Source organism: Eulemur rufifrons, chromosome 17 (assembly GCF_041146395.1).
Source record: "Eulemur rufifrons isolate Redbay chromosome 17, OSU_ERuf_1, whole genome shotgun sequence".
Lineage (NCBI taxonomy): Eukaryota > Metazoa > Chordata > Mammalia > Primates > Lemuridae > Eulemur > Eulemur rufifrons.
This window is the reverse complement of record NC_090999.1, coordinates 34,386,862-34,458,950: the sequence shown is the minus strand read 5'-3', so window position 1 is coordinate 34,458,950 and position 72,089 is coordinate 34,386,862. Positions and strand designations below refer to the sequence as shown.

The following is a 72,089-nucleotide window of genomic DNA, read 5'->3' as shown; positions in this document are numbered from 1 at the left end:
TGAGATGGAGCTGATACAAGGTCAGGGGTGCGTGTAGGTCACGCAGGGCCTTGTGGACCATTGTGAGGACTTTGGCTTTTCCTCTGAGAGATGCCTCAAATCACAAGCTTTTCTGATGTTCTCACCTGTACGTAAAAGCAGCAGCATGGGTCAATGTCATTGTCCCCATGCTGCCAAGTCACCAGAACTTTCAAATCTCACAAATTTCTAGCCTGCCACACCTGCCTAGAAAAACCCCAACCCTAGGTCAATCTCATTCTTTGCCTCTTCTGGGTCTGATGCAGGGGTCTGCACTTCAGGAGAAAATGACACAGTTGTACAGGTTGACAAAACACCAACCTTGCTCTCCCTTTCATATAAACACATGTGCACACGCATGCACACACATGTGCCACCATATAATTTATTGTTCCTGCTGGTACGCTGTTGAGAGTGAACTGGTGCTATGAATAATTACAAAAGAACCATAGGCATAAACTAGGACTATCTTGGACACACCAGGAATAATGATCAATCTACTGACAAACAATTTTACATAATAGAGGGGAAGGGAAGGAAGATTAGACCAGGGATAATCCCAAACCTTCCAGGCTTATATTTTGCCCACCTATGCTTTGAAGATATCCTTGCATCCCATTTCATATAGAAAATTGGGGATTCCAAGGTAAATTTCCTGCACTCTGACCTATAAACTTGCCACATGCCTAAATTCATCCTGCCCTCCTCTCCTGTTCAGGGCAAACCTCCACTTGCATCTAGACCCCATTCCCTCTGCCTCTTCAAGCCACCCCTCTCTCTCTCCTGCAGTCTTCAGTATCTCTCTCTCCATTTCTCCCAGCCTACAAGCATGCTCTAATTCTACAAGTCCCCTTCCTGATATATGGTCCCCTCACCCCATAATCTAACATCACTTCTACTGTTCTAATCTGAACCCTTTGAGGCACATAATGTCTCTTCCTTTCTCTTTGCATCTCTCCAATGAGGGCAGTATAATTTCTGTTTTCTGCTGAGCTAGTAAAGCTGCTGTCATCAAGGTTAGCTCTATATTCCAAGAGGACAAAACCACTGGATGATTTTTGTCTTTACCTTACTCAACCTCTCTTGATGCCTCTAGCATTGTTGCACTTCCTAATGGACGTTCTTGACTTCCTCATCTTCCATTTAACTAGACTTCTCTGGTTTCTCTTGGGCTGTCATTTGTTGTCTCCTCCATGGTCAATCACAATCAGTAGCTTTTTTTTCTTTTAAAGAGACAGGGTCTCACTCTGTCACCCAGGCTGGAGTGCAGTGGCACCACCAGACTTGCTGCAGCCTCAAACTTCCGGGCTCAAGCAATCCTCCTGCCTCAGCCTCCTGAGTAGCTGGGACTACAGGCACATGCCACCACGCTTAGCTGATTTTTAGACTTTGTGAAGACAAGGTCTTGATGTGTTGCCCAGGTTGGTCTTGAACTCCTGGCCTCAAGTGATCTGCCCACCTTGGCCTCCCAAGTGCTGGGATTACAGGTGTGAGCCACTATGCCTGGCTACTACCAGTACTTTACGATGAGCTAATCCCACATGAAAATATGGGTTGAGCATCCCTTAGCTGAAAATCCGAAATCCAAAATGCTCCAAAATCTGAAATGTTTTGAAGGCCGATGTGATGCCACACCTGACCTCATGTGAGGGTTCACAGTCAAAACTTTGTTTCATGCCCAAAATTATTAAAGGTGTTATAAAGTTACTCTCAGGCTATGTGTATAAGTCATGTATGAAAAATAAATGAATTTTGTGTTTAGACTTGGGTCCCATCCACAAGATATCTCATTATAATATGCAAATATTCTAAAATCTGAACAAAATTTGAAACACTCTGGTCCCAGGTATTTTGGATAAGGGATACTCACCCTGTATACAGGTATAATGTTAGCTGCTTCACTTCCTGCAGACGGCACCAGGGACAGGATCACAAGCAGGTGGGCTGAGGAGGACTGTGGAGAAGCAAGCGATGCTCTGTGCCTCTGGCTTGGACATCCTGAGAGCTCCGTGTCTGGAGGGGCTGGGGTTCTCTTTAGCTTACATTTCTTGTCAAGTCCCACCCAATTGTCAGGTGAAGGTAGGACTGAGTCTTATGTGTAAATTACATAAGCGGGGAGGCAAAACAGAGTACATGGTTCTTTGGAAAGCAGAATGCAACAATTTACAGTCAATTTTCTAGTTCAAAGATAGCCAAAAACCATTTCCTGTGGCTTCTTATATTTCTTTAACTAGGGTTACCAGAGCGGCTTTGTGTTAGAAATGCAAGTTCAGCAGAAACAGTCTTCCCTGTAAGGAGGCCCGGTGCCTGTTCATATTGTGTCTGAGGCCCTGGGGCTGTTCAGTGGGGGAGCGTGGCGGAGGTGATCTCTGGTTTTCCAGTTGCTGACAAGTCCACATATTAAATGGCCATCAATGACCCCAGAGCGCTGAGACTCAGCACGTGGCTTCCGGGTGGGGTCTAACTCCATACAGACCTTGTGGGAGGGTCTGCAGAGAGCACTTTGCCACCCAGAGCTGGTCACCTGGGCCCCCTCGTCACTTGCGGGTGTTTTCACATCACAGCCTGTGGCCTGATAAAGAGCCTGAGCAAAGCTAAGTCGGAGACGGACGGTGAGAAGCAGAGCATTCCCCGGTTGTGGGAAGTTATAAGAATTCCCACTGCGGCTAATGATGAGAGCCATCTCTGAGTATTCTGTGTCACTGAAAGGGCTCTGCAAAAGTTCATTTGTGATGGCCCAAAGGTTCAAGGCATCACGGAATGTCAGAGCTGGCAGGGACCTCAGAGGCCAGATAGCCCCGTCTTCTCATTTTGTTTAAAAAACGTTTTGAAATGTGATGGTGGGTTGACTCCCATAATTGCATCAAGTCACATAATATAAAAATTTTTTACATTCCTTCAATGGTAAGCTATTCATCGCTGCCAGCAAAGCAAGAGGTGATAACCAGGGGAAACATGCAGGATTTTTGAAGTTAAATTCTTCAAATGTATATCATACCGTCAACTTCTAGGACTTCCCCACTCCTTTGATAAGCCGTTGCCAACTGACTTCTGTCCTCAACGTCTGCAGTAACAGTTCTCACAGTGTCACCAGACACCATCCCGTGGGCTTGTCCCCAAGCTTGTCTCTGGGACCATAGTCACTCCTTGGAACTCTTCTCTTTGAGTTCAGACACCCTGCACTTCCCTGGTTCTCCTCCTCGCCCTCTCTGACTTTACCCAGCCTTCTGGTGAGTTTAGGTCTCATGAACCAGCCCCTGGATAAGCTGAATTCAAAGTTCAGGATGCTCTGAAATGCCAAATCTTTGATCTGAATGCTGGCTTCTAGAAGTGGTGGAAGGATAGCCCAGTCGGCCTTACCCACAGTATTGCCCAGTAACCAGAAGTGGCTGGAATCATCGTTTGAGACATTAATTTATAGTTTTTCTCTTTGTGAGCACCCTTTCACTTGCCGTCCAAACAGGTAGTTACCTTTGTGCCTATGAATCCCAGACCTGTAAGGGTTTAGGTTTTGGGTACACAAAAGCAACAATAGCGTAGGGGCTCTGTGTACTTTCTCCCATCGGCATCCCTCTCTGAGGCAATGAACAAAAGCAAGGCCAAAAGCAGAAGAGAGAGAGCGGATTCTCACCAACCTCAAAAGGGATCATTCTGGGCCAGGGAGAAAGCGACTAAGGATGGGGGAGGAAGACAGAATAGGAGCGGGGAGGTTATGAAACCCCCGAAGAGCTGACTCAGGAATCTGGCAAAGGTGGAAAGGCCTTGCTGCCAGGTGGGTGGCCTGGCCAAGGACAGAGAAGCCACCTGGTTGCTAAGCCTCAGTCCACAGACTGCCCGGCCTCCATCAGAGAACCCACCGTGCCTGTGCTCTGGGGCCGAGTGTGCTGCTTCTGCTGGTGTCAAGGGAGGACTTTGCTCTTGCTGGGGAATCACTGATGGTGGTGAATCAAGGTCCTGCCTTGGTCCCCAGTTTATTTCATCACATGGAAATTGCCTCTCACAATCCCTAGGACACTCATAAGCTCAAGACGGGGTGGAGCACCAGACACACAGTGCGGGTGTTGCCGGTGGGGAAGAAGCCACGTGTGTACGTGATGAACTGGACAAACTTGAGAAGTTAAACAAACTCCTGCCATCCTGAGACACCACCCTTCTCCTTCTCAGAACTCGATCCTTCTCCTGTTATCCCTGGGACAGAAGCTGCCTTGTGAGGAGGAAAGGAAAACCTGGAAGTACCAGCCCCTGCCCCCTGGGTCCCTCTTGCACCATCTCTGCTGGCCCACTCTTCAAAGTTCACCTCACACCCTAAAAAGGGCTCTTGTCCTCCTCCTGGTCACCTGCACGGCCTTTAGTCCTAGTGAAGGCCCCTTCAGTGGGGTTCTGTTCCTTGCAAGCAAACTAGTGCGGTGGAGTAATATTTTTTAAATAAAACAGATCCCTGTATCGCCTAACATCTAGCTATTTTCTTTTCCTCTTGGTCTTTACATGTCTTTGAACAGTATTCTTCAAGGAAAGAATATCTCACTTTGCTTAAAGCCAACAGGAATAGTTAATAGTCAAAAAGCTGCCCACCATTATCTATCAAGCATTTTTTGTGGATAATCTCATTTAACCTTACAACACCCCGGTGGAGGTAGGTACTATAGGTACTATACTGTGTCCATTTCTCAGACGATAAAACTGAGGCTAAGTAACTTTCCCTGCTGAGTGGTGGAGCTGGGATTTGAACTTGTTATCACTCATGTAATCAGGGGTTATGGAGCCTACTAGAAAAGCTGCCTCCTTAATAATGCGGCAGTTACCAAAACTGCTCTTTGGGTGCATTACTTCTCTTCTCCTGGCAGTTACTATTTGAACTTGGGCCTTGGGGGCTATCAGGCCTCATAGGGGACAAAAAGGGCTGAAAGAGCTCAGGCTCCCACGTAGTCAGCCTGGCCACAGTCCAGTCCTTATGGTTTCCCAAACTCCCTCTCCTGCTACTAAATATGCTTCAGCCTCCACGTTATTAGCTCTGTGTTTTCTTTTGGGGTAAAATATCCCACAAAGTGTTTATCCTCTCACAAGTCAAGGAGGAGCAGAATACATCTGCACTTTCCTGTTTGGAGAACATCCCCCTTTTCTACTCAGAGGAGCTACCTTGAAATACTCCCCGGGGGGCTGGGTAGAGTTCTCCTTCTTTACCTGGATATAGACAGTCCCTGCAGGCGCTGTCGGTCACTGAGTTTGTGTCAGATTAAGGGACCGAGTATGGGTTCTGCAGGGTAGCAAGGGACCTCTTAGCTGCTGGAGGTAGTAGGTTTAGCTGGAATCACTCTACTTTCTACAGGAAGAGGTCCTGTTTTTTGAGAAATTCAGAATCCTTGGCAGAGGTCCTCAAGAGATCCCTGTCTTTCCTGAGGCAACTTCCTAGAACTCAGAGAATTTAATCTCTGCAGAAAACTCTAAGAAAGCTTCATTTGCCCTTCCTTCCTTCCTTCTGTTGACTTCCCAGGAGATTGGAAGCATCCCGAGGTACTCTTTCAAAGACTGGTATTTCTGAAACTAGGAGCGACTTCTGAGAGTGTACCTCATTCTCACACATCAGTGCTCACTGAGCTCACAGCCAGTGCCTCAAAGAAATTGGTTTAAATTCAAACATTTGTTAACTAATCTGGGAGTAGGCTAGGTTCCATGAGAATCCTTAGTATTCCTGGACAGGCTCCTTAATGTGGCAAATACAAGTACCAGGTCTACGTGAATTATCTATCTATCTATTTATTTATTTATTGACTTAGACACGGTCTTGCCTCGTCACCCAGGCTGGAGTGTAGTGGTACTACCACGGCTTACTGCAACCTCGAATTCCTGGGCTCAAAACAGAAATCAAGTTGAGTTTTAGCAGGGACTTTAACTGATCTTTGTACGAACCATACCATCTCCCATGTGCCTTTGCATTTGAAAGAGTTTAACATCTGTTGAATGAATGAATGTATATCCCTATGTTTGTTCTCTGCTTTCTATACCTTCACTTCTGAGTGAATAGCGTTCAGGCCAATATCTCGATGGAGTAATTCCTTTTGTTGGAATTATGAGAGTGCCAGTCAAAATGACCGGATTAGAGTGTGATCCTTACGTGGGTGGATTTCCTGAGCAGACACTATAAAGAAATATCCTTAGTGTCACCATAAACAATGACTTTTCCCCAACAACTGAACATCTTAATTTCTTGTTGTTCTAGAGAGAGCCATCTTAAGTGCCATAGAAATTGGCTGGAGACCACATTCAAACTTTGAGGCATTTAAGAAGTTTGAACTAACTTAAAGAAGAGGAGTAAGTAGAGGGCTCTACAGGGAGATAATTTCTAGTCTTCTCTTTTTGACACTTTGAATGATTTTTCTAAATTAAAAGCTTCACATTTATTAGCAATTGCCTCATTAGTTTGTGTAAAGAAATTCAAATATCTTCAGTTTCCCTCTGCACTACTTAAAAAGGGTCTATTCAGTTGGTGGCTCTGTCCTGATAGCAATGATAACCAATGAGAATCATAAAATGTTGGGAGTTTATAGATCACTTAATCCATCCTTTTCATCTTGTGAGGAGGAAGCTGAGGTTGGTGCAGAGTATGTGACTTATCACACATCTAGGATCAGAGTGACAACTCCAACCTACCTGGTCCAAGGGACCTCAGCCCCAAGAAAACCCTTAGTGCTGTGAACTGTGGAGGATGGTGGAGATTACTATCATGGATCGCATGGGTCATCTTTAGCAGTATATATGGCTAAGTCCACAGGAGGAAAATTAAACAGTCCTCCATACTGAAGAAAAGATAAGAGATGGCTCATTCTCAAGAGTGTATGTCTAGCCAGCAATGCCCAGATCTGACAAAGCAGGCCCACAGGCATGGCTGCGTTCCCAGGTATAATTATAGTGCCTGATGGGTTCTCACCATGAGCCAGGTGCCATGTTCAATACTCAGTCCTCATGAGTCCAATAAACCATACAACCCCCCTGTGGGATCAGCTTGGTTATCTTCATTTTACAGATGAGGAAACAATTGGCTCATTTGAGAGATTTGCCCGAGGTCACATACCAATATCACTTACTAGTATCCAAGCTAGTATTTGCACTCAGCTCTTTCAAGCCAACAAGTCTGTACCTGTGTTCTTAGTCAGAGGTGGCATTTGAGTAGAGGGCACTTTGGGAGACACTGGTGGCAGCTTGGGCCTTTGTGGCCAATCTTGTTCTATGCTGCCTGTACTTTTAGATTTATGTGAATACCTGCGCCTGCCAGGAGGAATTCTGCATGCCTGGATCAACCTGAGCTGAACTGGCCTCTCAGCCCCGGGCAGACTTTTGTCACAAACTTTACCTCCAGTGCTTTTGGTAGGACACAGTCAGCCTGGGGTGGGTTCAGCTTCTGTGCTTATTAACTCATATTTCTCATGGAGAGACTCTCCATTTGTTTAGAAAGCTAAGGCTGGAAAGACTGCAGAGATTTGGTATGATCTCCGTGCTTTAAGAGGGAAGAAGCAGGGATGCAGTTTGTGTTTAGTTTATGCTGAGCTGTAAATGTGGGAGACCACAGTGGCTGAGAGTAACAGGTTTGTGCAGAGCTTGGAAAATCTAATCCTTTTTGGCTGGTTTCCCTTTTAGATACTTGTCAGCCAGCTGATTACTCATTTCTTGCTTGTTAGCTGGACAACATGGTAAAGCACACAGCATTTGATGGGGGAGGGGAGAGGCTGCAAAGGAACTAGAAGACAGGGGTGAGTCCAGTCAGGCCAGGGGTAGAACTCCACCTGCCCAGGCAGCTTTTATGGTTCTTGCCAGGGGCCTGGGGACCCCTAGCTAGACCCTTCAAGCTACTCTGAAATCCTGCTCTAGTTTAGTTTGAAGCTAAAGAACTGCTGCAACTGTCCTTGTAACCCAGAGAGGAAGTTGTATAAAATGATGGGTTTGAGCTCATGTGCATTAGGCAGATGAGCCACAGATCTCAGGGGGGATCTCTCTACCCTTCAAGCTTCATTTTTGAATTTCAAAACATCTTAACTCATCCTCACAACAACCATATGACGTAGGAACTGTCAATATGCCCATACTGCAGATAAAAAACGATGTGGCAGCATGGTATCAAGGCCCATAGAGGCTAAGAGAAGTTAAGTCTGGGATGCAAAGCCAGTGGCCAGGTTCTTAAACACAACGTGGCTGCTTCTGGATCAATCTCAGAAGCTCCTTCCAATCCCAACATTTTTTGGTTTAGTGACTCAATATGGGGAAGAGGTTCCCCCAAGTACTCACATCAATGAGCGGGTTACCACTGTGGGCAACTACAGCCCAATCCTCTAGAAGACTGTTCAGAATCCACTTTGGAGTTGTCCCACCTGAGCGTGAGGAATTTTGGATATTTGTCTTCCAACTCCCTTCCATCATTGGTTGAAGGCTGCTTGTGAGCATCCACACTGGCCTGCCTTGGGTGTACATGGGCGAAGCATGTTCCTGTAACCAGAGTAAGCATGCAGAGAGCTGCAGGCACTTGCAGAGAAAGTCAAGAGCATGTAAGGCAATCATGAGTGCCAAGGGAATCTCAGCTGAGGACAGACAGTGTCCTTGACACTCATGCCAGGGTCTATCATCTGCCAGCTGGAAGTCAGCTCTTCATCTCAGGACTTGCAAATTTATGGCCTGCAACACAAACCATAGCTAGTAAGATATAAATCATGCTTGGATTAAAGTTGAGAGGGTTCTTTTGGTTACAAGTAATAGAACCCAACCTGAGCTAGCTTAGGTTAAAAGGGGACTTGATGCGTGTAACCAAATCTCAGAAAAGATCAAAGTACAGCTGGCTTCAGGAATGAATGCAGATGATACATCCCAGGCCCGTGCTGCAAATCTTCTTCTTCTTCTTTTTTTTTAACTCCAGTCACCAAATACATCTTTTTTTAGCCTCTGGAAGAATAGCAAGTTGAATTTATTTTCCCTAGATTTCTTTCTATAACTAGAAAATAATCAGATTTAAATTACTGAATTGTTAATTTCTCCTCACATTGTTTATGGGGTTGCAGATGAATATATTATAGTTTTCTATTGCTGCGTAACAAAACAGACTTAGTGACAGCACCCACTTATCATCTCACAGTTCTGTAGGTCAGAAGTCCAGGCAGGTTCAGCTCAGTGCTCTGCCTAAAGTCTCACAAGGCCAAAGTCAAGGTATCAGCCATAGGATTTGGGGGAAGAATCCACTTCCATGCTCACTCAGTTTGGTAACAGAATCTAGTTCCTTGTTGTAGGTCTGAGGTCAACCGTTTCCTTCCTGGCTCCAGGCAGGAGCTGATTATCACTCCTAGATGCCACCTTCTCATGTGGCTCCCTTTATCTTCAAACCAGCAGTGACACACAGAATCCTTCTCATGCTTCAGATCTCTCAGACTCCTCCTCCTCTGCAAATCTGTAAGTCTGCTCTCTTCTTACTGGAGGCTAGCCTCTTTGAAAAGGCAGAGAGCTTGGCTACGTATAGCTTCTCTGCTTCTCCTCCAGAGAGGAGCAGACGCTCTTCCTGAGAAGCCTTCCCTGAAAGTCTTCAAATTGGAATCGATTGGCCCCACTTGGGTAGAGAGCCCACTTCCTGACCTCTCACTGTGGCCCATGAATGGGATGCCAATTCCCATTTTCCACACATGGTGGGGGCAGGAGTAGAGAGCCGTTCCCCTGAAGAAAGAGGGAGAGCTCCCAGGAGAATGGCTGGGTAGACAACACATGTTGGCTCAGAAGTAAAACTGTGGTCTCACAGATCAACTGCTGAACAAAGGTCAAAATTTGAGTCTATGCTTAGAAAACACTTTAATATAGACCCAAACAAAGGAAATGAAGTCATCATTAATTTTATTAGGAACCAAATAGCACTAGCATTGACTGTTCTTGTAGCACATGCATTGGCATTTTGAGCAGCACCAAGGTTGCAGAGAACACGGCTGAAGAAATGCTGCCCAGAGGAGCTGATTCTGTTAATATAATAGAAGGTTCGTGGCTCCTCTCGGTCAACCCGTGTCCTCCTGAGGCCCTGCTTAAGTCAATTTTTACCAGAAGCCTCAGATCTGGGTGGAGGCTTTTCCTCTCTCTGATCTATGATCATGTGCGAAAAATCAGGAGGTGATGGCCACCACACATGAGCTTGGGTCTTGATTAATTCTTCTGATAGATAGTTGGTCAAAAAAATTCAATGAAATAATTTAGAGACCATGATTTAAAAGAAACAAAAATAAGGCTCACATTTGAGAAGGAATGATCAGCTAGCCTTCCCTCCTTCCACTCTTACTCACCCAATACATACTTACTGATGCCTATGCACCAGGCGCACATCAGGGATACAGCAGTGAAGAAAACAAACCCTCCGCCCTCCTGAACCTCACCCCGTGGGGGAACCACCTGCCTCAAGCCCGGGTTAGGGGCCTACCTCCTCCAGGGATCCTCCTCCCTTCTAATATACCAACTCCAGCCTGCCGTCCTCACTTTAGATCTGTCACAGTCGCCTGCGCGCGCGCACACACACACACACACACACACACGCTTAACTTCATTGCAGATTTTGGCCTGGCAGGGCGGGGGCCACGTCCCCTCTGTACCCTTTTGCTCCTCCAGAGCAGTTTGATGCCGCCATCCGCGTTGGGCAGGAGGAAGGATAGGGGTAAAGGCCTGGCAGGCTCTGCGCACTGACGGGGCGCAACAGCTGCAGGTTGTAAAAGGCTCTCCCCGCCCCGTCCGGCCCCCGAGCGGTTGGGGGCGGCGCCCCCTTGCCTGGCCCGGGTCGGGGCGGCGGGCTTGGACGGGCCGCTGCAGGTAGCTCTGTCGCCGCGGCGGGATGGGGCGGCTCGGGGCCCGCCGCCTCGTCCTGCTCGCCGCCTGCCTGGGGCTCTGCGGGGCGCGCGGGGCGCTCGGAGGTAGGCGCCCAGACTCCCCCTCCCCGTCCCTTCGCCGGCCGGCCGCGCGCTCCGAGAGGGCGGGCAGGGGGTGCCCCTCAGTGCTCGGGGTGGGGGGCCCGGGAAACGCAAGGCCGGGCTCGTCCCGCGGCGACTCCGACTTCCACCGAGGCCAAGCATTCCTGAGCCCGGGCGGCCGGGGGAGGAGACTGCTCGGTCCCGCGGCGGAAAACTTCCAACTCCCCGCCCCGTGCGGCCGGGCCCTCCTGTCCGGGCGAGCCAAGTCCCGGCCTGTCCCTCACCTCCGCGCGGTCCCCCCAGAGGATTTGGAGTTTTAAAGTCGGCCTCCTGGTTGCACTCCGACCGGCAGAATGGGCGATTCCTGCGTCTTCCCTTCTGATCCTCTTAGCTCTGCCCCTCACCCAGCCAGGCCGGAGTTACTGGGCTGCACGTGACCTTCACGGCTGTGGGGCCCTAAACTCACCGCGGGAATTCTTTGGTCACTGGCCCATTGTCCCCTAAGCCCTTCCACATAGCTTAGATTTTCTGGGCCCAATTAGTAGAAGTGCTTTACATTTCTATGGCACTTTTCAGACATTACAGAGTACTAATAAGAACAATTGTTTAGACTTTTTACATGATCGAGTCCTGTATTTGGGCCTTTCCATCCTCCATGGCTTTTTGAAATGGAATTCAGTTCAACAAAAGACTCCCTTGGAGACTTTTTTAAAGAACACATTTTAAATCAAAGGCCTTGTATCGCTGTAGCATTTGGATTAAATTCTGAAGTCTTATTTACTTTGTTTTAAGTATAGACAGTGTCATTGCTGTCTACGGTGCTTGCTGGTTCTGGTAGGAGCTTTAGAGTAATGTCCCAGCCATGACCCGCAGCTGTAGGAGAGGACTCCTGACCCTTCCCCTTGTCGAGGGGGGTGGGTAGGGATGGCTCGATTCTCAGCTCTGCACCTGCCTTCCTCCTCTTCCTCCTTTCCTCCTGGATCTTCCTCTGCCCTGTCCCCTGCCCCGTCCTGCCTGGTTCCCAGGGTGGACGGGACAGGGGAGCTGGAGGCCTGGGGCTGTGTGTGCCTGTGGCTTTGAGGGGGAAGGTGTGAGTCGCAGGCTCCTGGCCCATCACCACCCAGTCTGTCCCCCAGTGCCTTTCACTGCCCTCTCAGACAGCAGGTTTTTCTAGAGAAGCCAAAACATCCAGTTTTTTCTTTAAAATCTCCTAGTTTTCATTTTTTCTTCTTAAATAGGGCTGTACAGGCCATACAAAATACAAAAAAACCTCCCAACCTTTGCTCCTGGGGTCCTTGCCAATACTACTGCTTTATTGACCTCTGTATTCCCAGCACTTAGTCCAGTAACCTACAAAAAATTGATGCTCAGTAAACGTGGGTGACTGAATGATGGGAAGCCCCTGGGGAGTGTAGTAGGCAGAAAAAAGGCCCTCCAAAGATGTCCATGTCCTAATTCTCAGAACATACTAATACATAGTTTTGTATGGCAAAAGGGATTTTGCAGGTGTGATTAAATTTAGGATTTTGAGATGGCTTATCTGGGTGGGCCATAAATGCAATCACAATGGTCTTATAAGAGACAGGAGGGTTAGAGTCAGAGAAGGAGATGTGACGAGGGAAACAGATATCAGAGTGGTGTGATTACTGGCTGGGGCCACAAGCCCAGGAATGCAGGTGGCCTCTAGAATCTGGAAAAGGCAAGAAGACAGATTCTCCCCTAGAGCCTCCAGAAGGAATGCAGCCCTGGTGACACCTGGATTTTAGCTTAGTGAGCCCCGTTTCTGACTTCTGATCTCCGGAACTTGTGAGATAAATTTGCATTGCTTTAAGCCACTCAATTTATGGTAATTTGTTTCAGCAGCAATAGGAAACTTATACAGGGAGTCTGTGTCCTAGTAAAAGAGGTAATACAAGGGCCGTATAACTCTGACAGGGGCATAAGAGGGCAGGTGCTGTCAGAGAGGAGTGAGGGGCTGGCAGAGCTAGCAACATCAGGCCGGGGGCTGTAGGGAAGTTTCTGTCCCTGTGAGCAGCAAGCCTGGCTTCAGCACTGACTCCCATGCCTGTGGCTGGGGCCTGGAAAACTCCCACACTAGCAGGGGAACAAACACAGAGACACGTAAATACCACACATGGGGCATCCGGGATAGGACATAGGCTCTGTGGCACTAAGGAGAGCGTTGTTAGCTCTAGGGCAGGCCGGGCACCAGGACTGCCTCACTGCACAATTCCAGGAGGTGCTATTTGCATCAGAGACTCCCCCTGGAGTTGCACTGGGCACAGTCTGCATGGCCATGTGCAGTGGGCCTGGGGACCTGGGGAATGCCTCATTGAGAGGAGCTAAAGGCAGTAATCTGAAATCACTCAGATTACTGAATCTGAAATTACTTTTCCTCAGTAATCTGAAATCTTAGCACAGAGCAATTGAATGTAGGCTAACATTTGGAGAACGAATGAATAGATGAGCACCTGGTAGTTGTGTTCTGCAAAGAAGTCCAGGGTTATAGATTGCCCTGCTTCTGCCTGGAAACTCAAGATTTGCATCTTCACAGTGGGCCTGGGCCTGCTACCCTCTCCTGTCTGCCCACCTCCAACAGAGTCAGCGTAGGGATTTAGTGCCAGAGCTTCCCCTTACTCCAGTCCTCTGGACATCTGATCACCTGGCTGTCCTATAGCCATGGGCAGGCTACAGAATCTTCCCTCACTAATTTTCTGTCCCAACTTAAATGTAGTGGACCCATGTTTTCTAACAGAGACTTTTGGAATTTTCCCTGTTGGGGTTTTCTTTCAATGAATAAAGGAGGTTGGGCATGTTGGATGTTTGTGCTAAGTTATTTCTTACCTGTGTGTTTTCTTCTTTCTCAGATGTTCTGGATAAAGTTAGTTATCTCTTGGATAAATATCCAACTTTGTTTGACATGTATACAATATCGACACCATAAAATACTGTAGAGATTCTTAAGAACAGATTTGTGGAGCTAAATGTGTTTTTTTCCCTTTCCTCCCACTTCGTTTCCAAGTGAAGTTACTAATCTCAAATGATGCAGCGTGACTAAGAGCTGTTTTATAAGGCAAGACCTCCTCTTAGGACTTCCTCTTAGGACTTTGTATAATGCAAATTATCAGAGAAGTTTTGTTTTTGTTGTTTTTTAATTTAAAATTTAAAAATAAACTTCTAGGCTGGGTGCAGTGGCTCAAGCCTGTAATCCCAGCACTTTAGAAGCCCAAAGCAGGAAGATTGCTTGAGGCCAGAAGTTTGAGATCAGCCTGGGCAAAATAGCTAGACCCTGTCTCTACAAAAAATAAAAAAATTAGCCAGACATGGTGGTGCATGCCTGTAGTCCCAGCTACTTAGGAGTCTGAGGCAAGAGGATTGCTTGAGCCTAGGAGTTTGAGGTTGCAGTGAGCTATGATCATGCAATCTAGCCTGGACAATAGAGCAAGACCTTGTCTCAAATAAATAAATAAATTAAACTTCTACACTTACTATTGTTGTAGAATATATTTGGAAGAGTTGGCAACACCTAAAAAGCACAATTTAAAATTAGTGAAAATATGATATTATGAAAAGTTAACTCTAATTTTCAGTGAAAGCAAACAATTCTGAAATCTTTTTCAAAATGCTTTTCTAATTATTAATAGTATCTATCCTACTCTAGTTTTCAACTCGCATAGCCACCAGACCAATCTTTCTAAAGCACAGAACTGATCTGTCTCTTGCTAACTGAAAACCATTTAATACTTCCCCATTGTCTACAGAATAAAGTTCAGTCTCCTTAATATAGTTCATAAGGCCCACCCTGCCCTCAGGGATCCAGTTGATCAGTCATTCATTTGCTCCCCAAATGTTCATTGAGAATTTCTTTTCATATATGTATCAACAAAACAAAGCAAAATGAAACCAAAGCTTTTCCTCCCAAGTTTCCCATTTCTGTAAGTGGACACCAAGCCAGAAATCTGAAAATTAATCTGGATTGCTCCCTGGTGCTCTTGCTTCTCCCTCCCTGATAATCCTATCTCAGTATCTCTTGAACCCATCCCCTTCTCCCTCTCTCTGCTTCCCTGTACCCTGTCACCTTTTTCCAGTCTGCATTTCAGCCGGAGTCATCTCCCAAATTGCAGTCTGATCAGGCCATTCCCCTGTTTGATCCTTGTCTAGCCCTTTTTGGCTAGAGTCCAAACCTCACCTTGGTTTCCCAGTATTGAGTGCCTACTATTAATATTTGCCAGGCACTGTTGTGGGCACTGAGATTTAGGCAGCAATCAAGACTAACAAAGGCTTCTGGCTTCAGAACCTTACAGAATCTTTGGGGTGGTGTGGCTAGGGCTGAGGAATAACCAAGAAAGCAAATAAAGGAGGTAATCAAAGATTATGATAAGAGCCTCTGGAATGTGTGCATTTGCGACTATGTGTGTGAAAGCACTTTAAATGGAATGGTTAGGGAAGGCCTTTCAGATGGACAAGGTGGTGTTTGGCCTCTGACCATTTGCCCCATGGCCCCTAATACTGGTGCATTCTCTACCCTGGCTGTCCCCTCCTCGCTCTGCGCTCAGCCAGATGGGGCCTTTGGGCCTTTGTGTCTACCTCTCCCTTCTCTCTTGTCTCTCCTCTCTTTTCTCCCCGACCCCCCTTTTTCTCTGCTCCACTCCCCAGGTCTTCCCAGGAGCCACTGCCTTGCTTGAAACCTCCCTTGACTAGGCCAAGTGCTTCTGTTGTGGTCTATGTTTCCCGATTGATAATCAAGCAACTGTAATTGCCTGATCAAACAAACAAAAAACAAGAAAGATGTAGTTTGGAAGAAGGAATGGGAATCAATTCTAAGATTGAGACAGTGAATAAAATAATCACTCTTCTGGGAGAAGTTGGAGAACAATATAAATGTTTTATATAAAGTATTTTGTCTATCTTACTGCCAAACTCTGTCTTTTATTCAATAATTTTGCCTTTAAGCACACAAAAGTCATTTCTGATTTTTGTTCAACTCAATTTGTTTCACTGATGCTGAAATTACATCTTTTCCTTCACTGGAGGTAGGGATCACCTTTCTTCTCCCAGGAGCCAATTTCACTCGTGTTTCTATTTGCTAGTTATCATTTTGAGACATTGATTAGGAGCTGCAAAAGATGGGGTCGACTTGGAGGTATGTGAGGACATGAACTGGCTTCAGGCTTCAAACCAGAAGTTTTTAACCTGCTTCGTTGTTTTTCTTGTGAGGCAATGGAAATTTCTGGCCACCAGCTGGGACTGGAATTGATTTAGTGCCAGAGAGGTGAAATGTGGAAAAATATAGGGATATTGTTTATTAATGTTACTTGGTCGTTCTCAGCAGTTGATTTTGTGATTTAGAAAACATTTCCTGGTTTTGAAAACTTAACAATACAACCTCTAAGCCCGATAAAATTTGGGGTGGGGGAATTCAGTAATGGGAAGGCCAGGAGGATAATGCAGATAGCCAGGGGGTTTGTAATTTTGTGTCTCAACTTTAATGACCTTAACTCTACGTTTTAGTTTTGTTGAGTTTAATTATTAATGCTAGTGAAAAGGGTGCTTATGCATATTTGGGAGAGTCTGTAGGGATCATATTCACCTCAGTGTAAACTTCGTATCTTGGTAAAAATGTTGGGTTGGTGGTTGGGAAAGCTTGGTTTGTGTCCCAGCTCTGTTTTTAACTGTTTACACAATTCTCTAAGCTTTTCTAAGTTGGAGTTTACTGAACTATAGAATGAGGGTTCTACTAGGTCAGTTTAGTTTGGTTCAGTAAATGCCTGCTTGCTACCTGCCTGGTTAAGGTCAGGTTCTGTAGAGAGAAAGGCCGAGACAGGGATTCTTGTGCAACTGAACCATTGAGTGGTTTCTCCCAGGAGAGCATGTAAGGAAGTGAGAGCAGCAGGCTAGAGCAGGAGGAGATACCAAGCAAAGATGTGGTTTCAGCTGATGTAATCTCAGCCTGATCCCAGAAGGGCTCTGCAGCATGAATGGCAACACAGAATTCTACATATTTTATACATCTGTTTCAATCAGTCTTTCACTGTGGGTTGCCCTCCAGGGTAGAAATGTGATTTCACTGGAGTTTTTGGATAAGGCAAACTCTGGCAGCTGAAGGATGGGTGCACCAGCTTGTTAAAATGGATCTAAATGGGGCACCAACAGAATCCGTGACATCACCTGTGAGCCAGGCACTGTGCTGGGTACTGAAGAGACAAAGATACAAATGGTATGGTCCTTGATCTTCAGAAACTCATGAAATAGTGCAGAAGTTAGATGCATAAACAAGCACTTTCAATATAACATGACAAGTGCTAGAATAAAGTAATGCACAGGTTGTTGTAGGAGCAAAGAGGCAAGGCAGATATTGCAGGCTGGGTTCCCCAAAAGCAGACTCTGAGTTGGGTATAAATATGTAGGGGCTTTAGTAGGGAGTGTCTTGGGTCAATATTTGAGCAAGGAAAGGAAGAGAAGGGAAGGAAGCTGGACTGGGAGAAAAGAAAGAGAATTCAAGCTGCAATGTGGTCTCAATGGAAGCCTTGGCTGGGCTGGAGGAGAGTTCTGCAGATGCTGGGGCTGTGTGCCAGCCCAGCAGTGTTCATGTCAGCCAGGGTGCAAAGTCCCTTATTCCTGCAGGGGGATCAGAGTGGTGTATCACAGAGTCCACCACAGTCCAGCCCTTGCATCACTTGGATCCACCTCTTCCTGTAAATTCTGGGAGCAGTGCCTGGGTAATAATCTTCATAATCTTATCTGTTGTAGTTGCTCTTATCCTCAACTGGCATCTCTGCTGGTCTTAATGTCTTCCTGATGTTGTGACTAAGATTTTCATCTCTGAGGGACCTGAGCCCTTGTCAACATGCTCTTTTGAGTCCAGGGTGACTGCACTTATTTACTGCCGAGAGACATCCAAGAGGATCACATGGGCACCCAGCACATTCCTCATGTCCCCATTGTCCTCCTTGTCTAGCACTTGTCCCACCTCCTCCCAATGATTCAGGGTCAGTTACACTGACAAATTAGGGACAACCCTTCTTGCTTGCTAATTCCTTTATATAAGGAGACCAAATAAATGTCCAGGCAGAATCTATAGTGCATCGTATAGAGGGAATCTTGCTGGGTCTTGGTGAAAGCATTCCCCTTGGGAAACCAAGAGCTTTGATACCCTAGTCCAGACTTATGGGGACAGGAGCACAAATCCCTCAAGTTGGTCACTGATAGTGATGGTAAATTAGTCCACTCCTGATCTAGTGGTTCTCAGACCCATATGTTATACCTCCTGGACACATAGCACCATGTAGAGATCATTAATTTAAAGTATATATCATATCCTGCAGGATAGAACCCCACCTTTGGAGGGTATTGCTTCTGAGCTGGTGATTTAACTGTGCCTTCATCAGGCTGTTCCAACACTCTATCAGGCTGGAAGCTTTGGTGGTGTAGGACCAATGGATCCCATGGTCATAGGCCTATTCCCATACCTCCTTTGGAGTAAAGTGGGTCTCTTGGTCTGATGTGATGCTATTTGGCATCACACTTTAGTAGATCAAATAGCCCACGATCTCTCAGTGGTGCTAGCTGAGGCCCTGCAGGCAAGAAAGGCAAATATATACCTAGAATATGTTGTCTATTTTTGTTGAAATGAACCACTGGCCATTCCAAGGAGAAAGGGTTTCCTTGCAGTCAACTTGTCACCAAGTGAACAATTAAGTCTCTTAAGAGATGGGGGTATAATGGGGATCTGGTGTTGGTCTCTGTTGGAGGCATTAGCAGCAGCACTAGCTAGGGAAGTTTTGGTAAGAGGGAGCCCATACTATTTGGTGTGTGCATAGACACCACGCCTGCCATCATGGCTACTTCATCATGTACCCAATGGGGTGGGTACCTTCATCATGTACCAACACTGGGGCGGCAGATGACAGAGGCTAGCTGATGTCAACTGGCCATTTGTCCATGTGGTTGTTTAGTACCTATTCTGTGGTAGATGTTTTCTGATGGGAATTAACATGCAACATGAAGATCTTACCACTTGATGCTCATACATCTATTTCAGACCTCCTTTCTCTGATCATTCAGTCTTTCTTATCCTAGGATCCTCAACATCTGGTTGGTCCATTTGCTGCCTCCTACGGTCTTTATACAGTCTAACCTCAGGCCACTCATCTTTCCATAGAAAGTGGATGATTAATTGTTCCACTTAAAGGTCTATCCATTTGGAGGATTTTTTCTCACCAGCGTTGTTCATGCCACCCCTGAGAGGAGCTGTAGTGCAGCTGGAACCAATTTTTAGCTGGCACCCATGAGATGAAGCTGACTCATCCGTGAACCAAGCTCAGGTATTTGGCTCCTCCATCAGCTGGCAACAAGAGATCCCCATGCAGCCATAGGTGTGAGCTGAGGAATGGTGGATGACACGAGGTCTGGGCCACCACTCCTGTAGATTGCTTGTGTCTTCTGGTCCTCTTCATGCTCAGTCCTGGATGTACCATTTCCATCCTTTTATCTCTTTTTCCACCGTCTCCTGTGGCAATTTTGTCATGCTTGTCTCACTTGCATTTTCCATGTTTCTAGGAGCCATTTTAGCAGTGAGTTCATACAATTTCCAGGAGTCTTTGTCAGGGTATTATACCTTATATCCTTGGAGAGTGCCCTAAAATTTATAAAACTCTCCCTTATTCAACCATATGTTGCTTGGTTAGGTATCTTCAGTCCCATGTGTATTCTCCCAGCAGATTACGTTGTGACTTAACCCTTGTTTTTTGTCTAATGGCCAGGGGTAGAGATGGGGTCATATCTTCAGGGGTCACATGTTGTCTTATATAGAGAGACCTTTGCATTTTCTTTAAGCAAGGGTGGAATGCCATAGGAGAGTGGGCCACTTCTGCAGGTTTAGAGGGCTCAAGGGGTTCCAAGGACTCAAGACATTTGAATGCATCAACCCAGATGTCTCCATTTCATATGTCAGGGCCCCACTCTTTGCCAACCAAGGCATTGGCCTTATCAGAGAAAGCCTGTTTTAGTGGGATTTTAACTTTACTTGGAGCTTGACTACTCTGATGATTAAGTCTGGATCTGAATCTCAGCTTCCTCTGCCCTCCTGCTGTAGGAGATGAGAAAGACTTTGTATGCTACCAAGGAGGGCTTCTGGCTTTCTTACTTAGCTTGTAATTGTCAGCTAGCCGTGCCCAACTTTCCTTATCTTTTCCAAAGCTTTACTCAAACTTAGCAATATGCACCCAATTCTATTGTCCTCACAGTTACTATTTATTTATCCTGTATTTTTCATAGCTTGCTATTTCATAGCCAGGTTTAATGTGTTCCCTTCTGCTCTTACACCACACCAGCTCACCACCAGTGAAGTTCTCTCAATCATTGCTAGGGCTCTCTGTGGTTCACCTACCACCAGTTATGGGGTCCTAATAGCCATTTGGGTAGTGGGTGGTCCAGCTCCAAATCCCATCCCAGTATCTGTTTTATTCAAACCATTCCCAGTATCAATTGTCCCTGGAGAGGCAGAATCTGAGATGAAACTTAGCATGCAGGAGGTTTATTAGAGAAAGCTCTTAGGATCAACCCCGGTGAGGGGAAGGAAGCAGTCAGGGGTAGATGGAGAAGCTGAATTGCAGTTCAGTCTCAGTGGAAGCCTTGGCCACTCCTCTTGAGAATTTTGAAGAAGGAATGACCCTTCACAGATGTCCTGAGTTGGGGAGAGAGAATACTGAGCCCTTCTGCACCCATGTCAGATCTGTAGGACACCCCAGGAAGAAGATATGGCTTTAGGGAAGGCAGCTTTCTTTAGCAGGGTCAGTCCCTGAAAAGAGATGATAATATAAAGTGGAAAACTCATTGTGTAATGAATTTACTGATTTATATTTCTTTTATTATTTTCCCCTTAGCATCTTTTTATGGTGAAAGCTATGTGGAGCTCAACATCATAGATGTTTCCTCTGAGCTATCTCTTCAATTAAAATTTCAAACCAGCAAACCACAGGGATTACTTTTTCTTGCAGCTGGGAAGAATGACTATTGTATAATAGAACTTCAATCAGGAAACTTATGGGTATGATATTTAAAAATCTTTAAAATATGTAAGCATTCAATTACTGGAGAGAAAAACAGAGAAAGAGAACAAAATAGCTATACATGTTGATTACTATTATTTCACTAGAATAAAATGATGTGCCACTTGTATAGGTTGGGATCTTCTCCAGTTTTGCTAGCATGTCTTCAATATTCTGACTTTAAAATTTTCTGAGTTCACTATGTAATCTATAACTATGGGAAGAGTTTTTATGTACAAATTTCTCTCTCTCCCTCTTTTGTCTTTTGTGAAGAGTATCATTTTCTCAGTAAAATACTATGAGATGGGGCATGAGATGAGAGTGATTAATTATGATTCTTTCTCTTACAGGTGAGAGTGAATTTGGGTACAGGTGAACAAGTGCTCCTTACTGAGCAAAGACTTCGTATGGACGACTTGGTTTGGCATTTGGTGGAACTGTCCTATGTTAAGGATAATATTTCCTTGGTTATTGACAAACATTATAAGACTACTGGCCAAATGGCTGGTGGGATGAATAATTTGAATTTTCAACATGGAATCTATGTAGGAGGACGCGGGTCACTCAACGTCCCTTACCTAGACAGAGAGCTCCCCAATTTCCGTGGATGTATGGAGGAAGTGATATTTAACCAGAAGGAGATTCTTATGTCCCTTAGATCTTACCCTGGTTTTAAGAAGGTTTATGAGGTGTCACTTGGATGCAGTGATGAGTTTTTTGCAAGGGAGGATGAAGCTATCAATTTCTTTAGCTCTAGATCCTATGTCACTTTGCCAGAATGGAAGGTACACGGGGAAGGGCTATTGGAATTTGCTTTGCAAACTGGAACTCAATGGGCCTTGCTTCTATTTCAGTCAGGTAGAGAAGGAGATTTTGTTGTTTTGGAAATAAATGAAGGTCTATTGAAGGCTCACATAAGAAGGAGTAAAATTAAAACTCAGCTTTCTTCTTTTAGCTTAGTTAGTGACAACAAGTGGCACATTATTCAACTCAAATTCACGGAAGGGTATCTGGACCTAATGGTAGATGAACAAGGAGTAAGGATGTCGCTGCCTTTGCAAAGCAAACCATTTGTATCTGAAGGCCCCCTCATTGTGGGAGGTCTTGATAACCGAATGTGGGAAGAAGTAAAGAAGTTAGAACTTGGCTCCATGCCTGGGAAATCTTCTCGAGGAATCTCTTTCAAAGGGTGCTTAAGAAGCTTGGAAGCCAACTCAGAAAAGAGAGCCCTAAGGGATGCCCTTGTTTCCAGAGATATTTCTGCTGGGTGTAAAACTGAGAGTGCTGGTAATGCAAATCCTTCCATGTCAGCAATAAAAAACCTGCTTCAGTCGGAAGTCTCCCTTTCCACTGTCATCCCTGAAGCCATTAAGGCTTTTCATCAAGATGAGAGCAGCTCTTTCTTGGTTTTGAATAACTTGGAGGTCCAAGAAGGTGGACGAGCCTTACTTGACCAAAAACATATAAAGGTGAACGAGAAATTTAAGGATTTGAGTGTCCATCATTCTCAAATACTATTTAAAATAGAGAAAATGCCTACTCATGGGTTTCTTCAGTTAGATGTTTCACCTGAGCAAGAAATGGAGATGGCTTTTACTATGTTAGATTTGTGGCAAGGAAAAGTTTGGTATGTCCATGATGGTTCAGAAGAACCCACGGATTATTTCACATTTTTGGTCTCTTCTAATAGCAAGAAGGAAATGCCATTATATCTGCAAGAAAATATTCCATACGTGCTTAACATTATTGTCATTCCAGTAAATGATCCCCCGTACCTCAAGCTCTTGGAAGGAAACTTGCTACTCCTGTTTGAGAACTCTAAGAAACGACTGACCCCAAATATAATACATGTGTCAGACCCTGACACAGATTCTTGGCGTCTCAGTTTTTCAGTTCTTGGGAACTTCAATTCAGATGCTGGGTTTTTAGAAAACACGAATGATCCTGGGAAAGCCATTAATGGTTTTACACATAAGGATTTAAGAGATGGCAACATTTTCTATGTGCACAGGGGTCATCGGAACTCTAGGATTGTTCTGAGAGCGAGTGACGGAGAACTGGTTAGCAACACGGTGGTGTTACGGGTCATGGCTGTTCCTTGGGACTTTGTAGTGGCCAATATAACCGGTGTGGTTGTAGAACAGGGTGGCACCGCTCTGATTACACAGAGTAACTTGTCGGTGGAGGTTAATGGTGAGCGGCATGAACTGGAGACTCGCTATAATATCACTCGTCCACCTCAGTATGGCCAGATTCAGCGGCTCCAGTCAAGTGGGGAATGGAAACAAGTTAGTACCTTTTCTCAGCGCTCCATCGATCGGAGTCGGGTTCGGTATTGTAGCACATTCAAAGAACTGCAGCTAGGAAATGTTACGGATCACTTTAAATTTAAAGTTAACGTGGCAGGAAAAATCAGCGAGGAGCTGATGTTTCCAGTTACTGTACAATGGCTGAAGTTTACACTTCTGGAAAATGTTCCTCTAGAGATCAGTAAAATAAACAAGCAAGTATTGAGTTCTGATCATTTGCAGGCTGCAACAGAGGGTGTGGAAGTAGCTGAGAAGGAACTACATTTTAAGTTGCTGACCCCACCTAAGAAAGGAAAATTGCTCCTTGGCAATAAAGTTCTAAAAATAAACTCAATCTTCAGCCAAAAAAATATTACAGACGCTAAGGTAAGTTATGAACCTCAAGAGAGGCCAAGGGAAGACTCACAGGATACTTTTAGGTTTTCGATTGTTGCAAAACACATAGAATCAGAAGATTATACTTTTAGAATAAACTTTAAAGCGGATAAGACGAGAATTATTTTAACTAACAAAGGATTATTTGTAAAAGAAGGAGAAGGGAAATTAATTACAAAAACGGAGTTATTTGTTCAAACCTTGGACAATCAGATCTTCCAATATAAAATCACCAAGAGCCCTCAACATGGGAAGCTGAAACTGATTAGCTTTTCTGATTCTCTGGAAAGTAATGACAATATCACTACGTTCACAAATCAAGACATAGTGGGTGAACGGCTGATGTATGTTCACGATGACTCTGAGACCGAGTTTGATGAATTCTTCATCATGGCCTCCACCAAAGGACCAGGCCAAGAGGGAGCGGTCAGAGATCTTGGCTCGGAGCATCTGTCTACAGAAATCAGAGTCACTGTTTCTATTGGGTTAAAGAATGATGAGAAACCAGTACGTGTGGTAGATAAGGTGTTTCATGTTGTGCAGAACGGCCAGCGCTTATTGACCCTGGCAGATCTCTGTTACCATGACCCTGACTTAGATTTTGACGATGGGCAGTTGCTCTACACCCGGCGGGGCATCCCAAATGGGGATTTGGTGCTGGCCAGCGACCCCACTCAGAGACTCTACCAGTTCAGACAAGAGGATCTTCAGGAAGGTCGCGTGCTCTTCAGGCATCGGGGTGCAGACTCGGCCCGCTTTGTGCTGTTTGTGACAGATGGCGTTCACTACACGTCATCCCTTCTTGAGGTCAGTGTGTCAGACCCCTATGTCCAGATAGCCAACAACACAGGGCTGCTTGTACGGAGAGGAAAAGATACCAGCCTCACAGCAGCCAACCTGAGTGTCACTACAAACCAAGATGTCAGAACAGACCGCGAGATCGAATACCGTATCGTGCAGCCCCCAAAGCATGGCAGAGTACTGGTCAACAATTCAGTGTCCCACTCGTTTTCCCAGGATGACTTGAAGCAAGAACGTGTGATTTATAGTCATGACGGCAGTAGCAACTTTGACGTGTTCAACCTGACAGTGAAAGTTAAAGACACATACTTAGAAGTGGGAGTGTTTGTTCAAGTACGCTCGGAAGGCAACCGGCATCTCACCCAGGTGCTGCACACGAAGACTCTTGTAGTTGAGGAAGGAAAACCAGTAAAACTGAGTAGAGGAAGGCTCCAGGTAGGTGGTCGTCCTAAGCACCCACAATTCTCACTCTCCTAGAACCATAGGGGCTAATAATCTGTTTGCTTCTGAAAGCTATTTTTGTGTTGATTTCTCTCTTGTTGTTAGGAGTGACATTAAAACATACATAGATGCCATTGAGAAGAAAATTTTAAAGATTTCTTGATTTTGATACTACCAATTTATAGTTGAAATAGAATATAAGCAATTATCAGCCTATTTTAAAGCTGTGTTCACACGTGCATGTGTATGTTTAGTGTAGTCTGAACTGGGAACAAGGAAGGGAGGTATATATTATGGTAAATTAAGAGATCTGTACTTTTATTCATTATTCATAGCAATAGTGCCAATATTTCATTATATCTGAGTTATGTTCATGATACTATGAAGCAGGATATATGAAAACTTAGAGTAATTTAACAAACATAAAAAGGATTCCTAAAACAGCAGAGGATACTATGTTATATAGGTTTTTTTTTGTTGTTGTTGTTGCTTAATTCTGAATGTGGCCCTGTTTAGTTTCCTAAGTTGATGGATAAAATTGGCCTAGGCCAGTGGAAAGCTAGGGGTGAGACCAGAAGCCACCTGGTATCTGGGGCTCCTATTTGGAAACGTCCAGCAGGCACAGCCCTGTCGATCAGAGTTAGGAGGGAGTGTTTTCTTAGGGTAATCCTATAACAGGGTGTGTGGTGTGTAAGCTGTGATTTATGACAATTGGCCACAAATGCAGGCTATTCTGAATCTACCCTCAGGACTGCAAATAAGTTTACTTGTTTTCTAGATGCCGCCAGTAACGTCAAATAGAAATGAATTCAAATCAGAATCAGGTTACTAAAAAGGAGTTTTGGATAAGGGAATAAGGGACCCACCAGCTTTTCTCAATTCTTGAAGAACTTGGAAAGTTTATATTTGAGTTTCACCACAAGGGGGCATGTGTAGTTCAGTGACTATAAATCGGTTGCAATCCCAGTTTTGAGGTGGATTTTGCTGAATCAGTAAATTAAAGATGTATTGAAAATGCTGAACTAGTTAAAATGAGGGAGGAAAATCTTTTCTCTAAGGTCTTGCAATTTTAGTAACTCAGCTGCTGCTGCTCCCACCATCTTTTATTCCTTCTCCTTATATTACTGTTTTATTTCTTTCACCTCAACCTTCTGCATCCTGGGTTTTTTGCAGCTGTGAGTGATGCCTTGTTAATACATTAGTAGCTACTCAAGTATTGTTGACCATTACTTGTCATTGTGACCACAGCTGATACTCAAAATATTGGCATCGGCACCAGAACAGACCCAGGTTCAAACTGTGTACCAACTCTAATTGTAACTTAAGTCATTCGTGGACATTAATAGAAAACAATTTGGTTCACTAACAGCCTTGATGCTTATATTTATTAATATGTTTTTCTTTTTGTGTCTGTGTGTTGTGTATGTGAAATCAAGGCTGTGTATGAAGATAATATTCCTTCAGAGGCAGTGTTCATCGTCAGGACTCCACCAAGGCATGGAGACCTCCAAAAATCTGTACCAGAAGAAGGCAGCTTGGGTGCAGATGGAAAGTCCCCTTTGATTTTTACACAACAGGATGTTGATGATGGCAACATCCTCTATGTGCAGACAGCTCCTGACCAACAACAGGACCGTTTTTCCCTGGATGTGACAGATGGTGTCCAAGTTGTGAGTGGAATGGAAGTCTTGGTGGATATCATCCCTAAGTGGATTCCTCTGGAGGTACAGAATTTCACAGTTCAAGAAGGTGGCTCCACAGCACTTCTAGACTACCTCAAAATTCCAAACAAGTATTTTGAGGGACTTGACTGTGAATTTGTTCTACTTGAACCGCCAAAACATGGTTATGTTGAAAGTTCTAAATTTCCAAGAGTAAAGCTAATGAAATTTACCAGGAAACAGGTAATAACTCTCAGTTAACAAATTTGGGAATGTTGGGGAAGAGAAAAAATGGGATATTTATTATTTAGACTCATGGACTTTTGGGAATGATGGGACCCTGGAGGGTTTCTAGTCCAACTTGCCAGCAGATGCCAGAAGCCCTTGTACAGTATCCCCACACAGAGGTCATCTAGCCTTTGCTTAAGCATCTTCAGTGATGGGGAACTTACTGCTTCCTGAGATGGGCACATCCAGTGTGAAAACACTCCATTTGTTAGAAATTTCTTTAGGCTGAGCTGAAATCTGCCATTTAGAAACTTTTTCTCCTAGGTCCTGGCTCTGGTACCCCACATACCTCTTTTCATGAAAGCTTTTTTAAACATTTGAAAGAAAAGTTTATCAAATTCCCTTGGATTTTATCTTCTTTATGTTAAATATCCCTATCCCCCAGCTTTTGTTTATCTGCTCTGGGTTTCCTGCACCATCCTGGCTGCCCAATTCTACTTCATTGTCACTGTCCCTCTTAGTAATATCAGGCTAACACCCAGATATTTAACACAGGCATGCGTTAATCATTGGCAGACTTTTTTATTCATTCACCCCCTTATTCCACCACCAGATGCTTATAGAGTAAGCTCTGCCATGTCCCATGGTAAGCACAGGGCTATCAGTGCTCAAAATGGCCCAGTCCCTGCAGTCGGGGAGCTGGACACAATTGCCAACGTGGATTCCAATCAGCATAAAGTAACCAAGGTCACCTCTGGGCTGCTATCGAGTTTCTTTGCCTTGGGCTAGAATGGTGTTATTGTCAGACTTTGCTTTCTTATCATGAATAAAAAGATGATTTCCATTTCTTTCTTTTTAAATTTTGAAAAGTAGCTGCAGATGCCCATCATTTCCTTTATGAGCCCCTAGGAACACATAGTCTCCAGGTGGGGAACAAATAACAGACACCTACCATTCTGGGGTGTCTTTGTCTATCAGCTAAGAACACGTGTACACTGCTTCATTTTGCTTCTTAGAGTTTGAACTCATCAACTGATTTGAATCCATTTACTGAATACTTACTCTATTTGAGTTACTGTGTGGCATTACCAAGTAAAACATTTTCCCTGCCCTCAAGAAATGTGGTGGAGGAACCAGGTGCACCAACTTTAATATCGGTATAACCTTCTTGCTATGGGAGTAAAGAATTGGCACATTTGATTCTAATTTAAGAGCACAGGGGAGGCTTCACAGAGGGAGTAACGTTTGAGTTAGACTTTGAGGAGAGAGAGAAAGAGCACAAGATAACAGAGGAGAAAACAGAAAAAAGCAAGAGAAACAAAGCAAACAGCCTGGCCAAGGGCATTCTGTGGGCAGGGGGAGTTGTCCTGGAGGTGGAGGAGTGGCGGGGAGGGTGGGGGGCTGGGAGTCTTTGCCTCTGTCCACAGGAGATGTAACTTGAGTTACATGTCGAGAGGGCTGGACATAACCAGTGTCACTGAGGAGCCCTCGGGAGAAGCAGAGAATGCCGGGGGTTGGAAAAGACCTTAAACCTGGGTGCTTCTCAACTGGGGACCCAGGGAAGGTGGGACACCTGTGCAGGTGTCTCTTAATCATGGCTTCCCTCTCAAAGGCTGGACAAACCATCCAACATAACCACCTGCTCTGATGTGAGTTGAATTGAATACTTTTCTAAAAGTGGTTTGTAAATTGTGGTCCTGTCTTCTGAGTACTAAATTTTGGTCCTATCTTGGTCAATTTCATTTATTAATCATGCTTCATAAGAGGCATGTATTTAAGAAGGTTGGTTGAAATCTGTGTGTCGAGATACATGTGTTCCCTGTGGCATCTATATTATTGTGTAGCCTTGTTCACAGAGAAGAGTCAAAGTCACATGTCCCTGCTTTCTGGATGACCCCTTCATGTTACCTGAGGTATCCAGGTTTTGAGACATCATCATTTTCACTTACTGTGACACTAACCTCTAAAAACTAGTGGCTGTAGCCTTTAGTGGCTTGGAGAAGGGGAGTCCCTGGCCATTCTTGCCGTTCATTCAATCAGCAAATAGTTTTTGAATATCTGTTGTGTGTCAGGGATGGCAGTTCTAGGTACTGGAAATAAAGTGGTAAACTAACCAGGCAATAATCCCTGCCCTTAGGGGGCATTTTTCCTGGTGGGGTAAAGAGGCAGATAGGGAGAAACAATAAATAAAATAAATACATGAAATGTTTAATAATAAATGGCCTGTTAAATGAAGGTTAGTGCTGTGGAGAAAAATGAAGCAGGAAAGGGAGATAGAAGTGCTGGGTCCTTTAGTGGTGTGTATGTGTGTGAGTGTGTGTGTGTGTGTGTGTGCGCGCGCGCGCGCACGCATGTGTGTATTGCTGTTCAATTTCTGATAGAGTGGTCAGGGAGGGCCCTGGAGGAGGTGAGGGGTGGGTGAGCTAAGCGTCTGTGGGAAGAGCATTGAAGCAGAGGGAGGAGCAGCAGCTCCGCTGGGTGTGTGTCTGGTGTCCGGGGAGCAGCAGGTCGTCCAGGGTGGCTGGAGCTGCATGCATGGTGGGGAGAGCTGCAGATGGACTTCACCTTTGACCCTGAGTGAGGCGTGAGACAGGAGTGCTGGAGGATGAGAGGATGTGAGCAGACAAGCGACACAGTACACCTCTGAACAGGATTGGTGACAGGGACCAAATACTTCTTAATCTGTCAAGATTTTCTATAAGTTATATCCCTTAATTTCAGATCAGCAGATATTGTTCTTGTTTTAGAAGTCTAGGAATAGACAAATCCCCCAAACACCCTCTCTTTGCCTTCAGATTGATGCCATTAAAGGACATGTCATTTTGGGAAGTGCCACTTGGTTGAGGAAATGATGAATTTCTCCAGGAAAAACACTCTGGAGGTGACTCTGTTTAAATGCTATGTTCCCAAAATGCATTAGGTTATCACTCCTCCCACCTTCTGATCAGCGCCGTCTTCCATGTCTGTTTTCAAATAGCTTAAAACGGCATGTTCCAGGAACATGTGGACAGGCCTGTGATCTGGAATTCCTCTGCCCACGGAACTCCAGAGAAATTCTCACAGCACCTGTGTGCGAGTGGACACAACTTTCCCTTGAGATCCTTCACGAACTTTTCAACTCTTGTCAGAAACACCTCTGAGAGATCAAAAGACTTTGCTCAAAGGAAGTGCACCACAGGAATGGGCGAAGTTGGACTGTTGAAAATTTTGGCTGTATTTTATCAAAATAAACACAACCCCAGAGACTTTTTCAGAAGTTCAATGACTCCTTTTGGGGTTTGGAAGTTTTCTGCTGTATGTTTGGGTCATGAACTTACAGAAGCCAAGTTCCCCTCTAGCTTTAAAGTTCTCTTGGTCTCTGATTTTGATCCTGTGCTCTTTAGTATTTCCATGAGAGTCTTAAAGACATGAAAGGCATTCTCATCAAATTTGTGGTTATTACAAATCCGAGAGGAATAACTAATTCATTGGATGACCATTTCAGAATTAAAATAAAAGAGATGAAATCCAACAGGGATAAAAGTAAATGTTTGCATTTGGATTATTACAGTGAGGGGCAGTTTTGATAGAATAATTTGATTTTAATATATTTCATGATAGTTTGTCTATAGAAGATGATGTTAGCTAGTTATGGGTAGCATCCCTTATGTGTTGCACAAAAAACTATTGTATTCTGGAGGAGGAGCAGGATTAGGAGGTAGCAGGTGTAACCTCACGTACAAAGAGCAGTTAAGGGACCAATGCATACTTAGCTCAGAAAAGATGAATTTGGGGGAATTTAACAGTTGCCCTGATCTATATGTCTCCAAAGAGGAGAAATCCAACCAATGGGTAGAAGTTTCAGAGCCTAAATCTAATGGTTTGTATTGTTCAACAAAGCAATCAACAACTTCAAACATTAGTGATGTTGAATCTGAATTTTACTAGGTGTTGTTCCATTGGAAGCAAAGCTGGATTATGTCACTCCCAACACACTTTATTGTTAGGAATAGCATTTGAACCCAGGTCTTCTGATGACCGGTTCAGCATTCTCTCCACTACACCACATTGCCAGTTGCTTTGTTCCTCCTTAATCTGATTTCTGGGATGCAGTGTCATTTCGCAAAAACCATTCCATCCATTGCAATTTGCACTCCGATTGTCATACTCAAACTTCACAGGATGGAGATATGCTTCCCTGTGTTTTAGAGAGATATAAAAAATTAGGATTTCTTTTATAGCAATTTATTCATATTTTTAAAGTCACATTTCAGCAAGTTAGTGATTTTGTTATTTTTTACAGGTGGAAAATGAATTGATTTACTATGTTCATGATGGTAGTGAAGAGCTTCTTGACAATTTCACCATCTTTGCAAATAGCTCAGAGCTTGGAAAACAGAGTCTTCCCCAAACTCTTTTTGTGACTGTTGACCCTGTAAACGATGAAGCTCCAGTGATTACAGCCAATAACGTCCTCCGGGTAAGTGCTACATGCTTTAGACTTATCATGAGAACCTGAGGGCTACTGATTTGATTTTCATTTATACTATTTCTCATGATAAATAATAAGACATATGACTATGTATATAGAGTTGACATGTTCCCACTGGTTTAAATAAATATTAGTTATTAGCAGGACATTCTGTTGGGTGCAGCTGGGAAATGGCAAAGAATCACAGTGAGTGACCTGCATATTGCATTGCTTGAGCAGGCACCACCCAGAGCACGGCCTTTTCAAGCTGGTTAGGGAGGCCTGTGCACGTGGGCAACCCCTGCCAGGCTGGCAGCGTCGTGGTTTAGAGAGTGGATTCTGCAGTGGGCAAGCCTGGGTGCGAGTCCTGGCTATGTGCCCTTTGGCAGGTTGTTTAGCCCACTGATTTGCTCTCATTTTGGAGGCAGTGAATAGAGGCAGAGGTGTGAGGATTGAAAGATAAAATGATGTGAAGCTCTCACGCAGTGCCTGACACATGGTTAGGGCTCAATAAATGGCAGCTCTTGTCATTGAAAAACTCCAAGGCCACACCAGATTTTGGGTAAAAAGAGGCCATGGTACAGCCATATGACAGTATTTCTCGGGTTCTGGGAGCTTCTATTCCCCTTCGCTCTCTCTGAGGCTGCCCCAGGGGTACTCCTCAAGCACTCACAGATAGGCATCTCTGGGCTACGCAGGGTGTGTACCATTTTGCTCCTCTCCTGATTGGGATCCCTGGGGTAATGTCAGCTCCTGTGGCTTCTGTTGCCCACACAGGGGGCTGATGTGCAGGAAGCCTCCTGGCCCCTCTGGCTCCATTCCTGCCTCGCCAGCACTACCAGCATCAGAGCCGGCAACCCATCAGTGCCAGTTTATACTGAAGTATCTCAAAGCTTACATTAAATAGATTCCTTTGTTTAAATTATGACTGTTGTGAACAGAGCCTTTTGGGATTTTATTGATTTCCAGTCATATGGTACAGAACTTAGTAAGAGGGTCTCTCTTTAAGTGTAGCTGTGTTACCTCCTCTGGGAAGCCCTGTTAGATTCTGGCTGCCCAGGGCTGTCGATGTGATGTTCTCATAGAGCCCTCCCTGACCACCCCGGCAGAGATAGCACTGTGCTCTTCTTTATCTCTGGACCCTGCTTTCTTCTTCTTTTTAGTGCCCATCACTCTCTGGTGGTAAACAAATAAATAATCTGCTACCTGTCTCCTCCCTTAAGTGTAAACTCCATCTGGAAGGGATTTTATCTGTCCTTCCCTGTGGTCTCCCCAGTGCCTGGCACAGCATACGGCACATCACAGGGGCTCAATAAATGCTGAATCCCTAAATGCCCTCATGGAGCTTATGTTCAGTGGGGAAGACAATAAAATTATATTATAAATAAAGTGGTGATCTGCTGTACTTTCCTGCAAAGCTCTTAAGGGATAGAGAATGGTTGGGGTTAGAGAATAATGACACTGCAGAGAGGGTGGTCAGGGAAGGTCTGTCCCAGGAGGGGACATTTGCATGGAGGCCTATGTGTCAGTGGTTCCTGAGACCTCTCCTAGGTTCACTGATTTGCAAGGATTCACAGGACGTAGCATATTCATGGCCAAGGTTTATTACAGTGAAACATGTGAAGCAAAATCAGCAAAGGGAAAAGGCACGTGGGGTGAGGTCCAGAGGAAACTAGGTCAAGCTCTAAGAGTCCTTTGCCAGGGAAGTCACACAGGATGCACTTCATTCCTCCAGCAGTAAGTTGTCACAACACATGCAAAGTGTTATCTACCAGGGAAGCTCATTGGATACCGAATGGCCAGGATTTTTAATGGGGGCTGGCCAGGTAGGCACCCTTTGTGTAGTGTGTGCCAAAATCCCCGACTCCCAGGAGGAAAGCAAGTGTCCAGTATCAACCACACTGTTTGGACCAACAGTTTAGACACAGTGAGCCACCCTTATCATCTAGGGAAAATGTGTCAGCGTAGGACAGTTCCCAGATACCACGAAGGGCCAACCTTGTGAGCAGGCCTTTCTCGGGAAAGACGGTCTTCAGCCTGCTGTGTTAACTCTTTTCTGAATAAAGGCAGGAGTCAGATGGGGGCTGGAGGTGACTAGCTGGGGAAGTGAGGGGCTGGATGAATATTAGGGAAAGAGCATTCCTGGCCAGAGGATAACCAAGAGCAACAGTAGTGAGTCTGTAGCGGGTTTGGCGTGTTTGAAGACACAAAAAGCTCTGAGTGATTCGAGCAGCAGATGGAAGGAGGAGGAGAGTGGATAGACATCGGCTTCCATGGTGAGAGCTGATTTCTGGGCATACGGACCCCCTGATGCCAGATGATTGTGTTCCATTGGCCTTCTGGAGGTAACCATGGGAAGCAAGGGAGCGTTTACTGAGCCCCTGCTATGCGTCAGGCCCAGTTTTAAATGTATCATGTAAATGATTAAATGATTTCTCATTAGTTCTCTCAACAACTCTTGAAATAAAGTGAGGATTATAATAGCCTTGGGACACAGAAAGGTTAAGTCACTTGACCAAGGTCATACAGTTGGTAAAAGACAGAGCGGGATCTGTAGCCAGGTAGTCTGAGCACCGGGTCCGCACTCTGCTGTCCTCGGTGGGAATGATCTGGAACAGTGCTTTCAAACTGCAGGCTGCAACCTGTGCGTGGACTGTGAAATTAACTGAGTGGGTCAGAATCAATATTTTTAAAAGAATTAAGTAGGATGGGTAGTATCAGAATGTGCTATGTATAATGAGGGTAAGTATTGTTTTGTGAAACTTGCTTCATTTATACATGTATTGGACTTTAAACATATACGCACAAATACACATAGGTGTACTAGGTTCCTGTGTAAAATGTATTTCTTACTTTGGGTGATAATCAAAAAACACTGTAAGCCACTGATCTAGCAAAGCTAGGGGCTTTTATATGGGTGAATCACTTTTTTCATTGCTCTTCCTGTTTCAGGGAAAACCTGTCCTTTTATGAGGTTAGGTCTCAGGAGTTCATCTCCTGAAACTTCTATCCACCGGGACACGTAGAAACTGGTACAATAGGGTAATGACAGAGTCAGTGCAGCCTGTAACAACCCCCTCCCCCCACATTTTCCCCTCACTGGGCTACTTTACCACATGCAAGGGGTCTCTGCCCTCAGCTTTGGTCTCCCTGTGACCACTTAACGTCACAGCCTTCCTGCAGGTCAGCCCTGCCTGCCCATGACCCCACCCATCCGCCTGTCCTTTTCAGCAGGGAGGGAGGTTGGGATGGAAGGACCAGCTGCACGTCTGAAACCTGCCTGATTCACTTTATGGACTGCTATTGTGGCCCAAAGTCATGGCGAGGAAGGCAGAAAAATCATAAATTATAAAATTTCAAATATTCCAAGAGAAAGGAATATAGACAAGAACATATAATCACAATATTGCTTTCATCGTATATGTAGTATGATGTGAATGAAGTTGCTGTGAGGATTTTTAGAACAATGAAGTCTTGTGCACTGAAATTTTGTGATACAATAACAATGTCTATTTTCAATCTCAATACAAATTAGACTTGATGAAAAAGAGACAAGAGACAACCAGGAATTGGTCTTGCTAATTTGAGAGCCTGCATAGGCAGTTTACAACATCTAAGACATTCTTTTACTTTCTGCCCCTAAATTTTTTATTGGACTATGATATCTCTATTGTCCACTAGGATATATAATATTGATAGCAAGGGCAAATGGCATAGAAAACTTCCTGGAAAGACTGTATGTTGGTCATGTTGCAGGATGGTCTCTTGAATTGATAACCTTTAATACTATTAAAGAATTGTCATGCATCAGGTTTGTTAACTTTTCCCTGAGAGTTACTGTAGAAAGCATATGCATTTTATGAAAATAGTAGAGTCATGAGAGCGTATTTTCCAATAACAGAGTTTCTCTAGTGCTATGGTTATTAGTTACTTCTGTGCAGGCAAACTCTCAAATTTAGGGAATCATTTCAGACAATGACATTTCTTTTTCTAGATTTCAGAGCATATCAAACAGTAATAATACCACCATTGACATGGTCATAATGACAGCTAATACTTACGTAGTGCTCTGTGCCTGGCATTTTTCTATGTACTTTACATTTACTCATCGAATGTTCAACATCTCTTTGGGCTATCATTTTTATTAATATTTTAAAGATGAGGACTCTGCAGCATAGACAGGCTTCCTCAAGGTCGAAAGCAGAAGAGCTGCTGGTAGACAGTAAGTGGCGGAGCTACATGCGAGATTGAGCTCGGAATCACAAGGGTCTCCTGCTTCTTCCTTCGCAATTACAGTGAGAAGCCCAAGGACCTGGAGAAGTAGATCAAGCAAGTGTTGCTCTTATTCCTATTTTAAGAAGAGGGAATTAGAACTCACGAGGTTAAGTGACTTGCCCAAAATAACAAAGTTAAACAGCGGCAGAGTCTGGGGCAAAGGCAGTTACTCAAACGCTAAGCCCATAAGGCCTTCAGATTCGGTGCGGTCTCTGACTTTCCCATCAGCATTTTCTCAAGACCTTCACGTTATGCCTCATGGCCACTCACTCTCCTTACTTGCCATCAGGGCCAGGAGCAGGTGGCTGGAAGGTCCACCTGCAGTATACCTGAGAGAATGTGGGACCGGGGAGGGGGATAGAGCCACTGATGGCATCTCAGACTCTGGAGGGCCATTCGCAGCCAGGAATCTGAATTTTAACCTCTCCGTCCCAGCACGTCAAACACAATTCTTTCTCCTGAAGTCCTATAGCAACACTTCCTTAAGCCACGGGGCTTTCAGCTGATCTCCATGGCCATTCAGATCATTTGTGTCCTGACAAACTAGAATTAGGCCATTGTAGGTGAATCCTTTGCATTTTACTCTGAAATATATTCTACTGAGTACTTTTGTATTCAAGCATGACCAGTGATTTTGTGCACACCTGATAAAATATATTTGTGTCCACAAGAGGGCTTCATTTTTCTATTTTTCAAGTTTTTCTTTCAATAATACTGTACATTTTGTTGTTTTTATTCTGAAAATAGAACCATTTGCTTGTTTTTGATAAGTGTTTGTCATCACTAGAAAGAGCTTTGAGAGCTGAGCACAGCAGAAGAATTAGGGCGGCAAAGCCTGAAGTGACAGCTGACGTCCTGGGGGTACCACGGGTGGGACAGTGCATTTATGAGCATTTCATATCCCTCATATGAAACTCAGGAAGGATCTGGGTTTTTAAATATTACAACCATAATTAGAATTAAATTGGATCAGACTTGGGTTTCTATTAATAAATACCACTAGTCTCTTCTTAAAGCTAATGGTAAATTAAAACAATATTATTCCAGGTTTGTGTTAATTTGTTCAGATATTTATACTCTGAGCCATACTTTTTTGGGTTTTGAATCAATTTTAAATCTGAATTCATGTTGGGGGGTCTTTGTTTTCCTTCTCCCCACCTAGCTGAAGTTTCTGTTGCCAGCACTGGGCACTAAATCAGGCCTCACCTGAAGCAACGGGGCTATTAATTGAACTAAATTTGGTTTGGTAGAAACAAGACTTGAGGTTCCCAGCTCTTGTTTTGAGTGGCAGGTTTTCCATTTGTTTTGGAAGATAGTATATTTCAGAGGCGAGAGGGGGAAGAAGCAGTGTTCCGCAGCAGAGTAACGACAGTGGAAAACATGCTTCGTCCAGCATTCGTGTGCATAGTGTTGGAAAAAATGAGTGTCTGCAAGTCACGGGAAGAGAAATGGCAGCACATTTCCACACCAGCTTGAGTTCTTGAGGAAATGAGGATAAGATATATGGGTGGATTTAAACGTGTAAAAAATGAAAAACTGGAATAAGTGGGCTTGGAATTTTGTGGAACAGTCCAACAAGTAAATTTTATAGAAATAGCCTTTCAACAGGTTAAATGAAGGCCAACACCTTATAATTTGCACATTGTATTGATTAGCATTTCTGGTAGCTATTTAACAGTTGATGTCCTTAGAGTTTAGCGCTGAAAAATCTTCAGTGGGCATATTCCAAATGGCAAGATATGGGAGCATCCATTGACAACACAATTATTAAACAGATACACTACTCACCCCAAATTATGGAGGAATGCTGTGAGATCAAACAAAATCTGCAGTACATGTTGCAGACTAGCCTCAATAGTGGCAATCATCACACTCTTAATGATGTAATAATTTTTAGTAATATTAAAAATCATATCCATCCTCAGAGTCAAATCTGATGAAGAAGATGAGTTCCATAAAGCTAATATTTATTGAATGCTTACTGTGTGCCAGGTGAAGTGGTTCTAAGCACCTTATGCATATTAAGTTACTCAGTATACATAATAGCACCGTCATTCCTAGTTTATTGATGAGGAAATTAAGGCACAGAAAGCTGAGAAATGTGTCCAAGTTTACATAGCTAGTTAGCATCAAAGGAGTGATTTGAACCCAGATAGTCTAACTGGACAAAAACAAAATCAAATGTTCTTGAACAACCTGAAAATAATTTCAAGAGAAGAATTGTGTGCAGTGATATTGGTGTTGGCATATGTTGTTCTTCAACGTAGTCACCTTGAGGAGTTAAACATCCATTTGGATGTGTAAGTTCCAGTGTGTGTGTGTGTGTGTGTGTGCGCACGCAGGTGTGTGTGCACATGCATATGTGGTGTACGTGGATGTTTATCTAGGTCCAATTACTTTATGATCTCAACTCTTAACTTCCAAAGAGCTAAAGGGTAATTCACAAAGTAGTTTTTTTTTTCCTGTGCTGTCAGTAGTTGGTACATTAGAAGGAACAGAATGAATTTCTGTCTTCTAGCCCGATCATGTCTGATATGAAAGCATAGGGATTGTATATACTTCCTGATCTCCCTGTCTCAAATTATGTTTAATAATTAGATGGTGGGTGAGCATGGAGTAAATTATTTTATAAACTGCCTGTTCTACTGAGAACAGTTCCCTTTAACTGGAGAGATTACATATTAAATCATTTAGGATCGAATTTTTAAACAAGTTAGTAAGAAACATAGAAGATGATGATAAGATTCTAGCCAGAAAACAAGAAATGACACATAATCTTGGGAATGTGCACATGATGTTTCTGTGGATAAGAAAATATATATCAATATAAATACAGATAGCAATGTGATAATTGAGTTAGTGATAAAACCACTTGTTTTTAGTGTTAGTGAAAGATCATGTGACTGTATGATTGGAGAAACTCAAAACAGCCTGAGGCCATCAGATGTGATTCAGTGTCCACAGAAACATTATAAACCTAACATGTTCAAAACTGAACTCCCGATCTCACTCCACAAATCTATCTGTCCTCAGCTTCCTTATCGCAGTTGATGGAACCCGTCCTCGTTGCTGAGCCCCAAGCCACGGAGTCATTCTCTCCACCTCTCCTTCTTCCACACCTCACTGCATGTAGTTTGTTAGAAACTCTTTTGCGTTATCTTCAGCAAACACCCAGAATTTGACCACTTCCTGCCACCTCTGCAACTGCCGGCCACTCTCGTCTATCGTCCTTCTCTGGGATTATTGCAGTCGCCTCCTGCTAGTCTCTCAGCTTCTAACCTGGCCCTCTCTGGTTCTGTTGTTGACAAAGAAGCCAAAGGATTCTGTGAGGACTTGAGTCCTCCCAGGTCACTCCTCACCTAAAACCCTACGATGATCCCCCATGGCACTCAAGGAAGAGCCAAAGTTCTTACAGTGTGTTCAAGGCCCTGTGTGATATGACCTTCCATTAAGTTCGATTCATCTCCTTTTACCCTTCATCTTGCTTATTCTGTTCCCGCTGCACTGACCGATTTCCTGACCCCCCAACAGAGGGCTGTTTCCTCTGCCCGATGGTCCTCCCCCAGATAGTTACTTATATGTGTGGCTCCTCCTTCCAGCCTTTCCTCAAACCAAGTTTCCTACTTAACATTTGCACACTCCTGAACCGCCCCCCTTATCTTGCTTTATTTTTTCTTTTTTTCACAGTGCTGTGATTTTCTAACACACTGTGTAATTCATTTCCTTATTATGCCTGTTGTTTCTTCTCTGTGCCCCTTGATCCCCTCCTGCTGGAATGTAGGCTCCCTGGGGACAGGACTCTCTGTTTCATTTACTGATATATTGCCAGCACTCAGAACATTGCCTGGAACGTGGTAGACGCTTGATGTTTGGTGAATTGTTGAATGAAGATGTTTAGGCAATATAAATAAATTTTAAATGTAATTGAAAAACAGGGTATATTATTCAGATACAATTGTAAATGTGTGCCATAAGCACAGCAAACATTGCAAAGCCATAGGAACCAGATGTTGGTGTTCTTGCAAGACTGGCTAGATAAAGAGAATGAAAAAGATGCAGTATGTGTGATTGTCCCTCAACTATTTAAAAGCTGATGAAATAATTTGCTTCTTACAGTGATGAATAGAAATCCATGCCCAACACACAGGAGGTGCTTAGTTACCGTCAACTTTTATTGTTATACTTTCTATAAATGCATATGCTGTTTAAAAACTTAAATTTGAATAATTATGAATACCGTTTTACTGAAACTTCATAGACCTCATAAATTGAATAAATACTGCAACATGCCTTGCATTTCATCTGGCATTTAATTATATATCGGTTTTGAATTAAGAAACTTCATGAATTGCTTGAGCTTTTAAATCTTTATGCAAGGGACCAGGGTGTCATAGCTATCCAGTTTATTAACGTGATGTAATTATAATTGGTACTCAAGAGATGCATGTTCCTCTTCTTTTTAAGGTGTGGGTGAATTCTGTCACTGTGATGACCAAAGGTGACCTCTGTGCAGAAGATGTGGACTCCGCCCCACAGGACCTGGCCTACTGGGTCACTCCACCCAGCAATGGGCATTTGGCTCTCAAGTCCTTTCCTGGCCAAAGCATCCAGAACTTCACCCAGGCTCAAATCAATGAGGGCCAGCTAGTGTTTGTACATACCGGTATGCCACAGAGAAAAACAGCGTGAAACTGAAACGTGTTTCAATCAGTGGTTAATGTGATAGTCATACCTAAGAGTTGCTGACCGAAAACCAAAGGCCATCTAAAAACTTTCCATCTCAGTGACAGAATAATTTTTTAAAAGGTGACTGATTTTAGTAAGGCCAATAATAGCAAGCATTAGAGAGTCCCTGTAACTTACATGGCTTACTCAGATTGTCATGTAAGGTCTGTGCTCAGATCTAAGCTTCTCTGGGAGCCCTTTCCTGAGCACCCACTACAACAGCATCTCTTCTCTGCCACTGTCCGTCCCCTTCCCTAGCTACCTGACATTATAATATAGATTGAGTCGAATATTTTTTTTGTTGTCTGTCTTCCCCACTAGAGTATACGCACTATAAGGGCAGGGCCTTTGTTTTGTTCACTGTGGTGTCCTTAGCACCTAGAACAGTGACTGGAACATAGTAGGTGCTTAATAAAAACTTGTTGAAAGAATGAAATAATATTGAACACCTATTATGTGCCCAGTTAATTTCCAGAAGCTAGGAATACATTAATGAACAAAACAAAGAGAAATTTATTCAGTGAATGAATACATGGATGAATGAATGAATATAACTGTCATTCTAAGAGATCCTGACTTAGAAAAGGCTTTTCTTCTTCCTCTTGCTCATCAGTAAATCAGTAGGCCAAGCAGCCACTGTGAATCTGCAGGTGACCCAGTCACTTTGCAAGGGTGGCCGGGCTTTGAAACAGGCCATTCCCACAGCAGGGGTGGGAGGGAGCATGAGCCAGTGGGGCATGATGAGAAAGTTAAAAAGTCTCATCTTTTCAGTTATTTTTAATTATCTTCTTTGAAAATAGAGTAAAGAAAATAAGCATAAAATATTTTCTAAATCCAAATGTAGTCATTTCCTGATTATCTTTGCAGTTAACATAAAGAATCCCCAAAGAATCTGAAAATAATTTACTACGTGAATGCTCCCATCTAGTGGTTCCAAACCTGTAGCCCAGGACCTGTGGGGGTTAGTTTCATTGCAACAGGATCCTAAATCTACCCACGTAGGAACCAAAATGTTATTTCTAGACCAGATGGTATTTTTCACATGTGTGTTTCCATTTTTCAAACGTGTGCAGATTGCTGATTAATAAAATACAATTCGTTTAAAGAGCCACTGAATTGATAGAAGGTTTCTGCCAATTATGTGTGTTTTTTATTATAATAGTAGATACCGAAAGTCCAAATATTATTAGATGAGGGCTTAGAAAGCTTTTTATTTTTATGAAAGGATTATCGTATTTTCAAAATGGAGAGAACTACTCTAGAGACTTGCACAAAAGAAGTTTCAAATTTCTAAAACTATCGTCTACAGTAGGAAGGAATCATTGACTCTCCACCATCCGTAGGCACCACGGGCCGGGCAGCCACATTGTCCGTTTCATTTCCCCTTCAGAAGTCCTCTGGGAGATAGGGAGTAATGACCCCATTTTCGAGATGAAGAAACCGAGGCTCAGAGGGATTAAGTTGGTCTGACCCTGAAGCTGGGCTTTCTCCACTAGCTGCCACCCACTGAAGGGCAGAGGAGATTGAAGAACTGAAGTTACTATTGGCAGTAAAGGATTAAAAGAAAAATTAGCTCTCTGGATTGATTTATTTGTCAACTACTAGGTCTGTATTTGTTTTTGGTGAGTAGAGAAAATAGTTTCTCCTAAAAAAGCCAGAAGGAGAGTTACAGACAAGCTCCACGTCAGAGCCAATCCATCACATCTTCTAAATGGCCGTGAGACAGGCTGATAACCCTCAAGGGGCTGGAGCCCAGCTGCAGAGGAGTCTGTTGCTGAAACCAGCTGGTTCTCCCCTGGCACATCTGTCCATCATCAGCCCCAAACAAAGACTTAGGCTTAAGTAGTCTCTCTTAGCATTTATATCTGCAAAGTGCTCTGCCATAAATCGAATTCGTTATCGAACGTAACAACCTAAGTAGGTTGATAAAACCAAGATGTGAGAGGCTAAGTGATTTATATAAGGTCACCCTTCTAAAAGGATTGTCGGAAAAAATCTGAGTTGTACAATGAAAAATCCACAGGTCAACCCTCCTCATCTTTCTCTGGTCATAATTAGTCTATTAGGGCACACCCAAGACAATAGTCTATATTTGTTTTGATAAAATTCCTTTGATTCCATCTCCATTTTGTTTCCAGATTCATGAACTGTTCAAGGTGCCTAATAGCAGAAATTGTTCTCTCCTTCATTTCCTGTTTCATTCAATACAACTTTCAAAGTGCCATTTCTAGGAAAACAAGCAAGTAAAAATTACATTTGGTTGTGGAGCCCTGTTCTGAATTATATAGACTCAGGCTTCTCTCTCTCTCTTGTTTTTTAAATGGTGACTTTTGAGTTTAATCGGGAAATTTTAAACAATCTGTAGCCGTTTTCTTTTCTTTTTTTTGAGAAATCAGAACTCTCAGGATTTGCTTAGATAACAAAAACTTGAGAGCTTGTCGTGCCATTGACCTACCTTTTATTAAATCGTGTTACTAGGGAGTACTTGTACATAATTGCAGAGTCTGACTATGCCTCTTTTGTTCCTTGCCACATGTCCCTGAGGGTAACAAAGACACATTTCTACCCACTGCATAATGCAAAGACCTGTGGCCTCCAAATTTACTGCTGGATGGACATTTTCAAAGGGTGATGGGAATGCGAACATCAGGCTGTCTGCATAGTGATCTTGCCTGGTGCTTTGTGAGTCAGATTGGTAAAACACCCCTGGGAACTGGATCGATAGGGGCCATCTCAATTTAAGCTTTGCACATAAGTTAATTTATAACTTTACTGATAGCACTAAACCCTGGACAGTAGTGTGGGTGTGGAGTTCTCTCCTTGCAGAAATTTAACAGAAGCAAAGCTGGGTCTTTCCCTTCCCTTCTCTTTTCCCTCTTAGCAGACTTGAGACAGATAAATAATTAGAAGTGCAGGTAACTGTTTGAGGGGCGGGCATGCTTAAGTATTATTTACTTCTCCCTAGTTTTGATTTTTAGTATTACTAGGTAGGTATTATCAATATTTCAGAAATTACTAGGCGGGGTGTGTGTGTTCTATGCATACATAACTTTATAAATTGATTCCAAAATAAAAAAATGGAGGTGATGAGTATGTTCTTAACATTTTAAAAAAGTTCTTAGAGGTAACATCTTTGTTTTCATTTATTATGTCATGGGATGGGTGGAATTTGCATTGTCGTCCTTTATTGATACTGTTTTAACTTCATGTTTTTATCAATATTTGACTGGTTGAGCTCAGTGACCATATTAGCACGTCCTCAAATTAATAGCAGTTCCTTTGCAGGGGAACAGGTGGGAGAGAGGGTAAAATTGGGCGGCATGTGCAGAACAACCAATTGACCAGAATGTAATTTCTTCTTTTGAAGGAGCAATGTCAGGAGGCTTTAATTTTCAGGTTACTGATGGCTTGAACTTTGCACCTCGACAGATTTTTAGCATCACAGCTCGAGCTCTGATCATTAGCTTAGAAGTAAACAGAGGACTGAGCATCTTCCCAGGTAAGATTTTAACTGAAGCACCTGTTTAGGTTTAAGTGTTTTTCTGCCCTGCATCTGTCCTGACCTTAGCTCTGTTGGTATTCCTGGTCTCTGCATTCCTCTCTCTCTCCACACTGTGACTTGCTTTCGGCTCTAGCTCCTGGCCAGGAGGGAGGAAGTCAGATTTTCACACACATTTCTATTAGGTGGCTCTTAGATCTGATAAAATCTCAATTTGGGTGGGCATGGAAACAAGAACTGCAGAATCACAGATTTTAGAGTTGGGGTGGACCTTAAGGGTCTTCTGATCCACTTGTTCTTGGTGGTTCTCCTACCCTAACACCCCTGGGTAGCAGTGACCCTCCCTGTTCTGTATCAGAATCCCCTGGTGTGAGGGTGGTTCTGATGGCCATGCCACCTCTTCCTCTTTTCAGGGACCCAACTGAGCCTTCCTCAGCCTGGGCTCTGCAGCAGTCACCCTGAGATGGTAGGTCCCTGCCACTGCGTGTAGCAGTGGTGACAGATGCCTCACTCTTCCTCTTGCCACAGCCCCCCCGCCGCCCACATTGTATCAGGTCCTGCTGGGGAAGGTGGCCTGCTGCGTCCCATCTCAGGATGTGATGGAAGGTGCCAGTGGTCAGCTGTGGTCAGGACCTGTTAGGATCCAACATATCAGGGAAAATCTATTCTTTTTTATAGAACTATCGATTGTTTAGAACTATAATACCAGTAGAAAATCTATTCTTGTTCTAGATTGGACATTCACATACCATTGAATCCTTGTGTTTTTTGGTAGTGTCTTTAGATATTGTATCTACTTCTTTGGGTTGTTACAAGGATTTAAATGAAATAATGTATATGAAAGCAACTTTTGGTCATCCCCATTTGGCAGATAAAAACACATGAGGGCTTGGGAAGGTCACTAACTAATAGGAGTCACAGCCCCAAGATGGAGTGCCAACTCTGAGCCCAGGTCCTGTGCTGGCATCGAGCAGCTCCGCTCCTTTGCGTGGGGCAGCGTTCCAGGGCTGTCTCTGCTTTACTGCAGAGCGTTGGTTTCCTGAGAACCGTGCCATCGTAGTCACTGTTTATTTTGTCTCCTTCTCTGTATTATTGATGGACCGACGTGCAGAACCAGGGAAATATACATAACAATTTAATAAACAGAGACAATTAGGTAGAAGTACTGTGTGTTTTACTGTTTTCAGTTAGGGAAATATTGCAACCTGGCATTAGTCAAAACAGTCTGTTTTTTGACTCACATTGATTCCATACCAGTCGGACTTTCTCCGCCAGCTTGTCAGACTTTGGTATTCTGTTTTGCCTCCTTTGTGTTCTCAGTCTTAAAAAGTGGCCCTGGCTTGAGACATGTAGGAATTTGCATGGTAAGCCAAAATAATTATTAGAATACTTAGTATGGTGACTGCTTTAAGGTTAACCATGGCTTCTATGCCCTGTTGAATCTGACAATTAGTTTTTAACTCAGTTATTTTAAAGTAGAAAGTACTGTAGTTCTAAATGAGCTTTTTTGTGTGTGAACTAAGGAAAAAAAATCTACCCAAAGTGTATTTTTATTTTGTTATATATGTGTGTGTGTGTATGTGTGTACACACACACACATATATATAGAAACATGTTCTATTTCTTTCTGTAAAATTTATTCCCCAGAAAGGAGTTTTATAACCAGTTTTTCACCTTGAATGCTACCATTGATTTTGTTTACCTTTAGCGGTGGCCTGTTGGAATATACTGTGGCTTTAGGACCTAGTTTTTCTGCTTATCCAAATTGTACTTGGCTCTTGTTCAAAGAGTGTTGGGGAGGGATTGACCTTGAGGGTTTTGTTAAAATGGTCTAGAATATAGGCTCACACAGACCCAGAGTTAAACAGCTCATCAGCAAAGGGTCTTCCTGGCAAAGTCTGTGACTTCAGGGAACCTCATATCACCAACAATGGTCTGTCCTCTGAGGTAGGAATTGAAGGAGAGAAGAGAGGAGAAGGGATTCATAGTGTGTTGCTAAAGGGTTTAGAGCAGAGATTTGTGAACTTTTTAATCAGTAGTTCTTGAAACACTGAGTGGAATACTATAAGACTTAGTGGCAGTTAACCAAGAACTATAAGAAGACCCTGTTGATCCTCAAGGAAATGATCGAAAGCTTACTAATTGGTGAAATGAGAAACTTACACTCAAGAGTCCACTAACCATGGAAAATACATTATGATAAGTGTCCAGTGAGTGGTACAAAGTGGCTGAGCTGCCCGAGTTGGGAGGAGGGAAATCCCATAGCCTGGCACGGTCAGGGAGAGCTTGTGGCCAAGACAGGCCTTGGGCTGCCCTGCAGGGTGAGCAGCATTTTGGTGGGTGGCATGGAGAGGGGTGGGCATGCCATGGAGGGCAGCACTGCCCAGGGAAGACCAGGGGAGAGGAAGGGTGTGTCTGGAAGCAGGCAGGGGAAGAACATGTCAGATTCATTAAATGGTTAATCACATTATTTTCTGACTCAAACGTCATTTCCCCCATTGAGTTCCAAGTAAGATGTTTATAGACGATATAGCGTCAGCTTTAAAAATACTCACTTCTGAGCCAGCGAGGGTTACGCTGACCGCCAGGGAAGTTGCTTAACCTCTCCTAGCCTCATCACCCCTTCTTGGTGATGAGGAAGCACATGCCACACTTCCTAGGGGAGTCATGATATTTCAAAGAGAGGGCAGGGCCGTGGCCTTGCTGTGTCTTGGTATATCTCTGCTCCTGACTACAGGACTTCACTTATTAGGTACTTGATAATGTTTGTGGAAGAAATGTGTAAGGCCTCCAAGCCTAGTGCCCACGAAACTCTTGCCATTTGTGGTGGTGGTGGTTTTTCTTGAAGCAAACACACTAGGGTACAAATATGTTTGAAAAACGCTGTGTTTAAAAGGAGGATAAAACAGATTTCTTTACTCCCTGACTTGTCAGAGACTTTGACAGGCTACTTTGCTTTTCACATCTCCAAGAAGGGCATATGGAGTGAGGGCTTAACCACACAGATAAGGTTACGGAGCCCCCTTATGACCACACCCTTTGTAGGGCACTTACTCTATGGCTATAAATTTAGGTGGGACCTTAGAGAAATCATTCCCAAATTAAGTGGCTGGAGCTTATTTATGAAAATATCAATGCTTGTATGAAATGAGGTGGGCAGGGGGGAAACGATGTGTGTCTTTTGGTGAGCCAGGCTGGGCCGTGAGAGATGCTTGTCAGGCAGTTGCAAGCTGGGGCAAGCTCGTCCTGCCGCCTGAGCATGCTCAGTGATGGCTGAACAGGAATGAAACCTGGATACCCTTCTGGGTTAGGTTGCTAGAGAAGAGAATGAGGGATTGACTTGCCCTGGCTGAGAGAAAGGCACTCTTGGCCTGGAACAGCTCTGTTGTGTCCTCTATTCCAAAAGGTTAAGACAAAGGCAATGATATTTTTTTAAGAAAGAGTGTCTCGCACCCGCCACCCACCAAAAGTAACCCTGGAGGTGAAGGAACAAGTGGATTATAAGTTAGGGTTCTTTATAAGAAGGCACAGTAGGGAAAGGTCCCAAAGGAAAACTGTAGATGGAGAAATTGGATGTTGGGTGCCCAGAGACCACACACATAGGAGACATAATCCGTCTGATAGGAAGTGAGGACCCAGCCTTGACAGGTCATAGAGAGGGCCCCAGTTAGGACTTTACGAAACATTGCCTAAGGGAACAGAAACATTGCTCTTGCCTCCCTGGGGTGACCTCTGATCCTGGCCTCCCAGCTCCAGGTGCCAGAGGGTGGCAAAGCCTGCAAAAATGTCAACAGCAAGAAGTGAGAGGAATGTGGGAGGCAGTTACGGGCATCACACGAGCACTTTGTGTAATAACCAAACTTGTGCCAAGGCAGTCCTGAACCCGACGTGGAGCCATGTTTCTGCAGCTGACCTTCCAAGGCCCTTCTACTCCCACCTCCAGGAGCCCCAGAACCTAGAACTCACTCCAGGGCCTCAGGCATTTTAAATGGAGCCTCCAAATTGAGGGCTCAGAACAATCTTTGCAAGTTTGGAAATCTTTCATACCCGAAGTTGGCTTCCCCTAGGAATTGGCAGGTACCTAATATAGTTTAAATACTACAATTGGTGGCCTTTGCCCTCTACAATGGCTGCATAAGGAAAGTGAAAGAGGATGTCATTCAGGAGGCTTAGTTATTATTGGACAGTTGACTTAACTTCACAAACAATTTATAAGATGCCTACTCAGTGAGCTCCCCTGCAAAGGCTTAATGCTAAAGCCCTTCATCAAGGGCTCAAACAGAAGAGGTGAGATAAGATTTGGGGCCAGAATAACTATGTGAGTCTATTTCAGACCTGGCATCCTGTATATGAGGTTGGAGATGTTCCCTAAAGCAGTGTCAGCAGTCTCCAACCTTTTTGGCACTAGGGACCGGTTTTATGGAAGACAATTTTTCCATGGACAGCGGGGTGGGGGGAGAGGAGCTCAGGTAGTGATGCCAGCGATGGGGAGTGGCTGTAAATACAGATGAAGTTTTGCTCACTCCAGCTGCTCACCTATGCAGTACTGGCCCCCCTCCCTGCCCCTGTTCCTAAGTTTCATAGAAGACAATTTTTCTACAGACAAGGGGGACAAGGGGGGCCAGCAGAGCTCTGCGGCCTGGGGGCTGGGGACTATAGCCCTAAATCATTGCAAAATAAAGGGATATGTACTCCAACTCTGTGCTCCTCCAAGAGTGGCCCATGGACCTTCTAGTCTGGGAACTGATAAGAACAGAAAATGAGAGGAAGTGTTTAGAAACTTTTATTGCAGTCTGACATTGCTGTAACATTTTTATTGTATTTTTTGAAATTATTGGTCCACAGTGGATTAGGATGGAAACACTGATCCTTTACCACAGAGCACCTGAGAAGCACTGCTCTAACCTGAGTGTTCCAGAGCTTCTCTGGCCTTTGGTTACCCATTTGGTCACATCAGCGTGCAAACCCATGTGTCACTGGTGGTTCTCTTGTGGCTTTCACACAGGCCCTTCACTCCTCACGACGTCCATGGAACATGCATGACTGGGGGGCCCAAGGAGATGTCTCACGTTTGTTTGTTCATGAGCCAACCTCTTCTCCCCAGGTATTAGCAGATGGATCCTCCATTGAGCACCTGTAGCCACCATCAGGCCAGGACACCTGTACCCTCCGAGAGGAGGTGCTGTCTCCTGTGTTCTAGGCACTGCACAATCTGCTTTCCCTTTCACGTGCTTGGAGCCACGCTGGGGCGCATACACCCTGGCATTGCCTCCTCTCTCTAGGGATCAGACACCCAGGCCTAGGCTGAGTATTAGAAGGCTGTCTCATCTGGGGGCCCAGTAGCAAATTTTGCCGACAGATAGATGCCTCAGGGCTCACTAGCCTCTCACAGCCCGATTTCAAGTTAGAGATAGCCAGTTGCCCCATTCGCAACCAAGTGTTTTCCAAAGAGTTTTCAAGAGCCTGTGAAGGGTATTTTATTAACTGGCAGCTCTCCTGTGCTTCATACTTATATGCATGCTTTAATCCTCACTTAGGTTCCACAAAGCCCCTTTCGTCTCGTGACCTGAAAGCTGTGACCAATGATGTGGACAGTGCAGGAAACAGAACTATCACTTTTACGGTTGTAAGTTCCCCTCGACGGGGGAGGTTGGTGAGAATGAACTCTGACGGCAGCACAGAGGAAGTGTCTGTTTTTACCCAGTGTCTGGTGAGTTCTGACATCCGAGCTGCTGAGCAGGGTCGAGTGCCCCATGGGGCGGGCCTTTCATTTGTCTCCATCCTGTTACATCAAGCAGACGTGCCCCTTTGCCCGGCAATTACGCATTTCAGCCGTGCTGGTTCTAAAACCGGACACTTTGTAGGGAGCACAAAACGAGACACAATTGTCAGAAAACACTAAGAAAATTTAAACTGTGTGTCTAATAAACAAAAAGGGGTCCTTTATCACTGAAAACTGACTTAAAAGGAAATCCGAAGCAGAGTTGCAGCAGTAAATCCTGTAGGATATATGTGTGTGCATTTATATTTAATATTATTAAATTATTTAATATATTATAAGTATATGTGTATATAAATATGTATGAGTATATCTACATTGTATCACTCATATATATACATATGTATATTTTAAATCTGTCTTTAGAGCCATTTGTTTTAAATGTCACTGGTACTTTACCAGCATCACATACCTTCTTATTTAACTGGATAATCCTTCAAACTTTTGTGTCTTTTTACATTCTAGCGAGGAATCTGACTGACCAGACATGTTTGCTTATATGTGATTTCATTTTCTGAAAGACTACGTTTCCAAATAGTCTTCCTGAATATAACTGTTTCACTTGTTTGGCATTCACGTTTCTTTTTGCATTCTGAAACAGTGTATACATGGATCTGATAGTCAATTTGGCTATAGCTTTACATGACTAAGGAATAAAAAAAATCCAAAGTCAAGTTTAGCAGAAATAGCAAGAGTAAACCATTTGTCTGCCTGCCATTAACCTTCAGGCCATTTCTCTGCTCTGTAATGTGGCAGGATTGAATTTGGCTTTTGCTTTGCAATTGCCTTTGTCTGGATGCATTTAAGGGAACAGGTCATGAGGCTGGTAAAACCCCTGAGTATGATGCTGCAAGGAGGGAGCATAAGCTCTCTAGTTCACAGGCGCACTCCAGAGGAAGAGAAAAAGAACTAGGATGAAAAGTACGTTGTGTGGGGAGCTGAAACGTGCCCACGGGCATCAAAACATGCTCAGGGTCGGTTTGCATTTTGAATACTGACAAGAATGGTATTAGTCACATAATGATGCCCTAGCCCTAGTTCCTTTTAAAAAAATTTTTGATTATGATCATTTGAAGCATTGTTTTCAACTGCTTTTTCAATTATGTAGTATTTTAGATCCATATGGTCTAAATAGGCTTTAGTGGACATAGCAGCCAGGATTTACTAGGTTGTGTTGCAGTAACAAACAAATTGAAGTGACTTACAATAACAAACATGCATTTCTCACGCATATTGTACATTATTGTGGGCTGGCTATGGGTCTGCTCTGTGGGTCTTCTTTATCCCAGGGTCTGAGTTGAAGGAGAAGCTTCCGCTCTTGGGCATTGCTGTGCTTGCGGTAGAGGGGAAGAGCGATGGTGGAACCGTGCAATGCCGCTTAAAGCTCGTGCTCAGAATGCCGTGTGTCACTTGTGCTCATGTGTCACTGGCTAGCGAGAGCCACGTGAAGAGGCCTGAATCCCAGGGCCCGAGAACTATGATCTTTGTGGGAGGAGGCACTGGATGCTGGAACACAAGCACAGTCTACCACAGCCGGCTAGACTGGTAATCTGAAAACAGTTTGTAATACTCAAAGTATATTTTCCTATGAAAACAAACCACCTTGAGAATATGACACATTTGTAAACAGGAAATTAATATCCCAAGCTAGAGATAAGGCCCCAGGGTAAGCAAAGTCTTGATTGCTTAAAATCCAGTTACTTCAAAGTTTTATTGTTTTCACTTCATGAGTCCTTCTGCTTTTATGAACAAGGAGGCAAGGATGAAGAGAATGCATCAGCAGTGGCAGGCAAGGTGGCAGAGCGGGCAGTGTGCCACCTGGGGCTCAGGGCCACACGGGGGTGTCTGGGATGAAGGGCTCTTGACTGTCGGGCCCTGTGGAGACAGGAGCAGGGTCTGTCTGGAAGAACAACCCGGGCAGCCCCATAAGTCAGGGGTGGGGAGAGGAGTTTCTCTCTCCTTCCCGAGTAGACCTGGGAGTCCGGCTCTCTCAGGTGTGCACCCGCCACACCAGTGGCCTGGTCCGGCGCTTTGACTCGAAAAACGGAGGAGAGAGTGTTATATTGTGTACAGGGCTTTAGCCTGTTTATGAGACTTTTTATACAAGGCACACCCCTGGATGTGATCACTTCATTTTCTCTGAAACCACATCTAAGATACACTTAGAGTCTATAGGAATTCAGCACAGCAGCCCATACTTTTCTGTACCTTTGGTGTGCAATGTCAGAGAAAGCTTGTAATTTAGGAATCAGTTACCCTGGTGCTCCTTGATCTACTGCTGACTACTGGTGACTGAGCACAAGTCCCTTGGCCTCAAGCGTCGGCAGGTCTGGATTAGCTCTGTGACTTAGGGCAAATCACGCACCCTTTAAACCTCAGTTTCCTCATCTGTAAAATGGGAAAATAATAGTAATGAGAATTAAAAGCACTTTGAACAATTACCATGTACCAAGCACTGGTCGAAGCCTTCTATTATATTACTTATTATCCCCACTTACAAACTCAGAGCCCAAAGCATGGGAGGTTAAACAACTTGGCCACAGATACACAGCTTGAAAGTAGCAGAGGCAGGATTCAAACCCACGGCTCCTGCTTCTAGGTCATGCTCCTGTTGGCTAAGCCATGCCTTTATCCTAGTGTTTAAATGTGGAATAAGACAGAAAACAGATGTAAAATACTTAGCAAAACACTAAATAAATGGTAGTTAAGGCCAATGTTATTTATCTTTTTGTTCTTGGAAATGTAGATGTTCTTTTTCTCTCCTGGTAGCTAAAAGACTTGTTTCATAGGGGAAGGCAATTTTCTGGGACACTGGAATTGGCCACTGTGTTTACCCTAATTTGCTACAGTAATTTAATGAATGGAAATGAGGTCGTTAGAGGAGAGTGACTTTTGCTTCACCTATAACCCACTTACAGTTTCCCTTCGGGGGAGAGTCCCTGCTGTTCCCCAGTGCATTTCCCTGGGTGATGGGGTGGGGGGAGGGGAGGGCTGAGGAAATGAAAGGGCCTCCTGCAGGGATCGAACACTCCATTCTCCAGAGCACTGGCTGGAGGAATGAGGCCTGGAGCCAGGGGAGCTCCAAGAACCCCAGCCCAGCGGGTTAGTGTGAGAAGGACACAGTGGAAGGACACCTTCTCAGAGCAGCTGAGAGCTGCTGTAGCCAAGTTGAGGTGTTTTTACAGGACATGTTTGGCTAAATTTCTGTGCATGTGATTGAAATACCCTGTCTCCCCTTCCACTTCAGTAGTCATAAAGAATATCAATAATGCGGTCGTGGAGGGAGTGTGCAGAGAAAACTCTGTAAGGATATAAATCAAAATGCTAACTCTAGCTCTTTCCAGGGAGTAGGTCATTTTGATGTTTCAGTATGCGTGTGTGTTAGTTTCTGAGTATAAAAATAACACATGATTATTGTGAAAATAAAATAAATAAACTTATATTGAGAAAGCGCAGAGCATCACCAGTAAGTACAGGACAATGGGTGTTCATCTGAAGGCGTTCCAATTCTGGTTAGCTTGTGTGTTCCAAAATGCAGATTTTTATTTGTGACTTGGGAAGAGGGAAAAACCTATTATTCATCTTCCTGGCTTCCCCTTTTTCCAGATCCTGTCTCCTTTTTCACATGCGAATGGAATGTGAACCTTTTCCTAAAGTCTGCAGTTTTATGGCCTCTGTCAAATGGGACCCTGGTCAACTCTCAGCCGTTGCATAATGAATGGCTCCTAATGCTACCCAGCAGCTCCAGAACATTTTTGAAAGTAAAAGAAATGATGGAGACAGGCTATAGTGTTGGTGAAAATGATCAAAACCTCCTCCCTGAAGTATTCAGTGAAGACATTTATCGACACATATTATGTGCTTTGATTAGTCCTCTTCAATCTGGTTGGTGAAAAAAGACATTATGAAGGAAACAATTTCAATTATAAAAGGAGGTCAGAGCTGTTCAGCCATATACAAGTAATCGAATGACTTTGATTACTATTTGGCTTCGTAGACCAATTTTTCTAATTTCAAGAGTCAATTCCAGCCAATAACCTCCTAACTTGGGAGAGTGCTTTAGGCAGTTGATGGTTCAGTGTGCTTTCATACTTTTTCCTGAAGGGACTAACTTGTTCTCAGCCTGCTACCATCCTCAGCTGGGGGAGACTAAACCACTGTATCATTTGCACATAAAACCCACACTCACTCTTGGCTTTTGATGGTTAAATTAAAATGACTGTTTTAATAAGTGGCTCTGGATGGATAGAGCTTATGAAAGAAATGTTAACTCTATTATGCACAATATCATATTTTGGCCAAATAATTGTGGGGAAAATATTTGTTATGTCATAGCTCAAAAATATTTTCTTATCCCAGAAAAATACACTATTTTTTCAAACTATACCATGTCAGCCTACCAAGATAAACAAGTAACATTCTTGTTTTTCACCATAATGGTATCTCTGCCTAAGTGGGAAAAACTAAACCACAAAAACTTTTGCTGAAAATCTTGTACCCTGAAGAATTAAACATATGAATACACAGAGAAGGCAAATCAAAATTTAAAAATGAAATGAAAGCTTTTTACAAATTTAGAAAAATTATTGTTCATTTCAAAGAATGTATAAATAAAATAAGAATTGAATTCTATAAAGCACTGATCTCTTCCAAGTAGTGCATGAAGCTAATTGAGTGATTTTTCATTCCAGTGCTTGTTGAGATAATCTGGAGTCATTAGAAAGCAAAGTGTTCCAGTTTTGAGGTTTATGGTGCCTGGCCTATTTTCTTTTCCAGAAAGCCAGTAGTTGCATTTTAGCCATTGTGCTGCTGTGGGTGGGAGATCATCCATCTTAGTCTCTGCTTGCTGCTGCAGTGCAGACACAGGTTTCCAGGGCCACATTTTGAAAATAATGCAATCAGTTCTGGGTTATGAATTTTATCTAATTACCTCTTCCAGAATCTGGATTTATTGCTCAAGATAATGTGTACATTTTAAGAAATTGTGAACGTATTTCCCATAGGATAGAAATTAATTTATTACAACTTAATGGGAGTAGAGTCAACCTAATGGATCATTAAGCTTCGGTCCCTGAATTTTCTGAGCAGGGAAGGATCAGTGTGTTGCTGTTAGTGATTCCTCCTGCCCCACCCCAGCTCTGCTTCCTTGGGGTCTCTTCAGTAATAAGCTTAATGGCAACTAGACACAGAGGTCATTTTGGACATTTTCCACCTGCTTTTTTTTCTTTTTCTTTTTTTTTTTTTTTTGTTGGGGGGTAATTTTGGCTTTGCCACTACAGTTCATCGAATTATGTGCTAGCATATTTTTCCACGTGTAGAAATAATTGTATTGCGTTGCTAATTAGTCACCTATTCATTGTTTGAAATGGAAATTGACTGATGGGTCCTGGCCCAATAGCTGCGAATAGCCAAAAATGTTCCTTACTCTTAGAATTGTTGGCTCTTACTTTGAAAAAGCAAATAGAATTAACTCCCATTTCAGTGACAGTGGTTTATCTTTTCTCCTTTTATTAATTTCTTTTTTTTAATTTCAGAGTGTTACAGTATATTTTGCTTACATAAATTGCTTTTGTAGCATTTGAGTCAAAGTTACAAGTGTGCTCATCCCCCAGATAGTGTGCATTGTACCCGTTAGGTGTCAATTTATCCATCCCCTCCCTCCTGTTTGATTTCTGATGAATGTTATTTCCATATGTGCACATAAGTGTTTTTCGATTAGTTCCAATTTAGTGGTAAGTACATGTGGTGTTTGTTTTTCCATTCTTGTGATACTTCACTTAGAAGAATGGTCTCCAGTTCCATCCAGGTTAATACAAGAGATGCTAGATCACCATCGTTTTTTGTGGCTGAGTAGTACTCCATGGTATACATATACCACATTTTATTAATCCACTCATGTATTGATGGGCACTTGGGTTGTTTCCACATCTTTACAATTGTGAATTGTGCTGCTATAAACATTCAAGTTCAGATGTCTTTTTTATAGAATGTCTTTTTTTTCCTGTGGGTAAATACTCAGTAGTTGGGATTGCTGGATCAAATTGTAGGTCTACTTTTAGTTCTTTGAGGTATTTCCATAACACTTTCCATAGAAGTTGTACTAGTTTGCAGTCCCACCAACAGTGTATGAGTGTTCCTACTCTCTGCATCCATGCCAACGTTTATTGTTTTGGGACTTTTTGATAAAAGCTATTCTCACTGGGGTTAAGTGATTTCTCATTGTGGTTTTGATTTACATTTCTCTGATGATTAGAGATGTTGAGCATTTTTTCATGTTTGTTCCTTGTATTAATTTCTTATGGCTTCTGTAATAAATTCCCTGTGGGGACTTGGTGGCTTTAAACAACAGAAATTTATTCCTTGACAGTTCCAGAAGCCAGAATCTGAACTCCATTCAGTGGGCCAGAATGAAGGTGTCAGCTGTGCTGTGTACCTTCTGAAGGCTCTGGGGGAGAATTCCTTCCTTGCTTCTTCCAGCTTCCAGTGGCTGCAGGCATTACTTGGCATGTGGCCATATCACTCCAGTCTCTGCCTCTATGGTCACATTGCCTTATCCTCTTCTGTCTAAGTCTCCCGCTACCTCTCTCTTACAATGATTCATGTGACTGCAGTTAGGGTCCACCCACATAATGCAGGATGATCTTCCAATCTCAGAATCATTGACTTAGTCACATCTGCAAAGTCTTTGCCACATAAGGGAAGAACATTCACAGGTTCCAGAGATTAGGACTTGGTATATTTGGGGGTCTTTTTAGCCTACTGCATTCATATATAACAAAAACAAGATGTCCCATGCTACCTTCTGCAGTTTCCTAATAATAACCTTTTATATGATCTCATTTGGTAGTTTTATTAAAGGCCTATATACTTATAATGACATAAGGCCCATGAGAATCTATGTTCACTTCTATATAAATGTGGATTTGGACCTCTCTGCCAGGCAGGGCTGTAGATGGATATATTGCTGGGATCCTTGAAAAGACTTTTTTTCTAATTGGTTTCTGAAGAGATTGACCTGTCATGGAAGGGCAGCCGCAAATCTCGGATAATTATATGGGCTAGGTTTTCATCTGCCCATTTCTAGCTGGAGGTTTCCAAGTATCACCATTTAGGAACTTAGGTTTTCTGAAATACCTCTTCTAGCCATGCCCACGAAGAGCAATCACTCCTGGGACTTAACTCAGCCCCACTTTATTTAGCCTGATACCTGGGTGTTCTCTAAGCCTGGGCACCTTGGGCTGCCCCCATCTTCTGATCTCTTCTGGGAACCTTGAACCCTCTGTGCTCAGCTGCTCTGTGCAGCTATAATGGTGTCAGTCCTGGCAGAAAAGAGAAGGGGCACAGAGAGGAGCCATTCCTCAGAGCTCATCCTTCAGAGCACAGGATCTTGGTGTCTTTGGAAAGTTAGCTCTTAGGACTTTTTGATTAGTCTTCGTGGAACCTAAGTGAATTTACCTTCTTGAATTGTTTGGCTTTATGTAGTCTCTTTCCCCATGAATATCTGCTCAGGATAGTGATTTTTTGGGGGTCAGTTCTCTTTCCTGTGCTCCTTCTAGCCAACGTCCCATCCAGAGACTTGAACTTTGGGCAAAGCCATCATGTGTGGAAGACCAAGCAAGTAGATTCCCTGTCTTCATCTTGTCCTCCTCCTTCCCCCAGCTGACCCAGAGATAATTTGGTTACTCTCTTTTCCAGTGGGAATTTCAAAATTGTGTTTGACTTTTAAGTCCCACTGTGGAAAGGATCAGTGTAAAGGACTCATGCTCTGGTTTTCTTATCAGATTCATTAGGGAGCTATATTTAGAGACACCCTCAGAATAAAGATACTATCCTGAGTGTTCTTAGCCTTGCCTTTTGGCCGAGTTTGACAATTCTATTCTCATTATCCTCAGTCCTGTCCACGTGTACTTTTGTAGAACTGAGGACATTCCATAATCATCAGATTCCATGCCATGGTTGACTCCACCAAGCATGGTGTGTCTGAGCTCCTGCTTCATCCCTGGCTTCATCCAAAGGCACTCATAGTGACCCTCTGCTCTCTGGATTGGGGTTTTTTTTGTTTTTTTTTTTTAGACAGAGTCTCACTCTGTTGCCCAGGCTAGAGTGAGTGCCGTGGCATCAGCCTAGCTCACAGCAACCTCAAACTCCTGAGCTCAAGCGATCCTCCTGTCTCAGCCTCCCGAGTAGCTGGGACTACAGGCATGCGCCACCATGCCCGGCTAATTTTTTCTATATATATTTTTAGCTGTCCATATAATTTCTTTCTATTTTTAGTAGAGGTGGGGTCTCGCTCTTGCTCAGGCTGGTCTCGAACTCCTGAGCTCAAACGATCCGCCCACCTCGGCCTCCCAGAGTGCTAGGATTACAGGCGTGAGCCACCGCGCCCGGCCTGGATTGGGGTTTAAAAAGCTTAGCCTTTAGCAAGCAGGCTCTGGTAGTCACCCTGGGACCCAAATAGGAATTTCCCTCAGGAAAAATTCCTTTTTCTTCAATGCCACCCTGTTTTCCCCAGTGTCTTATCTGAGTCTCTGTCTGCTCAAACATGGCAGTAGTACAGAAGAATGGGAATATAGTCTTTCTTTAATTTGCCATTGTAATAAATACAATATATAGAATGAGCTATTCCCTTGAATCATTACAAGTGTGGTCAAGCTCTGGCCAATAGTGACCGTGTCCTAGCCAGGCCAGACCACAATGGCATTTGTCTGCCTTAGTCGTACTTGCAACCGACTTTCCACATTAATAGGCTCCTTGGAGTTGGAAAGCAGATCTTGTGAATTTCTTTGTTGCCTAGAGTCTTGTTGAGTTTTCCACTTTGTAGATGAAGCTCTTCGGTAGTAGGAAAAACATGAACTCTGGAACACACAGGACTAGGTTCAAAACTGGACTCTTCCACTTCGTGTGTATGGGCGAATTATTATATATTCTGAGCCTTGTTTTTTGTTTTTTTTTTTAATTGTTCAAATGGGCATAATAAGACCCCCTGAGATAAAATTAAATGAGTTATATAAAGTGCTTCATAAAGTGACTGGAATTTGTATTTAGGGCTCGGTAAAAGTTAGGCATTGTCTATGTGTTTTGTTAAATAAATGGGTAAAAGATATCCTGGATTGCCTTATTTCTACTGCTTTATGATTAAAAATGTATGTACTTTATAATTAGATTTTGTAAAGCACTTTTAAAGTAGTTTATTTGTTCAGTAAACAAGTATTTATTGAAATACCTAACATAGAATAGTGAACAAGTACTTATTTACAGAGAAACTGGAAGTAAGCTTCTGGAATATATGCCAAGATTCCAGCCTATAAATTCTTTCATTTTTATGGGAAAATATTTATTTTCTTAGTCATGTTTTAGAACTTTCTGATTACTTAATACTTGCATGCCATGATTCACTATAAAAAATGAGTACAGCCTTCTGTCTTCACCAGAATACCCTAATGTCCCAGGAAGGAATTGGTTATTGAAGACTTAGATGCTTTCTTGAAAGACCTAGAAATGCCCCAGGGCTTGCATTTTTTTTTTTTTTTTTTTTTTTTTTTGTGAACACTGATATGCCAATAGACCCATTAGGTCAAATATGTATCTACAAGTGAGGTATTATTCTATGTTTGAATATATATTCTATATTTGAAATGAAGGCTCAGAGAGATTAAATGACTTACACCAAGGCCACAGAGCTAAAAATTGGCAGCATTTATATTTGAATTTAGGTCTGATCAATGCAAGGTTCAAAATCTGCAATACTCTTTGGCTTCCATTTTCATAGGAATAAGTGTACTTTTTTTCCTTGGGAGAAGAAGAGCAGTTGGAGGCAAAGAGGCCTCTGTAAATTGCTACAGGAGAAAGAGCTCTTTTTGATGAGCCTGGAGATCTGGCTTCTGGTCCCAGCTCTGCTACCAGCTATTAATAGTTCTGTGATGTGGGTCAGGTAGGGAGGTATTCCCTAAATTTCCAGTTTCTCTGAGTGTCTCAGCAGCCTCTCAGCTGTAAACTTAAACCCATCACAGAAAAGTCAGGGACCCTGGCCTTCTTAGCATCAAATCTCTCTTTAGCATCTGACAAATGTTTTTTTATTTGTGGTTTGATAGAAATCAAGGATATGAGATCCAGGAAGTTTAGATCTCAGAGATCCAAGGTGTCAGGTGTGGGGACCAGATGTCAGGTCCCTGTGTTCCCTGGTTCTTGGTTCCTAGTACAGAAGAATGGTTACTGGTCGATGGAGCAGATGAGCAGACCAAGCAGATACAAGCAAGAAAAGTGCGAACGTTTATTAAAGGACAATACATTCCAGAGAAGCAGTGGGTCAACCCCCACGAGTGGAGGAGACTCTGAGTTTAACAAGATTTTCCCTTTTATTCCGATTCCCTAATTTTATATTGGGTAGTGGGGTAGAATATTCATGGTTTCTCTTGGAACAAGGTGGAGAATTCTTGGAATGGCAAATCCTCCCCATTTTTAACCTTGTAAGGCAATTTCTGGGGGTTGCCATGGTATTTGTAAACTGTCATGGCGCTGGTGGGTGTGATTTTTACTGTGTTAATGAGAGTAGGTCACTTGAGGGTACTGTGACCTTACCTGTATGCATGCTCCAGAGATCCTCATTTGTGGCCTTGGTCATATCTCCACTTTGTGGCCTTTCTGTCTCTTTCTGGTTGGTCAGTTCTTGGCGACCCCTTGACGCATCATCTGTTCTTTCTTGGAAGCCCCCCTTCTAGTCAATTTGTTCCTCCAAGTAGACAAAGCATCTCCTAATGTCATCTATCTCTCAGTGGAAGCCCCCTACCCAGACAAAGCATCTGTTCCCCTTCCTCCTTGTGCCAACCCAACACAAGGGATGTTATATTAGTAATATTGTGTCTTCAAATAAAAGCAATACTCTGAGAAGTTTTAGGATTTGGAACTAAATATTCACCCATTCATAGGTGAGGTAGGATTATAGCCTTGTTAAAGTCACAGAAAAATGGACCAAGTGGTGGTGGGGGTGATGGTGGTATGGGTGGGGTTGGGACAGGGGTAGGGAACTTGTGGCCGTGGGGCCACATGTGACCTTCTGGATCCTTGAGTGTGGCCTTCTGACTGAATCTAAATTTTACAGAACAAATCCTTTTAATGAACCGTTGTGGGCTAGGGACTACCCAGATCCCATACCAGGATAGGAAACAACCACTTCTTGATTTCAGAGTGCTTCTCCCATTCTGCATACACTGAGCCATCAGATAAGAGGGATTATTGGTTCCTTCTTGAAGCAGGTGTAGTAAAACACCATGAGATTTACTTTTTAAAATTATTTTTTAACTTTCTATTTTAAAATAACTTCAGCCTTATAGGACAATTGTAATAGAGTACAAAGAATTCCCATGTACTCTTCAGCTGTATTCCCTAAATGTTAGCATTTATTGTTTCTCTTTACACACACGTGCTTTGGAAATTTTGAGAGCCAGTTGCTGACATGCCCCTTTACCTCTAGATAGTTCAGTGTACCTTTTCTAAAAACAAGGCCGTTCTCTCATATGATAACAGTAGTATAATTTTCAAAAGCATGAAATTAACATTGCTACAATACTGTTATATTAATGTAATTTATAGACCTTATTCAGATTTCACAAATTGTTCCATTAAACGTTCTTTTTAGCAAAAGAAAAAATACCCATAGCATAAAACATAGCATTTAGCTGTCCCGTGTCTTTCGTCTGCTTTGATTTGGAGCCATTCCTCAGTCATGTTGCCTTTCATGCCCTTGCCATTTTTTGAAGGGTACAGGCCAGTTCTCTGTAGAATGTCCCTCAGTTTGGTTTTACCTGGTGTTTTATCCTATGTTTCCCCATGATCAGATTGATTCAGGTTGTGCCTGTGGGGCAGGAATCCCAGGAGAGCTGCCGGGTTCTCAGAGCTTGCTGTGGGCAGGCAGGAGGCCCACTTAGCCTGGGGGTGGAGGATGTTTACTGTCGTCATTTGGTCAGGAGCTACCTCTCAGGTCTCTCCACCATGAAGGTGCTGTTGTTCCCTTCGTAATTAATAAATATCTTCTGAGGAGACTCTCTGGAACTGTTTAAATCTCCTGTTTCTCATCACACTTTAGCCCACTAGGTTTAGGATTCTTGCCTGAAATATTTATTGCTGTGGTGATTGCCAAGTGGTGATTTTTCTCATTTTGCTTTTCCTGCAACGTTTCTTAGTTGGAATTCTGCAACATTGGTTTTTTTAATGACATTCCAGAAAGACTCCATCTGTAAAAGAGAAAATATCTGGGCTAAATTAAATCCCAGATTTAATTTAGGAAATAACAACCCCCCACACCTTCCCTTAATCGTGGAGCCGGGTATTCAGCTAAGTGGCTTATCTGTCCATATTTAATACTGTGCAAATATGCAGAGCTGTTGGAAGTTGCTTCTAAGGCCACTTTCTATTGGAGGTGACAAAATTCCTAACCCTCTCTTAGACCCTTTTCTCCTCAGGTTTACCCCACACTTTTTCTCATGGAGTTTTGGTCTCATTCTCCCATTCTTGTTCCTCTCCTAATATGCACAAACACACAGATGGCCTTAGAACCTGGCTCTTGCAGTAGTAGAGGTGAAAGCTCTCTTCTAAACATTAAAGACTCTTCTCACCTGCAAACCTCTTTCAGGGCATGGCCAGCAAGTTGACATTCCCTGGGCACCTTGACTCCCTTTTTTTTTCTAGCTCAGCACTTTCGGTAACCTGCTATCCAGTCTTAAAGTCCAGAGACTCAAGATGCACCTAATTAAATTCTCTCTCTCACTCTCCATTGTAAAGTAAGTCAGTTGGTTATTCTGACTTAGTTTCCTACTCTTGAGATGCCTTTTTAAAGATAGAACCCATCAATAACAGAAATGGAACTTCTCCTCCCCTAGGCTCCTGATGTACAAACCTGTGTTTAGGATTCTTCCCAAGTCCCTTCCCTCAGAAGATTTCTGACCTTCATCTGACCATCTGTGAGCACCATTCCTTCCCTGGGGCAATCATTCTCCATACTGGAGACATCAGAAGATCCTTAGATTATTCTAACAATTTCTTATATATTTTTCAGGGAAGCGAATTTTCATTTATATACCAAAGGACCAATGGACAAGATTAAACAAAGCTTCTAAGAAGAACTTTTCTCCTAGTTAATAGACTTTGTTACTTTTAATCTTAGGAAACTGGATCTTCTTTGCTTTGTAATATTATACCTCTCTCAAGAGAAATAGGAACCATCCTCTGGTCCAAAACTGGTGGCACAGTCACCTCTTTCTGGGAGAAGAAATACATTTATGACTAATCTTTTATCATAAATCTTAATCTGGGAATAGAAGTGGTAGGATCACTAAATAAAACAGACTTTATTCCCAGGAACTGCAGGGTATTGCGTCACTAGTTAGTACCAGAAATTACTATCTTTGGAGAAACTCTAATTTCTTCTGAGTAATCTTGTTTCTTTATGAAGAAGTGTTTAGAGATGATATATTCTTCTTCCCACTTTAAATCACCAAAAGACAGCATTTCTTTGCCTCATTCTTGAATGGCATAAGGAAGGAAAATCTTCTCACCAACAGTTTTGGCCCTTCTGGGACAGGGAGCTTATCTTCCATGGAAACTCACTAGATCAAAAGCCTTTCTAGAACTCTGGTTCAAGATACATTCTCTCTACCAGCATTTAGCCAGAGTAATACATGTTCAGAGACTGCAACTTCTGTTAGTTAATACAGTATTTCCAAATATTGATTGATGAAGTAGACCCAACAGCTCCGTAAATTATGTGATAGTTTATCCTAGGCACTTTTAGGTACCTTTGATCCGGACACTTGAATACCTTGGCAAAACCCACCTGTAAATTCAGAGTATTATAATAATTAGCTGGTCAGAAAAAGACGTGACCCATAGAAATTGAGGACTGAATATTTCATCTGTAGCAATTCCTTCTGCGGTTATAATTTTGAAACTTTCAATCACTGTTGTTTGAAGAAGGACTACTCACATGGTGTCTGGACAACAAAACTCTGAGTAGAACCCATCCTTATCAGTTGAGTTAGAAAGGACATTGACAGCTAACAGGCATCGGGGACTTTGATTAAATTCTGGAAAAATACCTTAGGCAAGGTGGGACAATAGGAACATCAGTGAGAATAATAACTACAATGGAATGAAATACATCATGTGTTAAAATCCATGGGTTTATAATGATTCTAAAACAAACACACAAACAAAACCAATGCAATGATCATGTTTGGCAGTTAGAGCCAGAGGACAAACTCACTATCTAAAAATTGATATGTAAGTGGAAAAAATCAAGCATTTCTCCTGTTTTTCTGTACTTCATTGTAATCAAATAGCTGATGAAAGGAAGTTCTTCTTCATAAAAAACTAGCAGATAATAAATGAAGAAGGAATGATAAAAGAAAGAGTTATCAATGTTTTGCCACTGCAACAACAATGGACTTAGGCAATAGTATCAATGACTGTTTAAAACTATTAGATGACAGGCTGATGGGGAACCTTAAAACAGGTCCTCCTCCTCCCCAAAGCCTGCTGAGCCTTGCTCGCAAACCTGCAGGATTGCAGGGGGAGAGGGCAATGGGCACATATGACCCAGGGCAAGCTCCTTGGAGGGAAGAGACCTTCCCAGGCTCTAGCCCCTGTGGCCTGGACCTCTTCACCCTAGCACCACCTCCAACTAGTCCAGACAAGTCCAATCTTAGCATATCCAAAAGAAAGGCAACCAAATATTTTGCTTTGCAATGAGATACAAGAGGAAATGCATAATGCAACCTGTAAGATTGAACCTGATTCTTACTTTGTGTCTAGATTTAACTTTTAGTATACAGGAAATACAGAGAAGAGAGGAAATGTTAAATACCATAGGGATGTAATCAGCAAAATCCACAATATAGGAAACTCTGGAAGACTACCCAATTTCTTCAAGAGATAAATCACAAGGAAAAAAAAAATCAAAGGAAAGGAAACTCATAAGACAAAAAGACGTCTATGAGAAGTATCAAACAAATATAATGTATATGCTTAGGATCCCAACTCAAACAAAGCAACTATGTGAAAAAAGACATGTACTAGATCATCAGAGAAATTTGAGCACTGATTGCGTATTTTATACTATTAAGTGATTATTTATAATATTTAAATGTGACAGTGGTATTGTAGTTACGTTTTTAAGAGTCATCTTTTACCAATACTTACTAAAGCATTTACAGATGTGTCTTAGTCTATTTTCTGTTGCTTATAACAAAATATCTGAAACTGGGTAATTTATAAAGAAAAGGAATTTATTTCTTACAGTTATGAAGGCTGAGAAGTCCAAGGTGGAGGGGCCACATCTGGTGAGGGCCTTCTTGCTGGTGGGGACTCTCTGTAGAGTCCCAAGGCGGCACAAGGCATCACATGGTGAGGGGCTGAGCTTGCTAACCTGGGTCTCTCTTCCCCTTCTTATAAAGCCACCAGTCTCACTCCCATGATAACTCATTAATCCATGAATGGATTAATTCGTTCATTAGGGCAGAGCCCTCATGAGCCAATCATCTCTTAAAGCTCCCACCTCTCAATACTGCCACATTGGAAGAATTAAGTTTCAACATTAGTTTCGGAGGGGACAAACATTCAAATCAGCAAGATGAAATGGTGTGATGTCTGTAATTTGATTCAAAGTCATCTGCTGGGCAGAAAAGTATATATGAAACAAGACTGGTTACGAGTTGATAATTGTTGAAGCTGCCTGACAGGTAAGTGGAGGTTTCTTAGAAATTTTCTGTAACACAAATGCCTTAGATATTAGTCATCTCAAAATCAATGTGCTTTTCTTTCCCTGATGAATGGATCTTTTGTGTAATAGAATCCTCTAGTTCTGAAAAATAAGTTACCATGTGTTTAATGTTTCTACATTTAAATGAGTGTGTGCAATAATTTGAGCATGAGTAGAGTGAACCCTGAAAGATTGTGTATCTCCTCCAGTGAGGATACATGTTAATCATGGTATCATCCCTGAAGCCAGAGACTAATACTCTTACTGTCTGGCTAGGTTAGCGAAGGGCTGATACTATACCAGCACGTGGACCGTGAGAACACAGACTGGACCACGGAAGACTTCTTTACATTCACGGCCTCTTCCCCACCGGCAGCTCTAGGCCTCGAGGAGTTTCATATTATTATTTCCTATGAAATCAGTGAACCTGGACAGCACAGTCATCTGCTTGCAAATACAGGTAATGCCACCGAGACATGGTTAGTGCCTTTTCTATCATTACTAAAGGAGGCACAATTTGGAAATAAGTCTTTCTGTTTTTAATTGTCAATTTCATGATACCAACTTTTGAAATAAAACTTAGACAATTACAAAAAAAAGTATTATTTCTTTACACGTCCTCTTTTTCCAGGCTTCTTCTGTCCTTCTCATGAGCTTAATAGTTGTGTTGGGGTAAGGATGGAAGTTTAGCTTTAAAGAATTTTATTTGTGCCTCCAAATGGGGACTTCACTGTGCTCATGACTGAAAACTGTTGATAGGAAATGAAAATGAAAACTAGGGTAAGTTCTTGAAAGGAAAGGGGTATTGAAAGCTGCACCTGTTTCCATGGCAAGAGAAAGTGTGGTAGTAGGTAAGTTAGGTCTGGACATTGACATTTTATAAGTGAATCTGAAGGTTTTAAAGCTCAGTTGCCTGAAATGTTGACTGAATTGTGTGTGTATATATGTGTGTTTATTTAAAATTTAATTTTTTCATATGCTCTGGGTAGAAATGCTAATTCAGGTACTTGAGGAACCAAAGTGTTTTGAATAATCCACTAGGACAGATAAATTTGAGGGAGAAAGAGCTTTACAACTGTCATCTGAAAGTTCTAATGAATTGCCACTTTGTTCTTTATATTTATGTTTGAACAGGTGCTGCTGTCAAGGAGGGAGACCAAGTTCTAATTGACCAATCTAAGTTAGATGCTTCCAATCTCTTATTTAAATTGCCCAAATCTCAGCGCTCCTCCTATGAAATTTGGTTCCAGGTTATATCTCTTCCTCACCATGGAACCATTATGGTTGGAGAAAGAAATATTACCAAAGGAAAACCCTTTTTCTCCCAGCATATAATCAATAAGTTTGGAATCACGTACTTCCACGATGACTCTGAATCACTGGCTGATAATTTTACCTTTGCAGTTTGGCCAAACCAAAAGAGCAAGTCCACCACCAAACCAGAAACTGACTTTCTTGAAGAGATGTTTAATATCACCATCTCTCCTGTTAATGACCAGGCTCCAGAATTAAAGACAAAAGGACTTCGCCTGAAAGTTCTGCAGGGCAGTAGATTGGCTGTGGGACCTGAAAACCTGAAGGTGGAAGATCTAGACAGTCCTCCAGATGAGATCAGATATGTGATTCTCCGTCATCCTAATAATGGCTTTTTGACAATGGCTGACCATCCAGACACACCTGTTCACCATTTCACACAGGCCGACATTGATGACTTTCAGGTGTGGTTCATACAAGATGGAAGCCCATCTTCAGGAGTGTTTTACTTTAGTGTGACAGATGGTGAGCACCTCCCTCTCTACAAGCTCTTCCACCTGGATGTCATTCCTGTCTCCATCACCCTTGTGAACCTCACTGACCTACTTCTCCCACAAGGCCAGACAACCGTCCCCATCACCAGTGCTCACCTGTCAGCCATGACGAATGGGAGGAGCCCCCATGTCACTTACAAGATAACATGGCCCCTCCAACATGGGCACCTACTGATTGAAAACCAGGTGGTCACCAGCTTTGGACAGGAGGATCTGGATTCAGGAAGACTCTCTTACCACATGACCAATCTCACTGCTGCAAAAGACCAGCTACAATTCTCACTGTTTACATCAGAAAGCAACCTGACAGGACAAACACTGAACATCAGAGTGCAGCCTTTACTGCGGGTTATGTCAGACTTGAAAATTGCCAACGGAGTGGCTCATCAGCTGAGAAGAAAGGACCTAGATGCTACTGAGCTGGCTAATATGACTAACAGTGATCCCAGATTTGAAGTGACAGAACCCCCTGTCCATGGAAGGCTAGTGTGGAGAGGGGCTCGCAGCACTGTGATGGAAGATGCTACTCTGTTCACTCAGAGGGACATTGACCGAGGGCTGCTGCTGCTTGACCCACATGCCAATCTAACAGGCACGGATGTGCTGAACGACTCCTTCACTTTCTTGCTCAGGGCAGACCGTGTACAGCCTGCGGTTGGTTATCTCCCTTTCACCATAGTGCCACCTGACCCCTTACTTTTGCAAATGTTTACACCAGATGTTCCTTTATTTGTCACTGGAGATAACCTTGTGACCTCAGTTCTCTCTCAGGAAAAACCTGTGGTTTCCTCAGGACCCATGACAGGGACAGAAACTCTGGGGAAGCTGACCCGGACCAGATGGCAGGAAGCAGATCCCTGGGGACAACACAGGGATGAAGTGCCCAGTGTGGATGGCAAGGTCTCTCCCACCAAGGTCATCTGGCCACCAGCTGCCACCAAAGCCAGCCCTGGAGCACCCACTCAGCCCAGGGAGAGCAGCTACCCTCTGATGGTCATCCTGCCTTTGGCTGCGGTGATCTTCCTGTTGATAGTGGCCGCAGTGGCCTTGTGTGTCTGGCTGCTGGGCCGGAAGATAGAGAAAGCAAAACCCCTTATCAAGCCCCAGGCCAACCCAGAGCCCACAGCCCCAGGTCGTAGGCCAGAAAGAAGCACAACCGTTCCCACTGTCACAGTGACACCCCTTATACAAAGCTCCAGCAGCCCTCCCACCGGTCTTTTCAGGACCCTGCAATGTGAGCCAATGGCACCTCCTGTGTCTGAGCCGGTGGAAAAATGTGCTCCTTGGGAGACGTGGATGAACCTGGATCCCGACATGGTCAAGCTCTGCCGACAAACCAACCCAACACTGAAGCACAACCAGTATTGGGTGTAGACTGAGAGCTGTCATTTTTCATTGATCACCTACTGTGTACCGGGCACTGGGATAGGCACTGGGATATAAAGGCAAAGAAATATCAGCTGAATGAACTGAGAAAAGACTGGCCCCACTAGTGATGCAGTTCTCAGTCACAGCCCCATGGTTACACGTTGGTGGGTGTTTATTGTAACTTTTGTACGACACCCATTTTCCCAATGCGCTCTGTGTGTCCTCTCCCTGACCTTTCTCAGTATACATAAGTTGGTCAATATTTAAACCCTTTATCAAGGTGCTGCAGAACATGTTGGCCCCACTGAAAACAGCAGTATTAACTTGGGACATAGAGTTAAAGGAGGAAGGCTTCGAATACTTTTCATTGAGGATTCACTCTAAGTGAGTCAGCAGGGAGTGCAAGAACTATTTCAGCATGTAGAAAAGGTAATTTATCAAATCAATGAGTTTGTTTATGTAGGGCTTTTCTGTAATGTCTTTTCCTCCTTGGAGTCTCTAAGTTTTATTTCCTAATGTAGGAAGTGCCTTGATGCTCCAGGTAGTGGGATACTTTGGCCCCTTTTGATAGCATTCACTGAATGCATTGTGTTTCATCAAGAGGCTTTGTCTTTTCTGATTTGTAAAATCATCCTAGAATAGAAATATTATTTGAAGCCCTACTGGACAGAAAAGTTTGTTAAATGCTTTTGTGATGCCTCAATTTAGCTTAACTTTACAATGAATTGGAATAATGGCAAATTTGTATTTGAATTGTCCAGTTGAGCCTACCACTGGCCAACTCAAGCTTCAACTTCTGTAATTGTAAAATGAAGATATCAGTACTAGTATTAGGAATGCTTTGGGCTGCAAATCACAAGACATCCACTATCGTTGGCTTGGGTCAGGGATTGGAAACCCTTTTCTGTAAAGAGTCACATAGTCAATATTTTAGGCTTTGTGGGTCACATATAGTTTCTGTCATACATTCTTCTTGTTTTGTTTCAACAACCTTTTAAAATGTAAAAACAATTCTTAATTCTTGGATTTGGCCCACAGACCTTAGTTTGCCAAGCATTGGTTTAGGGAAAAAAAGTGTGGAATTATCTCCATTAAGGAACATTCTGGGGTGGGCAATCTAAGGCTGGTTCAGTAGTTCAAGGATGTCATCAGGACTGAAGCTCTTTGGCTCTTTCTTCTCTACCTTCCTCAAGCTGTTAGCATTTTGTTCTTCTATTTACTTCCTTATGATTGTAAGATGGTTGCTGAAGCTCCAAACCACACAACCACATTCAAAGGCAGAAATCACAGTGGAGGAAAGAGAAAGATAACAAAATAAAGGACAGACTCTTGTTTTATTATTATGTTTATAATCTTGTAAGAGGAGTTCCTCCCCAAACATTTTTTCCCCTTTTATGTCTCATTGTCTAGAACTGGGTAACATGATTCCCATCCCTTGACCAACCACTGCCAAAAGAAAATGGGATTCTCATGACTATCTGTCTCTCCTTGGGCTGTGAGAGGAGTCTACCAACTCAGAGATACCACGTAATTAGGGAAGGATGGGGGCATAGCAATGAGATAGATAATGAATAGGGCCTATTGAAATATTCTTCAAGTATTGAAATACTTGGGATTTTGATCTTTCAAATTGGTGTCTAATATTAAATATTTCCTTTTCATGTTTTAATGATTTTCTTAAAGCCAGAGGCTGATGTTTTTTAGTAGAGGTGGGATGGGCTGTGTTGGGATGGGAGGTAGTTGTGAGGGGAGATATCCTCCCTGGAGGACATTTGGAAATGGCTGGAGACATTTTTGGCTTTCAAAACTGGTTGGGGGACAGTGCTTCTTGCAACTAATGGGAAGAGGCCAAGGAGGCTGCCAAACATCCAAAAATGCACAGAACAGCCCTCCACAACAAAGAATTATCTGGCTCAAAATATCAGTAGTGCTGAGATTGAGAAACCCTGGTTTAAGCCATAATGAAGAGTTTTCTTGTATACCAAGTGAAGGATTAACAAACTTATTGGCAAGTCTGTGTAAAAACTATATTCTAAAAACAGCATGACAGGGTGAAAATTCCACAGCATATTGAAACTCTGATTGGCTAATGGTACACATGAACATTTTCAAAAAGAGGACATTAAAACCCAAGCAAAACTTGACAGCAGACTCATTTCTTTATGTTTCTCCTTATCTTACTTAGAGAAAGATTTTTATAATAGGTGGAACACATCAGGAGAAAAAAAATGAGATAGGATATTTATAAAGGTAAAGATGAGGTCAAAGTGTCCCCAAAAGTCTGATACCTCCGATGAGTTCCATATGGAAAAGATGCTTTTCTCACTCCCTCTCTTTTCTGCTCCTCTAAGTCACACCTCCCTCCCAACCCAATTTTAACTGCTCTTTGCGAAAACACATTTCACAGTCTACAGAATAAATGGAAGCATAGCATATTTGGGCCTAGAGACACCTACTCACATCTTAGATCCTTGGATCTAACGCCATGGACAACTGTTGACTGCCATCCCTGGCATGGACAACTGTTGCTGAAGAAAACTTCTCTACTCTTCTTCCAAAAGCACTTCCCTCCTATGTTTCTGGACTTCTGAGTTATATAGCCTCTTTCAAGTGTTTTTGTTTTAGAAAGGAGGAGGAATGAGAGTCTTAACCTAAAGTTGGCTTGATCATTATCCAACTCAAAATTGTTCTTCTGCCTGTTCTAATCTGGGCACTTGGAAGGAGTAGATTGGCAGTGTGTGCTTGAGTCTGCACACACAGGGGCAGACTAAGGAGTGTGTCTGCATCCAGTAAGTGGGCTTTGCTCCCCCTCGACTGGGCAAGGGGAATGCCTGTACTTTGTGGAAAAGCCAGACGCACTTGGCTCAGTGAGCACGTTGGCCTCTTCCTTGCTTCATCCATAAGATCTCTGGAGCTAGGATTACCAGCCTGGCCAATCAAAAATATATGATTTCCCTTCCTCTTTTTCCTGTTAATTTTGTAACTTCAAACACAAAATTGGTGTCCATATTGGAAGGAGACACGCACATTTTAAAATAATAATTCACGTGGTTGTTTTATGAGCATGCCTGCTTGTGCAAGAACATCAGTGTGAGATCCAGATGCCAAACCTCAGTTATTAATCAAGTAATTAATAGAGAGTTTGGAAAGGTTTCTTCCAGAGGCTCTGGAAGATTCTACTGATTTGCAGATGGGTTCAATTAAAAGGAAACAATGCCTACCATTTGGTCCTGGCTCAAATAAGTATGAAAAAAATATTTTGGCAAAGCTTTGTTTAATGTTGAAAATTGAAGTTTTAGAAATTGAAAATCAGTCTGAAATGGCTTCTCCTGTATGCAGAGCTATAACTGAATAATTTCAACTATTTGTCATAACGAATTCACTGATTCTTAACAAATGACTGACGAATTAATAAGTGCATATCAGAGGTTAATATCAGAAGAGTGACAGATTTTTGCCTAAGAGAAGGTATACTCTGTGGTGGGCTTAGACTATGGCACAAGAATGGCTCACTATGTCCTGTCTCCCACCCTCCTCATTTCTCAACCCAACCGTGCACTCCCTGTCCCTTGATGTGCCCCGGGCCCAGTGACGTGGCAGAGTGGTTGAATAATGGACTCCAGGTCTGTTTTGGATCTTGGC

At 43.2% G+C, this 72,089-nt stretch overlaps 1 protein-coding gene across 2 annotated transcripts; it reads left to right on the top strand.

The window, feature by feature from the left end:
* The first annotated feature begins 23,870 nt into the window (after positions 1-23,870).
* On the top strand, positions 23,871-70,043 carry LOC138398214 (chondroitin sulfate proteoglycan 4-like). 2 transcript variants are annotated; one of them, XM_069492494.1, is made up of 8 exons: positions 23,871-24,468; positions 26,340-26,807; positions 31,075-31,251; positions 39,982-40,180; positions 43,610-43,741; positions 49,279-49,451; positions 65,548-65,731; positions 66,406-70,043. In XM_069492494.1, exons 1-8 carry the CDS (start codon positions 24,004-24,006, stop codon positions 68,451-68,453), a joined length of 3,846 nt encoding a protein of 1,281 aa, XP_069348595.1. In that variant the 5' UTR covers positions 23,871-24,003; the 3' UTR covers positions 68,454-70,043. The 2 variants fall into 2 exon arrangements, with proteins under 2 accessions (XP_069348595.1, XP_069348594.1); XM_069492493.1 differs by having other exon boundaries at positions 23,871-24,897.
* Positions 70,044-72,089: the final 2,046 nt, after the last annotated feature.

Excerpts from the sequence above, each read along its gene's own strand:
- LOC138398214 (XM_069492493.1), top strand. The coding sequence starts at position 24,004 with ATGTATGTTCACGATGACTCTGAGACCGAGTTTGATGAATTCTTCATC. Across the intron at positions 31,252-39,981 it reads CAGCCAATAACGTCCTCCGG|GTGTGGGTGAATTCTGTCAC; the intron begins GTAAGTGCTACA and ends CTTCTTTTTAAG. Across the intron at positions 43,742-49,278 it reads AGGACTGAGCATCTTCCCAG|GTTCCACAAAGCCCCTTTCG; the intron begins GTAAGATTTTAA and ends ATCCTCACTTAG.